General features: G+C 43.5%; 2 long non-coding RNA genes across 2 annotated transcripts; both read right to left on the bottom strand.

Annotated features, from left to right (window-relative positions):
* Window positions 1-36,106: 36,106 nt before the first annotated feature.
* Window positions 36,107-41,818, bottom strand: LOC128949754 (uncharacterized). The gene is made up of 3 exons (XR_008484280.1): window positions 41,763-41,818; window positions 37,987-38,099; window positions 36,107-36,162 (listed from the first exon to the last, which is right to left on the bottom strand). It is a non-coding gene; the product is annotated as an uncharacterized LOC128949754 (long non-coding RNA).
* Window positions 41,814-46,329, bottom strand: LOC128949755 (uncharacterized). The gene is made up of 3 exons (XR_008484281.1): window positions 46,237-46,329; window positions 44,409-44,549; window positions 41,814-41,860 (listed from the first exon to the last, which is right to left on the bottom strand). It is a non-coding gene; the product is annotated as an uncharacterized LOC128949755 (long non-coding RNA).
* Window positions 46,330-72,089: the final 25,760 nt, after the last annotated feature.

Genomic DNA, 72,089 nt, shown 5'->3' with positions numbered 1-72,089 from the left:
GGAGCCGGAGAGAGCGGCAACTTCGCAAAGGTGATGAAACAAGCTGTACAACACTGCGATTGTGTGCGCAGCTTGCCAACTGAGAGAAAACAGTACCTGACCACTCTCCTGCCTTTTCTATTCACATGAACATTCGATTGCAAGCTGTTTTGGACAACTTTCTTTCTCTTCTTGCAAAACAATCGGCAGACCTCCGTGCAGCCTATAGAACACGATGGGAGATTTTTTCTGTGCTGGCACAGTTGCTCCTTGCCAGACAGAGTGGAAAAGCTTTTTGCTAAGATGTAGACGAGAAGAGAGGCTAAAGACGAAGGTACGGTGCTCTGCAGAGCTAAGCACAGCTCCCGGGCCTCTTTCGGCAGAAGACACACACTGCAGAGCACTGTGAGCGGCAGAATCGTCTTTGCGCGAAGAAGCAGCTTCTTCGTCTCCGGGAGCCGGAGAGAGCGGCAACTTCGCAAAGGTGATGAAACAAGCTGTACAACACTGCGATTGTGTGCGCAGCTTGCCAACTGAGAGAAAACAGTACCTGACCACTCTCCGGCCTTTTCTATTCACATGAACATTCGATTACAAGCTGTTTTGGACAACTTTCTTTCTCTTCTCTCAAAACACTCGGCAGACCTCCCTGCAGCCTCTAGAACACGATGGGAGATGTTTTCTGTGCTGGCACAGTTTCTCCTTGCCAGACAGAGTGGAAAAGCTTTTTGCTAAGATGTAGATGAGAAGAGAGGCTAAAGACGAAGGTACGGTGCTCTGCAGAGCTAAGTACAGCTCCCGGGCCTCTTTCGGCAGAAGACGCACACTGCAGAGCACTGTGAGCGGCAGAATCGTCTTTGCGAGAAGAAGCAGCTTCTTCGTCTCCGGGAGCCGGAGAGAGCGGCAGCTTCGCAAAGGTGATGAAACAAGCTGTACAACACTGCGATTGTGTGCGCAGCTCTCCAACTGAGGGAAAACAGTACCTGACCACTCTCCTGCCTTTTCTATTCACATGAACATTCGATTGCAAGCTGTTTTGGACAACTTTCTTTCTCTTCTTGCAAAACACTCGGCAGACCTCCGTGCAGCCTCTAGAACACGATGGGAGATGTTTTTTGTGCTGGCACAGTTTCTCCTTGCCAGACAGAGTGGAAAAGCTTTTTGCTAAGATGTAGACGAGAAGAGAGGCTAAAGACGAAGGTACGGTGCTCTGCAGAGCTAAGCACAGCTCCCGGGCCTCTTTCGGCAGAAGACGCACACTGCAGAGCACTGTGAGCGGCAGAATCGTCTTTGCGCGAAGAAGCAGCTTCTTCGTCTCCGGGAGCCGGAGAGAGCGGCAGCTTCGCAAAGGTGATGAAACAAGCTGTACAACACTGCGATTGTGTGCGCAGCTTGCCAACTGAGAGAAAACAGTACCTGAACACTCTCCTGCCTTTTCTATTCACATGAACATTCGATTGCAAGCTGTTTTGGACAACTTTCTTTCTCTTCTTGCAAAACACTCGGCAGACCTCCGTGCAGCCTCTAGAACACGATGAGAGATGTTTTTTGTGCTGGCACAGTTTCTCCTTGCCAGACAGAGTGGAAAAGCTTTTTGCTAAGATGTAGACGAGAAGAGAGGCTAAAGACGAAGGTACGGTGCTCTGCAGAGCTAAGCACCGCTCCCGGACCTCTTTCGGCAGAAGGCGCACACCGCAGAGCACTGTGAGCGGCAGAATCGTCTTTCCGCGAAAACGCAGCTTCTTCGTCTCCGGGAGCCGGAGAGAGCGGCAACTTCGCAAAGGTGATGAAACAAGCTGTACAACACTGCGATTGTGTGCGCAGTTTGCCAACTGAGAGAAAACAGTACCTGACCACTCTCCTGCCTTTTCTATTCACATGAACATTCGATTGGAAGCTGTTTTGGACAACTTTCTTTCTCTTCTTGCAAAACACTCGGCAGACCTCCGTGCAGCCTCTAGAACACGATGGGAGATGTTTTTTGTGCTGGCACAGTTTCTCCTTGCCAGACAGAGTGGAAAAGCTTTTTGCTAACATGTAGACGAGAAGAGAGGCTAAAGACGAAGGTACGGTGCTCTGCAGAGCTAAGCACCGCTCCCGGACCTCTTTCGGCAGAAGGCGCACACCGCAGAGCACTGTGAGCGGCAGAATCGTCTTTGCGCGAAGAAGCAGCTTCTTCGTCTCCGGGAGCCGGAGAGAGCGGCAGCTTCGCAAAGGTGATGAAACAAGCTGTACAACACTGCGATTGTGTGCGCAGCTTGCCAACTGAGAGAAAACAGTACCTGACCACTCTCCTGCCTTTTCTATTCACATGAACATTCGATTGCAAGCTGTTTTGGACAACTTTCTTTCTCTTCTTGCAAAACACTCGGCAGACCTCCGTGCAGCCTCTAGAACACGATGGGAGATGTTTTCTGTGCTGGCACAGTTTCTCCTTGCCAGACAGAGTGGAAAAGCTTTTTGCTAAGATGTAGACGAGAAGAGAGGCTAAAGACGAAGGTACGGTGCTCTGCAGAGCTAAGTACAGCTCCCGGGCCTCTTTCGGCAGAAGACGCACACTGCAGCGCACTGTGAGCGGCAGAATCGTCTTTGCGTGAAGAAGCAGCTTCTTCGTCTCCGGGAGCCGGAGAGAGCGGCAGCTTCGCAAAGGTGATGAAACAAGCTGTACAACACTGCGATTGTGTGCGCAGCTTGCCAACTGAGAGAAAACAGTACCTGACCACTCTCCTGCCTTTTCTATTCACATGAACATTCGATTGCAAGCTGTTTTGGACAACTTTCTTTCTCTTCTTGCAAAACACTCGGCAGACCTCCGTGCAGCCTCTAGAACACGATGGGAGATGTTTTTTGTGCTGGCACAGTTTCTCCTTGCCAGACAGAGTGGAAAAGCTTTTTGCTAAGATGTAGACGAGAAGAGAGGCTAAAGACGAAGGTACGGTGCTCTGCAGAGCTAAGCACAGCTCCCGGGCCTCTTTCGGCAGAAGACGCACACTGCAGAGCACTGTGAGCGGCAGAATCGTCTTTGCGCGAAGAAGCAGCTTCTTCGTCTCCGGGAGCCGGAGAGAGCGGCAGCTTCGCAAAGGTGATGAAACAAGCTGTACAACACTGCGATTGTGTGCGCAGCTTGCCAACTGAGAGAAAACAGTACCTGACCACTCTCCTGCCTTTTCTATTCACATGAACATTCGATTGCAAGCTGTTTTGGACAACTTTCTTTCTCTTCTTGCAAAACACTCGGCAGACCTCCGTGCAGCCTCTAGAACACGATGGGAGATGTTTTTTGTGCTGGCACAGTTTCTCCTTGCCAGACAGAGTGGAAAAGCTTTTTGCTAAGATGTAGACGAGAAGAGAGGCTAAAGACGAAGGTACGGTGCTCTGCAGAGCTAAGCACCGCTCCCGGACCTCTTTCGGCAGAAGGCGCACACCGCAGAGCACTGTGAGCGGCAGAATCGTCTTTGCGCGAAGAAGCAGCTTCTTCGTCTCCGGGAGCCGGAGAGAGCGGCAGCTTCGCAAAGGTGATGAAACAAGCTGTACAACACTGCGATTGTGTGCGCAGCTTGCCAACTGAGAGAAAACAGTACCTGACCACTCTCCTGCCTTTTCTATTCACATGAACATTCGATTGCAAGCTGTTTTCGACAACTTTCTTTCTCTTCTTGCAAAACACTTGGCAGACCTCCGTGCAGCCTCTAGAACACGATGGGAGATGTTTTGTGTGCTGGCACAGTTTCTCCTTGCCAGACAGAGTGGAAAAGCTTTTTGCTAAGATGTAGACGAGAAGAGAGGCTAAAGACGAAGGTACGGTGCTCTGCAGAGCTAAGCACAGCTCCCGGGCCTCTTTCGGCAGAAGGCGCACACCGCAGAGCACTGTGAGCGGCAGAATCGTCTTTGCGCGAAGAAGCAGCTTCTTCGTCTCCGGGAGCCGGAGAGAGCAGCAGCTTCGCCAAGGTGATGAAACAAGCTGTACAACACTGCGATTGTGTGCGCAGCTTGCCAACTGAGAGAAAACAGTACCTGACCACTCTCCTGCCTTTTCTATTCACATGAACATTCGATTGCAAGCTGTTTTGGACAACTTTCTTTCTCTTCTTGCAAAACACTCGGCAGACCTCCGTGCAGCTTCTAAGACACGATGGGAGAGGTTTTCTGTGCTGGCACAGTTTCTCCTTGCCAGACCAGAGTGGAAAGCTTTTTGCTAAGATGTAGACGAGAGAGAGGCTAAAGACGAAGGTACGCGTGCTCTGCAGAGCTAAGCACAGCTCCCGGGTCTCTTTCGGCAGAAGGCGCACACCGCCTGAGCACTGTGAGCGGCAGAATCGTCTTTGCGCGAAGAAGCAGCTTCTTCGTCTCCGGGAGCCGGAGAGAGCGGCAGCTTCGCAAAGGTGATGAAACAAGCTGTACAACACTGCGATTGTGTGAGCAGCTTGCCAACTGAGAGAAAACAGTACCTGACCACTCTCCTGCCTTTTCTATTCACATGAACATTCGATTGCAAGCTGTTTTGGACAACTGTCTTTCTCTTCTTGCAAAACTCTGGGCAGACCTCCGTGCAGCCTCTAGAACACGATGGGAGATGTTTTTTGTGCTGGCACAGTTTCTCCTTGCCAGACAGAGTGGGAAAGCTTTTGCTAAGATGTAGACGAGAAGAGAGGCTAAAGACGAAGGTACGGTGCTCTGCAGAGCTAAGTACAGCTCCCCGGGCCTCTTTCGGCAGAAGACGCACACCTGCAGCGCAACTGTGAGCGGCAGAATCGTCTTTGCGCGAAGAAGCAGCTTCTTCGTCTCCGGGAGCCGGAGAGAGCGGCAGCTTCGCAAAGGTGATGAAACAAGCTGTACAACACTGCGATTGTGTGCGCAGCTTGCCAACTGAAGAGAAAACAGTACCTGACCACTCTCCTGCCTTTTCTATTCACATGAACATTCGATTGCAAGCTGTTTTGGACAACTTTCTTTCTCTTCTTGCAAAACACTCGGCAAGACCTCCGTGCAGCCTCTAGAACACGATGGGAGATGTTTTTTGTGCTGGCACAGTTTCTCCTTGCCAGACAGAGTGGAAAAGCTTTTTGCTAAGATGTAGACGAGAAGAGAGGCTAAAGACGAAGGTACGGTGCTCTGCAGAGCTAAGCACAGCTCAAGGACCTCTTTCGGCAGAAGACGCACACTGCAGAGCACTGGGTGAGCGGCAGAATCGTCTTTGCGCGAAGAAGCAGCTTCTTCGTCTCCGGGAGCCGGAGAGAGCGGCAGCTTCGCAAAGGTGATGAAACAAGCTGTACAACACTGCGATTGTGTGCGCAGCTTGCCAACTGAGAGAAAACAGTACCTGACCACTCTCCTGCCTTTTCTATTCACATGAACATTCGATTGCAAGCTGTTTTGACAACTTTCTTTCTCTTCTTGCAAAACACTCGGCAGACCTCCGTGCAGCCTCTAGAACATGATGGGAGATGTTTTTTGTGCTGGCACAGTTTCTCCTTGCCAGACAGAGTGGAAAAGCTTTTTGCTAACATGTAGACCGAGAAGAGAGGCTAAAGACGAAGGTACGGTGCTCTGCAGAGCTAAGGCACCGCTCCCGGACCTCTTTCGGCAGAAGGGCGCACACCGCAGAGCACTGTGAGCGGCAGAATCGTCTTTGCGCGAAGAAGCAGCTTCTTCGTCTCCGGGAACCGGAGAGGCCGGCAGCTTCGCAAAGGTGATGAAACAAGCTGTACAACACTGCGATTGTGTGCGCAGCTTGCCAACTGAGAGAAAACAGTACCTGACCACTCTCCTGCCTTTTCTATTCACATGAACATTCGATTGCAAGCTGTTTTGGGACAACTTTCTTTCTCTTCTTGCAAAACACTCGGCAGACCTCCGTGCAGCCTCTAGAACACGATGGGAGATGTTTTCTGTGCTGGCACAGTTTCTCCTTGCCAGACAGAGTGGAAAAGCTTTTTGCTAAGATGTAGACGAGAAGAGAGGCTAAAGACGAAGGTACGGTGCTCTGCAGAGCTAAGCACCGCTCCCGGGCCTCTTTCGGCAGAAGGCGCACACCGCAGAGCACTGTGAGGCGCAGAATCGTCTTTGCGCGAAGAAGCAGCTTCTTCGTCTCCGGGAGCCGGAGAGAGCGGCAGCTTCGCAAAGGTGATGAAACAAGCTGTACAACACTGCGATTGTGTGCGCAGCTTGCCAACTGAGAGAAAACAGTACCTGACCACTCTCCTGCCTTTTCTATTCACATGAACATTCGATTGCAAGCTGTTTGGACAACTTTCTTTCTCTTCTTGCAAAACACTCGGCAGACCTCCGTGCAGCCCTCTAGAACACGATGGGAGATGTTTTCTGTGCTGGCACAGTTTCTCCTTGCCAGACAGAGTGGAAAAGCTTTTTGCTAAGATGTAGACGAGAAGAGAGGCTAAAGACGAAGGTACGGTGCTCTGCAGAGCTAAGCACAGCTCCCGGGCCTCTTTCGGCAGAAGGTGCACACCGCAGAGCACTGTGAGCGGCAGAATCGTCTTTGCGCGAAGAAGCAGCTTCTTCGTCTCTGGGAGCCGGAGAGAGCAGCAGCTTCGCCAAGGTGATGAAACAAGCTGTACAACACTGCGATTGTGTGCGCAGCTTGCCAACTGAGAGAAAACAGTACCTGACCACTCTCCTGCCTTTTCTATTCACATGAACATTCGATTGCAAGCTGTTTTGGACAACTTTCTTTCTCTTCTTGCAAAACTCTGGGCAGACCTCCGTGCAGGCCTCTAGAGCACGAATGGAGATGTTTTTTGTGCTGGCACAGTTTCTCCTTGCCAGACAGAGTGGAAAAGCTTTTTGCTAAGATGTAGACGAGAAGAGAGGCTAAAGACGAAGGTACGGTGCTCTGCAGAGCTAAGTACAGCTCCCGGGCCTCTTTCGGCAGAAGACGCACACTGCAGCGCACTGTGAGCGGCAGAATCGTCTTTGCGCGAAGAAGCAGCTTCTTCGTCTCCGGGAGCCGGAGAGAGCGGCAGCTTCGCAAAGGTGATGAAACAAGCTGTACAACACTGCGATTGTGTGCGCAGCTTGCCAACTGAGAGAAAACAGTACCTGACCACTCTCCTGCCTTTTCTATTCACATGAACATTCGATTGCAAGCTGTTTTGGACAACTTTCTTTCTCTTCTTGCAAAACACTCGGCAGACCTCCGTGCAGCCTCTAGAACACGATGGGAGATGTTTTTTGTGCTGGCACAGTTTCTCCTTGCCAGACAGAGTGGAAAAGCTTTTTGCTAAGATGTAGACGAGAAGAGAGGCTAAAGACGAAGGTACGGTGCTCTGCAGAGCTAAGCACAGCTCCCGGGCCTCTTTCGGCAGAAGACGCACACTGCAGAGCACTGTGAGCGGCAGAATCGTCTTTGCGCGAAGAAGCAGCTTCTTCGTCTCCGGGAGCCGGAGAGAGCGGCAGCTTCGCAAAGGTGATGAAACAAGCTGTACAACACTGCGATTGTGTGCGCAGCTTGCCAACTGAGAGAAAACAGTACCTGACCACTCTCCTGCCTTTTCTATTCACATGAACATTCGATTGCAAGCTGTTTTGGACAACTTTCTTTCTCTTCTTGCAAAACACTCGGCAGACCTCTGTGCAGCCTCTAGAACACGATGAGAGATGTTTTTTGTGCTGGCACAGTTTCTCCTTGCCAGACAGAGTGGAAAAGCTTTTTGCTAAGATGTAGACGAGAAGAGAGGCTAAAGACGAAGGTACGGTGCTCTGCAGAGCTAAGCACCGCTCCCGGACCTCTTTCGGCAGAAGGCGCACACCGCAGAGCACTGTGAGCGGCAGAATCGTCTTTGCGCGAAAACGCAGCTTCTTCGTCTCCGGGAGCCGGAGAGAGCGGCAGTTTCGCAAATGTGATGAAACAAGCTGTACAACACTGCGATTGTGTGCGCAGCTTGCCAACTGAGAGAAAACAGTACCTGACCACTCTCCTGCCTTTTCTATTCACATGAACATTCGATTGCAAGCTGTTTTGGACAACTTTCTTTCTCTTCTTGCAAAACACTCGGCAGACCTCCGTGCAGCTTCTAGAACACGATCGGAGCTGTTCTCTGTGCTGGCAAAGTTTCTCCTTGCCAGACAGAGTGGAAAAGCTTTTTGCTAAGATGTAGACGAGAAGAGAGGCTAAAGACGAAGGTACGGTGCTCTGCAGAGCTAAGTACAGCTCCCGGGCCTCTTTCGGCAGAAGACGCACACTGCAGCGCACTGTGAGCGGCAGAATCGTCTTTGCGCGAAGAAGCAGCTTCTTCGCCTCCGGGAGCCGGAGAGAGCGGCAGCTTCGCAAAGGTGATGAAACAAGCTGTACAACACTGCGATTGTGTGCGCAGCTTGCCAACTGAGAGAAAACAGTACCTGACCACTCTCCTGCCTTTTCTATTCACATGAACATTCGATTGCAAGCTGTTTTGGACAACTTTCTTTCTCTTCTTGCAAAACACTCGGCACACCTCCGTGCAGCCTCTAGAACACGATGGGAGATGTTTTCTGTGCTGGCACAGTTTCTCCTTGCCAGACAGAGTGGAAAAGCTTTTTGCTAAGATGTAGACGAGAACAGAGGCTAAAGACGAAGGTACGGTGCTCTGCAGAGCTAAGCACAGCTCCCGGGCCTCTTTCGGCAGAAGACGCACACTGCAGAGCACTGTGAGCGGCAGAATCGTCTTTGCGCGAAGAAGCAGCTTCTTCGTCTCCGGGAGCCGGAGAGAGCGGCAGCTTCGCAAAGGTGATGAAACAAGCTGTACAACACTGCGATTGTGTGCGCAGCTTGCCAACTGAGAGAAAACAGTACCTGACCACTCTCCTGCCTTTTCTATTCACATGAACATTCGATTGCAAGCTGTTTTGGACAACTTTCTTTCTCTTCTTGCAAAACACTCGGCAGACCTCCGTGCAGCCTCTAGAACACGATGGGAGATGTTTTTTGTGCTGGCACAGTTTCTCCTTGCCAGACAGAGTGGAAAAGCTTTTTGCTAAGATGTAGACGAGAAGAGAGGCTAAAGACGAAGGTACGGTGCTCTGCAGAGCTAAGCACCGCTCCCGGACGTCTTTCCACAGAAGGCGCACACCGCAGAGCACTGTGAGCGGCAGAATCGTCTTTGCGCGAAGAAGCAGCTTCTTCGTCTCCGGGAGCCGGAGAGAGCGGCAGCTTCGCAAAGGTGATGAAACAAGCTGTACAACACTGCGATTGTGTGCGCAGCTTGCCAACTGAGAGAAAACAGTACCTGACCACTCTCCTGCCTTTTCTATTCACATGAACATTCGATTGCAAGCTGTTTTGGACAACTTTCTTTCTCTTCTTGCAAAACACTCGGCAGACCTCCGTGCAGCCTCTAGAACACGATGGGAGATGTTTTCTGTGCTGGCACAGTTTCTCCTTGCCAGACAGAGTGGAAAAGCTTTTTGCTAAGATGTAGACGAGAAGAGAGGCTAAAGACGAAGGTACGGTGCTCTGCAGAGCTAAGCACCGCTCCCGGGCCTCTTTCGGCAGAAGGCGCACACCGCAGAGCACTGTGAGCGGCAGAATCGTCTTTGCGCGAAGAAGCAGCTTCTTCGTCTCCGGGTGCCGGAGAGAGCGGCAGCTTCGCAAAGGTGATGAAACAAGCTGTACAACACTGCGATTGTGTGCGCAGCTTGCCAACTGAGAGAAAACAGTACCTGACCACTCTCCTGCCTTTTCTATTCACATGAACATTCGATTGCAAGCTGTTTTGGACAACTTTCTTTCTCTTCTTGCAAAACACTCGGCAGACCTCCGTGCAGCCTCTAGAACACGATGGGAGATGTTTTCTGTGCTGGCACAGTTTCTCCTTGCCAGACAGAGTGGAAAAGCTTTTTGCTAAGATGTAGACGAGAAGAGAGGCTAAAGACGAAGGTACGGTGCTCTGCAGAGCTAAGCACAGCTCCCGGGCCTCTTTCGGCAGAAGGCGCACACCGCAGGGCACTGTGAGCGGCAGAATCGTCTTTGCGCGAAGAAGCAGCTTCTTCGTCTCCGGGAGCCGGAGAGAGCAGCAGCTTCGCCAAGGTGATGAAACAAGCTGTACAACACTGCGATTGTGTGCGCAGCTTGCCAACTGAGAGAAAACAGTACCTGACCACTCTCCTGCCTTTTCTATTCACATGAACATTCGATTGCAAGCTGTTTTGGACAACTTTCTTTCTCTTCTTGCAAAACACTCGGCAGACCTCCGTGCAGCTTCTAAAACACGATGGGAGATGTTTTCTGTGCTGGCACAGTTTCTCCTTGCCAGACAGAGTGGAAAAGCTTTTTGCTAAGATGTAGACGAGAAGAGAGGCTAAAGACGAAGGTACGGTGCTCTGCAGAGCTAAGCACAGCTCCCGGGTCTCTTTCGGCAGAAGGCGCACACCGCAGAGCACTGTGAGCGGCAGAATCGTCTTTGCGCGAAGAAGCAGCTTCTTCGTCTCCGGGAGCCGGAGAGAGCGGCAGCTTCGCAAAGGTGATGAAACAAGCTGTACAACACTGCGATTGTGTGCGCAGCTTGCCAACTGAGAGAAAACAGTACCTGACCACTCTCCTGCCTTTTCTATTCACATGAACATTCGATTGCAAGCTGTTTTGGACAACTTTCTTTCTCTTCTTGCAAAACACTCGGCAGACCTCCGTGCAGCCTCTAGAACACGATGGGAGATGTTTTTTGTGCTGGCACAGTTTCTCCTTGCCAGACAGAGTGGAAAAGCTTTTTGCTAAGATGTAGACGAGAAGAGAGGCTAAAGACGAAGGTACGGTGCTCTGCAGAGCTAAGCACCGCTCCCGGGCCTCTTTCGGCAGAAGACGCACACTGCAGAGCACTGTGAGCGGCAGAATCGTCTTTGCGCGAAGAAGCAGCTTCTTCGTCTCCGGGAGCCGGAGAGAGCGGCAGCTTCGCAAAGGTGATGAAACAAGCTGTACAACACTGCGATTGTGTGCGCAGCTTGCCAACTGAGAGAAAACAGTACCTGACCACTCTCCTGCCTTTTCTATTCACATGAACATTCGATTGCAAGCTGTTTTGGACAACTTTCTTTCTCTTCTTGCAAAACACTCGGCAGACCTCTGTGCAGCCTCTAGAACACGATGAGAGATGTTTTTTGTGCTGGCACAGTTTCTCCTTGCCAGACAGAGTGGAAAAGCTTTTTGCTAAGATGTAGACGAGAAGAGAGGCTAAAGACGAAGGTACGGTGCTCTGCAGAGCTAAGCACCGCTCCCGGACCTCTTTCGGCAGAAGGCGCACACCGCAGAGCACTGTGAGCGGCAGAATCGTCTTTGCGCGAAGAAGCAGCTTCTTCGTCTCCGGGAGCCGGAGAGAGCGGCAGCTTCGCAAAGGTGATGAAACAAGCTGTACAACACTGCGATTGTGTGCGCAGCTTGCCAACTGAGAGAAAACAGTACCTGACCACTCTCCTGCCTTTTCTATTCACATGAACATTCGATTGCAAGCTGTTTTGGACAACTTTCTTTCTCTTCTTGCAAAACACTCGGCAGACCTCCGTGCAGCCTCTAGAACATGATGGGAGGTTTTTTTTGTGCTGGCACAGTTTCTCCTTGCCAGACAGAGTGGAAAAGCTTTTTGCTAACATGTAGACGAGAAGAGAGGCTAAAGACGAAGGTACGGTGCTCTGCAGAGCTAAGCACCGCTCCCGGACCTCTTTCGGCAGAAGGCGCACACCGCAGAGCACTGTGAGCGGCAGAATCGTCTTTGCGCGAAGAAGCAGCTTCTTCGTCTCCGGGAGCCGGAGAGAGCAGCAGCTTCGCAAAGGTGATGAAACAAGCTGTACAACACTGCGATTGTGTGCGCAGCTTGCCAACTGAGAGAAAACAGTACCTGACCACTCTCCTGCCTTTTCTATTCACATGAACATTCGATTGCAAGCTGTTTTGGACAACTTTCTTTCTCTTCTTGCAAAACACTCGGCAGACCTCCGTGCAGCCTCTAGAACACGATGGGAGATGTTTTCTGTGCTGGCAGAGTTTCTCCTTGCCAGACAGAGTGGAAAAGCTTTTTGCTAAGATGTAGACGAGAAGAGAGGCTAAAGACGAAGGTACGGTGCTCTGCAGAGCTAAGCACCGCTCCCGGGCCTCTTTCGGCAGAAGGCGCACACCGCAGAGCACTGTGAGCGGCAGAATCGTCTTTGCGCGAAGAAGCAGCTTCTTCGTCTCCGGGAGCCGGAGAGAGCGGCAACTTCGCAAAGGCGATGAAACAAGCTCTACAACACTGCGATTGTGTGCGCAGCTTGCCAACTGAGAGAAAACAGTACCTGACCACTCTCCTGCCTTTTCTATTCACATGAACATTCGATTGCAAGCTGTTTTGGACAACTTTCTTTCTCTTCTTGCAAAACACTCGGCAGACCTCCGTGCAGCTTCTAGAACACGATCGGAGCTGTTCTCTGTGCTGGCAAAGTTTCTCCTTGCCAGACAGAGTGGAAAAGCTTTTTGCTAAGATGTAGACGAGAAGAGAGGCTAAAGACGAAGGTACGGTGCTCTGCAGAGCTAAGCACAGCACCCGGGCCTCTTTCGGCAGAAGACACACACTGCAGAGCACTGTGAGCGGCAGAATCGTCTTTGCGCGAAGAAGCAGCTTCTTCGTCTCCGGGAGCCGGAGAGAGCGGCAGCTTCGCAAAGGTGATGAAACAAGCTGTACAACACTGCGATTGTGTGCGCAGACTGCCAACTGAGAGAAAACATTACCTGACCACTCTCCTGCCTTTTCTATTCACATGAACATTCGATTGCAAGCTGTTTTGGACAACTTTCTTTCTCTTCTTGCAAAACACTCGGCAGACCTCCGTGCAGCTTCTAGAACACGATCGGAGCTGTTCTCTGTGCTGGCAAAGTTTCTCCTTGCCAGACAGAGTGGAAAAGCTTTTTGCTAAGATGTAGACGAGAAGAGAGGCTAAAGACGAAGGTACGGTGCTCTGCAGAGCTAAGCACAGCACCCGGGCCTCTTTCGGCAGAAGACACACACTGCAGAGCACTGTGAGCGGCAGAATCGTCTTTGCGCGAAGAAGCAGCTTCTTCGTCTCCGGGAGCCGGAGAGAGCGGCAGCTTCGCAAAGGTGATGAAACAAGCTGTACAACACTGCGATTGTGTGCGCAGACTGCCAACTGAGAGAAAATATTACCTGACCACTCTCCTGCCTTTTCTATTCACATGAACATTCGATTGCAAGCTGTTTTGGACAACTTTCTTTCTCTTCTTGCAAAACTCTCGGCAGACCTCCGTGCAGCCTCTAGACCACGATGGGAGATGTTTTTTGTGCTGGCACAGTTTCTCCTTGCCAGACAGAGTGGAAAAGCTTTTTGCTAAGATGTAGACGAGAAGAGAGGCTAAAGACGAAGGTACGGTGCTCTGCAGAGCTAAGCACAGCTCCCGGACCTCTTTCGGCAGAAGGCGCACACCGCAGAGCACTGTGAGCGGCAGAATCGTCTTTGCGCGAAAACGCAGCTTCTTCGTCTCCGGGAGCCGGAGAGAGCGGCAACTTCGCAAAGGTGATGAAACAAGCTGTACAACACTGCGATTGTGTGCGCAGCTTGCCAACTGAGAGAAAACAGTACCTGACCACTCTCCTGCCTTTTCTATTCACATGAACATTCGATTGCAAGCTGTTTTGGACAACTTTCTTTCTCTTCTTGCAAAACACTCGGCAGACCTCCGTGCAGCCTCTAGAACACGATGGGAGATGTTTTTTGTGCTGGCACAGTTTCTCCTTGCCAGACAGAGTGGAAAAGCTTTTTGCTAAGATGTAGACGAGAAGAGAGGCTAAAGACGAAGGTACGGTGCTCTGCAGAGCTAAGCACCGCTCCCGGACCTCTTTCGGCAGAAGGCGCACACCGCAGAGCACTGTGAGCGGCAGAATCGTCTTTGCGCGAAGAAGCAGCTTCTTCGTCTCCGGGAGCCGGAGAGAGCGGCAGCTTCGCAAAGGTGATGAAACAAGCTGTACAACACTGCGATTGTGTGCGCAGCTTGCCAACTGAGAGAAAACAGTACCTGACCACTCTCCTGCCTTTTCTATTCACATGAACATTCGATTGCAAGCTGTTTTGGACAACTTTCTTTCTCTTCTTGCAAAACACTCGGCAGACCTGCGTGCAGCCTCTAGAACACGATGGGAGATGTTTTTTGTGATGGCACAGTTTCTCCTTGCCAGACAGAGTGGAAAAGCTTTTTGCTAAGATGTAGACGAGAAGAGAGGCTAAAGAAGAAGGTATGCTGCTCTGCAGAGCTAAGCACAGCTCCCGGGCCTCTTTCCGCAGAAGACACACACTGCAGAGCACTGTGAGCGGCAGAATCGTCTTTGCGCGAAGAAGCAGCTTCTTCGTCTCCGGGAGCCGGAGAGAGCGGCAACTTCGCAAAGTTGATGAAACAAGCTGTACAACACTGCGATTGTGTGCGCAGCTTGCCAACTGAGAGAAAACAGTACCTGACCATCTCCTGCCTTTTCTATTCACATGAATATTCGATTGCAAGCTGTTTTGGACAACGTTCTTTCTGTTCTTGCAAAACACTCGGCAGACCTCCGTGCAGCCTCTAGAACACGATGGGAGATGTTTTCTGTGCTGGCACAGTTTCTCCTTGCCAGACAGAGTGGAAAAGCTTTTTGCTAACATGTAGACGAGAAGAGAGGCTAAAGACGAAGGTACGATGCTCTGCAGAGCTAAGCACCGCTCCCGGACCTCTTTCGGCAGAAGGCGCACACCGCAGAGCACTGTGAGCGGCAGAATCATTTTTGCGCGAAAACGCAGCTTCTTCGTCTCCGGGAGCCGGAGAGAGCGGCAACTTCGCAAAGGTGATGAAACAAGCTGTACAACACTGCGATTGTGTGCGCAGCTTGCCAACTGAGAGAAAACAGTACCTGACCACTCTCCTGCCTTTTCTGTTCACATGAACATTCGATTGCAAGCTGTTTTGGACAACTTTCTTTCTCTTCTTGCAAAACACTCGGCAGACCTCCGTGCAGCCTCTAGAACACGATGGGAGATGTTTTCTGTGCTGGCACAGTTTCTCCTTCCCAGACAGAGTGGAAAAGCTTTTTGCTAAGATGTAGACGAGAAGAGAGGCTAAAGACGAAGGTACGGTGCTCTGCAGAGCTAAGCACCGCTCCCGGACCTCTTTCGGCAGAAGGCGCACACCGCAGAGCACTGTGAGCGGCAGAATCGTCTTTGCGCGAAGAAGCAGCTTCTTCGCCTCCGGGAGCCGGCGAGAGCGGCAGCTTCGCAAAGGTGATGAAACAAGCTGTACAACACTGCGATTGTGTGCGCAGCTTGCCAACTGAGAGAAAACAGTACCTGACCACTCTCCTGCCTTTTCTAATCACATGAACATTCGATTGCAAGCTGTTTTGGACAACTTTCTTTCTCTTCTTGCAAAACACTCGGGAGACCTCCGTGCCGCCTCTAGAACACGGTGGGAGATGTTTTTTGTGCTGGCACAGTTTCTCCTTGCCAGACAGAGTTGAAAAGCTTTTTGCTAAGATGTAGACGAGAAGAGAGGCTAACGACGAAGGTAAGGTGCTCTGCAGAGCTAAGCACCGCTCCCAGATCTCTTTCGGCAGAAGGCGCACACCGCAGAGCACTGTGAGCGGCAGAATCGTCTTTGCGCGAAGAAGCAGCTTCTTCGTCTCCGGGAGCCGGAGAGAGCGGCAGCTTCGCAAAGGTGATGAAACAAGCTGTACAACACTGCGATTGTGTGCGCAGCTTGCCAACTGAGAGAAAACAGTACCTGACCACTCTCCTGCCTTTTCTATTGACTTGAACATTCGATTGGAAGCTGTTTTGGACAACTTTCTTTCTCTTCTTGCAAAACACTCGGCAGACCTCCGTGCAGCCTCTAGAACACGATGGGAGATGTTTTTTGTGCTTGCACAGTTTCTCCTTGCCAGACAGAGTGGAAAAGCTTTTTGCTAAGATGTAGACGAGAAGAGAGGCTAAAGACGAAGGTATGGTGCTCTGCAGAGCTAAGCACCGCTCCCGGGCCTCTTTCGGCAGAAGGCGCACACCGCAGAGCACTGTGAGCGGCAGAATCGTCTTTGCGCGAAGAAGCAGCTTCTTCGTCTCCGGGAGCCGGAGAGAGCGGTAGCTTCGCAAAGGTGATGAAACAAGCTGTACAACACTGCGATTGTGCGCGCAGCTTGCCAACTGAGAGAAAACAGTACCTGACCACTCTCCTGCCTTTTCTATTCACATGAACATTCGATTGCAAGCTGTTTTGGACAACTTTCTTTCTCTTCTTGCAAAATACTCGGCAGACCTCCGTGCAGCCTCTAGAACACGATGGGAGATGTTTTCTGTGCTGGCACAGTTTCTCCTTGCCAGACAGAGTGGAAAAGCTTTTTGCTAAGATGTAGACGAGAAGAGAAGCTAAAGAAGCAGGTATGGTGCTCTGCAGAGCTAAGCACAGCTCCCGGACCTCTTTCGGCAGAAGACACACACTGCAGAGCACTGTGAGCGGCAGAATCGTCTTTGCGCGAAGAAGCAGCTTCTTCGTCTCCGGGAGCCGGAGAGAGCGGCAACTTTGCAAAGGTGATGAAACAAGCTGTACAACACTGCGATTGTGTGCGCAGCTTGCCAACTGAGAGAAAACAGTACCTGACCACTCTCCTGCCTTTTCTTTTCACATGAATATTCGATTGCAAGCTGTTTTGGACAACTTTCTTTCTCTTCTTGCAAAACACTCGGCAGACTTCCGTGCAGCCTCTAGAACACGATGGGAGATGTTTTCTGTGCTGGCACAGTTTCTCCTTGCCAGACAGAGTGGAAAAGCTTTTTGCTTAGATGTAGACGAGAAGAGAGGCTAACGACGAAGGTACGGTGCTCTGCAGAGCTAAGCACCGCTCCCGAACCTCTTTCGGCAGAAGGCGCACACCGCTGAGCACTGTGAGCGGCAGAATCGTCTTTGCGCGCAGAAGCAGCTTCTTCGTCTCCGGGAGCCGGAGAGCGGCAACTTCGCAAAGGTGATGAAACAAGCTGTACAACACTGCGATTGTGTGCGCAGCTTGCCAACTGAGAGAAAACAGTACCTGACCACTCTCCTGCCTTTTCTAATCACATGAACATTCGATTGCAAGCTGTTTTGGACAACTTTCTTTCTCTTCTTGCAAAACACTCGGCAGACCTCCGTGCAGCCTCTAGAACACGGTGGGAGATGTTTTTTGTGCTGGCACAGTTTCTCCTTGCCAGACAGAGTGGAAAAGCTTTTTGCTAAGATGTAGACGAGAAGAGAGGCTAACGACGAAGGTACGGTGCTCTGCAGAGCTAAGCACCGCTCCCGGATCTCTTTCGGCAGAAGGCGCACACCGCAGAGCACTGTGAGCGGCAGAATCGTCTTTGCGCGAAGAAGCAGCTTCTTCGTCTCCGGGAGCCGGAGAGAGCGGCAACTTCGCAAAGGTGATGAAACAAGCTGTACAACACTGCGATTGTGTGCGCAGCTGGCCAACTGAGAGAAAACAGTACCTGACCACTCTCCTGCCTTTTCTATTCACATGAACATTCGATTGCAAGCTGTTTTGGACAACTTTCTTTCTCTTCTTGCAAAACACTCGGCAGACCTCCGTGCAGCTTCTAGAACACGATGGGAGATGTTTTTTGTGCTGGCACAGTTTCTCCTTGCCAGACAGAGTGGAAAAGCTTTTTGCTAAGATGTAGACGAGAAGAGAGGCTAAAGACGAAGGTACGGTGCTCTGCAGAGCTAAGCACAGCTCCCGGGCCTCTTTCGGCAGAAGACACACACTGCAGAGCACTGTGAGCGGCAGAATCGTCTTTGCGCGAAGAAGCAGCTTCTTCGTCTCCGGGAGCCGGAGAGAGCGGCAACTTCGCAAAGGTGATGAAACAAGCTGTACAACACTGCGATTGTGTGCGCCGCTTGCCAACTGAGAAAAAACAGTACCTGACCACTCTCCTGCCTTTTCTATTCACATGAACATTCGATTGCAAGCTGTTTTGGACAACTTTCTTTCTCTTCTTGCAAAACACTCGGCAGACCTCCGTGCAGCCTCTAGAACACGATGGGAGATGTTTTCTGTGCTGGCACAGTTTCTCCTTGCCAGACAGAGTGGAAAAGCTTTTTCCTAACATGTAGACTAGAAGAGAGTGTTGCCTTCCGATGCAAGGCAGGCGACCTGGTTCAGACGAACAGCACGGCAGCCCTCTCACTAGGGCCACTCGGGCCAATGACACACGCAGACATCAATGTGATGGACGGTCAAAAGGCGTTTATTATGTCGTCTCTTGGGTTTTTATAGTCTAAGGGGTCTCTACGTCAGCATGGGTCTGTCTTTACCTTCTATGGTTAGTAAGAGGTGGACTGTTACTGGGTAGGGGATGGAAAGTTACTGGAATTTGGTTAGGCGGGTTACATTCCTATGTAAGTTTCTTATCTATGGGAGGCAGATGGTCTTATCTAAGGGGATCTGAGGGTCCTGGCTTTCCGTGACATCGCGATATCTTCCGCAGCGCCTTTCCCTGTCTACCACATCTCCCCCCCCCTTTTCACAAATGGATGAGGTAGTCATGCCTATAGGTACTTAAGTGAGGTATAAGGTCGTAGCTTGACAAGGGAAAAGGGTCTTGGGAGTCCTGAGTAAGCTTTTGTCAGACAAGCTCGGAGGATCTTGTGACTGACGGTGTTCCCTGGTTGAATTCCCTGGTTGAATTCTCTGGTTGATTTCACAGCAATTGTCGTCGGCCTAAGAACAGGATGTTGGTCCGTTCCAGGCGGGTCTGAACGAACGAGACCAGTTTGTTCAGCAGGCATGGTCCGAAGGTGACTGTTAGAAACAGCATGGCCAATGGACCTATCAGGACAGAAATCAGAGTGGTTAGCCAAGGTGATTGATTGAACCAGGACTCGTACCAGCCCTGTTGGGCCTCCCTGTCTTTCTGTCTCTGAGCCAGTCGGTTCCGGAGTTCTGCCATGGAGTCCCTCACGACTCCCGTGTGATCTGCATAGAAACAGCACTCCTCCTTCAAGGCGGCGCACAGGCCCCCTTGCTGCATGAACAGGAGGTCTAGACCTCGCCTGTTCTGCAAGACCACTTCTGAGAGTGAGGAGACCGACTTCTCTAGAAAGGAGATGGATTTCTCGATCCTTTGCAGGTCCTCGTCAATTGTTGCTTGCAGCTGTGACAGTCCTTGGTGCTGGGTCGCTAGGGCTGAGACTCCTGTGGCCGTTCCGGCTGCTCCCAGGCCGAGCAGCATCGCGATAGTTATACCTGTCAATATTTCTCTTTTGTGGATCCGGCCGGGTCCCTCAAGAAGATGGTACATTTCTTCGTCTGAGTGGTACAGGATCCTAGGAACAATCAGAACTTGGACACAGAAGTCGTTAGAGTCATTGAATTTGGGAAGGAACACACAAGGACTCACTCCGGATCGCTGGCAAACCCACATCCCAGATGCGGCTGGGACTGCCCATTTATTGTTTTTCCTGTTAGGCTTGACGATTTTGGTGCAGACGTTGCCTTTCCGCCTAGCTAGGGTTGCATTGCCAAAGCATCTGCCTCGGCCTGTGACTTGACTCAGGGTGATTCCCTTGCGAGGGGTGTCCCATCTGCACTGGTGAGGGGCGTTGGCTGAGGAGTAACTGAAGGGAGTGTTTAGAGCGACTCCTTCGAAAAAGGGGGGTTGGACATCGTAACAAAGCCAGCAGGATTCGGTTAGGTTAGGGTTGGATTAGTTCAGGGATACAAAGGTAGCTTCTAACATGCGAAGGATTGGGTCTGCGTCTGACTCGGTTAAGCGGCTCATCTGAAAGGTCTCCGCTTGACTGGTCGGGACTTTGCTGACCCCTGTGGGTAAGGTTTTGGGGTAGGTTACGTTTCTCCCTTTCGGCACGCTTTTAATCGCTTTGTTGGGTCCGACTGCTCGGGGTGCTGACGGTTGAAGCCTGATAATTTGCACATTCGCCCTCTCTTTTGACCCTTGAAGGACTACTGTCCACGTTCTGCCTGTGGCCCAGCTAGGGTGATCTGGCTGCAAGACCGTCATGTTGTACTCAGTGCATGCCCGAAATCTAGGGATTTTATGTTGGTTTCGATGGAAGTTCCCGTGAAAGAAGAGGGGTATTTTGCAACCGATGGGTGCCCAGGTGAACTGTAGGAATTTGTCTGGCTCTTGTGGATCCCACCCAGGCCCCGATGGCCTGGCATCTGTAACTATAGTTTCGCAACCCCAGTGCCCACAGTATCCCCACCCTGGGTGATTGCAGTAACTTTTCCCAGGGTTTGAAGCTGGGCACCAGTAGGATAGGTACGAGTGTGTGACATGTGGGGAATAGGGGTGTACCTTTGGCTGTCCTGGAAACAGGTCGGTGATGCGGAGCACGAAGGATGGGGTGTTCGGTGTGGTGATTTGTCTGAGCGCTTTGCCCCTACTAAGGTGTCGCATTACCCACCTGAAGGGCTGATGGGGGTAGTGGTCTGGGCTGGCTTGCCCCCTGGCAACAAGCCCCAACAGCAAAATCGCACAGAAACACCCTTGGTGCTTGGGTCTCACCCGTGCGGGTCTCTCGGGTGCTGCTTGGCGGCTTGGTGGTCTGTCGCTTTCGTCCGGAACTGGAAAGTACGCGTCACGAGGACGTCCCACGAGCAGGTCCTGTAAACAGATACTCGCAATTCTCGTCAGTCTCATTCTGCTCGCCCTGAAGGTCCGGTTTAATCGACTTAAGTGGACACCATCTGATTTTGCCGTCCTTTTTGACCGCTGCGTACCCTTGCCCTGTGAGCACCAGCCTCGAACCCTGTTCCCACTCGCCTAGCTCGTTTCTGATTACCACCTGCGGGCCCTCTTCTAGCGTTCGAGTAACCCAGTGTTTTTGAACGGGACTGTTTGTTTCATCTCCCCTAGGGAATTGATTCAGTGCCAGCAAGGCGGTTGCCAGCATACGTGCCTGATCTCCTGGGGGAATGGCGTTGGCAAAGCCCTCTGCTTTTGCCAACACTTCTATCTTGGTTTTCAGGGTCTGGTTTGCTCTCTGTACTATGGCCTGTCCGGTACTGTTATGTGGGATGCCGTGCACTAGCGTGATACCCCATTTCGAGGCGAATTCCTGTACTTGTTTGGATTTGAAGTTGGAGCCGTTGTCCGTTTTGATCTGCTTGGGGATGCCAAGCCAGGCCATGGCTGTCAGCCAGTGCTGAATTGTGGCTTTGGAATTGGTTTTGGGGTGCTGTGTAGCTACGATCGCTCCGCTATAAGTGTCTACTGTCACTGCAAGCCAAGTTCGGGGCCTTAGTATTTCGCACCAGGTGAAGTCCGACTGCCAGATTTCTGAGGGCTTGAGGCCTCTCGGGTTGACTCCGTAGGACCAAAGGGGTGACTTCTGGCAATGAGGGCAAGTGGCTACCACATGTTTGGCGTCCGCCGTCGAGATTCCGCATCTCTTCGCCAGTGCTTTGACTCCGATGTGGAGCGACTCGTGCAGTTGACGAGCTCTTTGCAAGGTCCAAACGCCTTTCGCTGCGGCGTCTGCTTTGTCGTTGCCGATCTGAAAGTAACCTTTGACTGGGTCATGGCTGTTGATGTGGATGACTGACACGGTGCCCTGTCGCGAGGAGAGTGCTTCTTCCAGCATTAGGGCTGCTGCTGATGTTGACACTTCGATGAAGTCGAGGGAGCTCTTTGCTTGCTGTGTCAGCTTCTTGGGTTCCCAGGGGTGCTTTCCTTTCAGGAGGTCGTACAGAGGGTCCATGATCTCGGGAGGAATCAGGACGATGTTGCGAAGCCACTGCAGCGATCCCACCAGGCGTTGCACGTCGTGGAGCGTCTCGATGTCTCGGTTGATCTTCATCTCGGGGGGTGTCACGTAGGAGCTTGTGATGCCTACTCCCAGGAAGGTCACGCAGGGTCCTCTCTTGATCTTTGCGCTCGCGATCTCGAAGCCGTTGGCTTGAAGGGTTTCCGTGACTGTGGACACCAGGTGATCCACTTGGCTTGTCGATGGTGCTGCGACCAGGATGTCGTCCATGTACTGGATGATGGTTGCGGTGGGGTATGAGTGTCGGACTGGCGTCAGTGCTTTGTCCACAGTGATTTGGCATATGGTGGGACTGTCGACCAGGCCTTGCGGAAGTACTCTCCATTGGAAGCGAAGGTTGGGCCGCTCGCCGTTCCGAAATGCCACGGAAAAGGCGAATCGTTCTCTGTCCTCAGGGTGCAGGGGTATTGAAAAGAAGCAGTCCTTGATGTCCAGTACTGCACACGGCTGCCCTGTGGGGACGGCTGAGTTCGTGGGAAGCAGTGTCTGGACTGGACCCATGGGTCGAATCGTCTTGTTCACTTCTCTCAGGTCGTGGACGAGACGATAGCCTTGTCCGGACCTTTTGGGGACTACGAATACCGGGGTGTTCCATGGGCTGGTGGAGGGTTCTATGTGACTCTTTTCCAGTTCTCGATCGACCAGTTCCAGCAAGGCTGCCTGTCGGAGGAAGGAGACCCAGACACCAATTGGTTCATCCAAGTCCAATTTATTGATCGAATACGGCGGGTTAAATATGGTTCTTAATAAGCTTCATACATATTGCAAAAGTTGAGCTCAGGATTGGTTAGTTACATATCAGCAACTACACCTACTTCTACATTCTTGTGCTTATTCTTCTGTTACATTCTGCAGATATTCAGGACTAATCTCACCTCCCTTTCCTCATGTTGCAGCAAGGCCATCCGGCATTCTTGCCTGTCAGCAGTCACTGAATCAGAGACTGCTGACCTCCCTTTCAAGCTTAACCAGCGGCATTAAATCAGTATGGCCTTTCTCAATTAACCAACTCTTAATAAAATCCTCCACATTTCCCCCGCTTTCTTCTTGAGCAAGGAGATTAGTTTGCCAGGTTTTTGCTATCATACGGCTAACCATGTTTTGAATACAAGTAAAAATACAAGGCAAAATAAGCAAAAACATTAAGATCACACCCAGTAAGCCGATAGCATATGTCACAATGTTCCTTAGCCATGGTCCAAGCCCTAAGCCTTTAAGCCATTCGTCAATTCCTAAACCTTCTTCTTCTTTGAGATTGTGAAGTCCCTGTTGTAGTTCTTTTATCTTAGTATGAATGGACACCGAATGATCAGACAAATTCATACAACACATTCCCTCAAATTCTTCACATCCATGCCCTTGTGCTAAGAGCAAAAAATCTACAGCAGCTCTATTTTGTAAAACAGCATGGTTAACACTTTGCACATCTGCAGTCATCATGTCCAGAATTTGGGATGTCTGGTTCAGCTCATTTCTTGTCCAGCACCCTAATTGTTTTGCTAAATTCATAGCCTTATTGGCAGATCCTCCTGGTAAGATAGTTGAAACTACTACTTGTCTGAATGTACCCCAAAACTTTGGATCTCCAATCTGGCTGCAGTCCAAGTCATGTATACTACGCCTTTTCCTGTTTGATGTTTGACTGAGCTGCATTAGCAAGGATACATTAGGGTGAAACAAGGACAATTTTCCCAAATAACAGGGTCCACCCTGTGGCTTAGCTGGTACACCATTCCACGCCCTGTCTCCACAAATTAGAAATATTCCTGTAGGTAATTTCATTGGTGCCGTAATGTTTGTGCCGTTACATTGACTGTAATGCTGTGGAGAGAATTCACTCAAATTCAGGGATGAATCCAAGGTGGCCCATGTGTCTTTAGGTTGATTTAAATTCTGGACATCCAAGGGTTTGAAACTAAACCATCCGCCAGCTGTGGTGTTAGACATACTGGCATTTGCACTTCCAAAAAGATCTAATTCTTCAGGAGGAGAACGCAAGGAAGTGTTAAGTGATTGGATTAGTAAACATTGGCGATAGCCATCACTCTGACCTGCAGTATATCCTTGCTGTGCTGGCAATGTGATGTTAGACATGTTACGCATGCATAAGGTTCGATTATTTATTAAACTGCAAAATTCTCCAGGAGACCACACTGGAAGTCCTACCAAGCATGTTCGAAATGGATTAGTAACCCCTCCAAGACTAAGACAAAGTGATGATTGATTAGTTTGATTAGCAAATGTTACCCATAGATTTTCTCTTGGCTGACTGAAGTGTGTTATTCCTGCTGCTTTAACTGCTACAGCGTTAAGCAGTATAATAAAAACAAACTTCATTTTTCTTTCCTTTTTGCCTGTTTTTTCTTCCTCTGCTGTCTTTTACTTGACTTGTTAGGCTGATTAAAATGGACCTGAGTCAGTCTTTGAATACACTGATCTAACCCCAAATCAGCATCCTTGCTCACAGGTATAGCATATGGCAAGTTTAAAGGCAAATCAGCTTTACAGCGAGCTGCTATAATGCGTGAGGCACTAGTAACTTCAAGCTCTCTAAGTGCTTGCTGCAACTTCCACCTAATATATGCTATAACCACTTGTTCTGCACTCTCAAAAAGCTCCAATCCTGCCCTTCCTGGCAGACCAGTATTTTGTTCAAGAGCTCTAACCCAGACAAAATCTTGAATCCACTTCCCGAAACAAGGTCCACACCATAAATTTGCTATTGTCTTTTGTGAGTACCAATAAATCTTATTACAACCTGCACAAAGCAAAGCTATCCATGCATAGCACTTATCAGCATCCCTTTTGCAAACATAACAAGGAAGTGAATGTAAGTAGGGACCAGTATAAAAATCTGTCTCTTCGACCCAATGCAACCAATTTAATGGTGGTGATTGCAAAGCCTCTTCACCTTTCTTACTATATAAGGCTAATAGTTCAAGCTCTTTCTTTAGCGCAAGGCGTATTTTATTTCGTAATCGTTGTTCCTGCTCGTTATCTTCTTCAATAACTGTATCCTCCCGAGGGTCCCACAAATGTAAAATTGTCCTAATCATAGAAAACTAATTAGCCTTATTTAGAAGAGGTTGCTCCCTTTCTAGCCTTCTTTTTCTTATCAGTTTTCAGTTTTGCTGCTCCTAATTTCACTGGTCCCGTCACTTTCAAACTTAATTTTTGTAATTTTTCAATGCAATGATCTAATGCTCTTTCAGGATTCCCTCTGAAGGGCCCTACAATAGAACGTTGTGTTAAAGGTACTAATTTTCTACACCTTACAGAGATTATACGTGATTTACTTTGAACCTTAATTCTACTTACAACACATTGTACTTCCCAACGATAATAAGCAAGAATCTTTTGTTCAGGAGACTCATAAAGATTTAAAGCGACATACGCATTTAGTCCCGTTTGTCTCCTTAATTCATCTTGCCAGTTTTTACCCCACGTGTGCTCGTGCTCGCAAGTATGACACCATAAATCCCGTAATAATGATTGTTCTATCCAAAAAGTATTATCACAGCCCCCACAACGTAGAGCTATCCAGGCAGCACAATGTGGATCATAACAGTCAAGGCAATGTTCCTTTGCTGGATTTGTTAAACGAAAAGTTGATAATGAGTCAGTAAAACCAATCAACTCCTGGGCCGTCCGATAGTGACATGTCAGTGGTCTGTCCAACACTTTCGAGTGTCCCTTCAGCTGTAGCAGCAGCGGTTGTAGGACTAGAGGCAGTTTCTCCCTCAGTCGCTCCCTGTCCTCCTCTGTGAGGCGATCCACTAGAGGCTGCATCAAAAACAGGTTTAGTCCACTTAGCAGGCACCCACAAAGGTCCTGTAGGTGAAGAAACACAAAGATACCCCCGACCCCAATATAATACTTTCGCAGGTTTTTCCCATAATCCTGTACTCGGGTTCTTATACCTAACCCAGACCTCTGTCTCCTCAGTATTTTTCTGACCTGACCTTGGATGATGTTTAATCGCAGGAGGGGTATCATCTTCTCCAAAAATACATAAATGATTGATCACATACAGAACCTTGGCCAAACATGATTGTGGGTCTGTTAAGTCTTGATGCTTCTCAATATACCGTTTAAGGGTACCGTTTGCTCTTTCCACTATTGCCTGTCCAGTAGAAGAGTGTGGAATACCTGTCACATGCTTAATGGACCACCGATTTAAGAATTTCTGGACCCTAGCACACACATAAGCTCGACCATTATCTGTTTTGATGCTTCTTGGAACTCCCATAACAGCAAAGCAACTTAACAGGTGCCTAATAACATGTGTAGTTTTTGTCCTGCCTGAGCCGTAGCCCATATGTAGTGACTATATGTATCTACAGTGACATGCACGTACTTAACTTTACCAAATCTAGGTACCTGTGTAACATCCATTTGCCATTTTTCATTTATTTCCAAACCTCGAGGATTAACTCCCACGCCTAAACCTATTCCTTCATTATGATAACTACATATTGGACATGCTCTAACAATGGCTTTAGCTTCTGATAAACTCAGTTCAAAATGTTTTGCAAGCCCTCTTGCATTTTGATGATATCTGCTATGTGCTTCTCTGGCCAATGTATGCTTGTCAATAGGACAAGAGTTATCAATGGGTAAAGTAACCAATTTGTCTGCACGTTCATTCCCTTCTCCTAAACCTTCAGACCATTTATGGCTCCTAATATGAATCACAGAATACGCTGCACTTCTTTCTCGTAAAGCTTTCCTTAATTGTATCAATAGTTCATACAATCGTTTATTATTCACTTCCTTAATTGCTGCTTCCTCTATTCGTCTGGCTACTCCGGCAACATACATAGAGTCTGTGACCACATTTAAAGGCTCCTGTAAATTAGACACTGCCCATACTACTGCCAACAATTCCAAAGTTTGTAAACTATCTGCAGGATCTGCTGTAAGAAGTTGATGCTTCCATTGTCCTTTTTCTTGCCAGGTGACAGCAGCACGCCTTGATTTCTTTCCCGCATCTGTAAAAGCTGTAATAGCTCCTTCTATAGGGCGTTCTTCCCTCAATGGTCGAGTAATCCAGTTCCATTCTGTCATCCATTGCAAAACTTTAGGCACTAATTTGCTGGTTTCTACTTTAGCAGGTGATGCTAATAATGCTTCCTGCAAGTTCTTTGAATTAATCAAGTACCAGTCTAAAGTCTCTTTCTCCATAGGCAATCTAATGGTAGCAGGTTCTCGACCATCCACTTCAATAATTCTGAGACGCCCTTTTTTGACTAACACAGCCAATTGTTCAATTTTTGAGAATATTGTTCTCTTATGTTGTAGTGATGGTGACAACCATTCCAGAACTCGTATCTCCCCCGTTTTCTCCTGTTGTTGAGAGAGAGCACCAAGCAAATGGCAAGGACTATTCCAAATAGTAAGGTCAATAGGGCAGTCGAGTTGTCGACGAGACACATATCCCTGTTGTACACAATTACTAATTTGTTGCAAGGCAAGATAGTGCTCCTTTGTCAGGTGTACAGGAGTAGTAGGATCAATACCCTTTAACAAAGGCCGCAGGGTTTCTAATAAATGATTTGGTATTCCCACAATAGGTTTTAACCACTGTAAATCTCCCAGCAACTTCTGTGCATCATGCAAAGTTTTAATGTCCAATTGTAATTCCAATTTTTGAGGTATTACTTTTTGATCTGTTAAAGTCCATCCCAGATATTTCCACGGTGTGGTGGTCTGAATTTTCTCAGCAGCAATAACAAGCGAATATGCTGAAAGAGTATCTCTAATACTGTCAATCTGCAGAGAGGAGAATGGTTGTTGCTGGGCAAACAAAATGTCGTCCATGTAATGATATATTATAGTTGCTGGCCACTTACGACGTAGTGGCTGTAATGCAGCATCAACATAAAGCTGACACAACATCGGGGAATTACGCATGCCTTGCGGAAGAGTCGTCCATTCAAATCTTTTATCTGGCTCTCCACGATTTATTGCCGGTAAAGTAAAAGCAAATCTCTTCATATCATCAGGATGCAGCCCAATAGTGAAAAAACAATCCTTTAGATCAATAATTAAAAGTGGCCAGTGTTCTGGGATCATAGCTGGATTTGGAAGACCAGGCTGTAAGGCCCCCATTGATTCCATCTGTTCATTTACAGCCCGTAAATCATGTATCAAACGATATTTCCCTGATTTCTTCTTGATAACAAAAATAGGTGTATTCCAAGGGCTCGTAGAAAGTCGTAAGTGTCCCTGTGAATATTGTTCCTTTACCAATTCATGGGCATGCATAAGACTCTCCCCTTTTAATGGCCATTGCTTAACCATCACCGGTGTATCCGTTTTCCAGGTGAGTGGAATGGGGAAAGTCCAAGCAATGGCAATTACCCCAAAGGGTGATGATTAGTTAACACCACTCCCAATTGTGTTAAAATATCCCTTCCAATTAAACAAGAAACTGTAGGTGGTAATTGAACAACTGAAAACACAGCAGATACTTGTTGATCATCAATACACACTAACAAAAGTGGTGATCTACTTGCTAATGTAAATCCTCCTACTCCGGTGAGCATATTTGATGATGGGAACAGAGGCCAATGTTGTGGCCATGCTTCTGGAGAGATAGTGCTGGTATCTGCTCCTGTATCCAATAATCCATAAAGGGTTATGCTTTGATGTCCATGGGTAATTTCCACCTTTTGTTTTGGTCTATTTTGTAAATCCACAGTTAAAAGTGTAACACCAGTAGAGCCAAAACCCTTTTCATCCCGCGTTTGTCCAGTAAATGATGGTATACCAGATGTCATTTGACATAGTGGTATTAATTGTGCAATGCGTTGTCCTTTTGTTATTTTAATAGGAGGATAAAGGGTGTAAACCATAATTTGTATTTCCCCTGTATAATCCGCATCGATAACACCAGGCAATACAAATAATCCCAGCATAGTTATTGAAGAACGTCCTAATAACAATGCTCCACATTTTTGTTCATTCAAAATGAGAGGACCCTTTACTCCAGTTGGTATCCTCTCAGGCCGATTCGTCATTAATGTGACGTCTACTGCTGCTGATAAGTCCAAGCCGAGGCTGCCTTCTGTGGCTGGTTGCAGACAGGGGGTGGCAGCGATGTTGCGTCGGCAGCTGGTGTTTCCGATGTCACGGCGGCTACTTGTGTCTGGGCGCGGCTCGCCTGCTGCGCGCTCCTGGGATAGTTTCCCGACCGGCGCCTACAAGCTGTAGAGTTGTGGGAACTGGATCGGCAGTTGTGACACCATATCCCGGTTGCTTGACATGTTCGTCGCGTGTGTCCCTCACTGCCGCATCTGTAGCACTTGAGGAATGGTCTCGAGCTCTGCGTGACCGCCAGTGAGCCATTTCGGAGAGGAGCAAGAGCAGCTAACACCTGACTTTGAGTAGACTCTGCTTGCTTTTGTAATCCTAACCCTAGCTCCTTTATTGCATCTACTATAAATGCCTGTGAAGCTGTTGGCATTAATGCCATTCGCTCTAATGCTTCCTCAATGGTCCAATTTGCCCCCAAAGTAGCTAACACTCTTTGTGTTGCTGGATTGCTATTTTGAAGAGCACACTGCTTCAATAGCGCCCCCTTCATGTAGTCTGCGACACCAGCCCGATCTATAGCAGTAGCTGCCCTGTCTATAAAATTCCCAAATGATTCTTCTCTACCTTGTTTAATGCCCATATAAGCCGGTAACCCTCCTGGTTCTTTAACCATATCTATTGCAGCACGCACTAACCGCATAGACTCTCTAAGCTTATCTGCTCCCAATATCATCTGTGCCTCTGTACGCAAAAATGCCCCTAAGCCCATAAGCTCAGCTACTTTCACTCCATGTAATGGATCTCCTTGAGCTCGCTGTACAGCAACTGACTCATTTACCAAAGCGTGCCAATGTGCATTAAACAGTAACTGCTGATGCTGAGTAAATATCAACCGAACTATTCCTCTTAAATCATTTGGGCATAAAATCTGAGTATTAAAAAGATAATCTAACATTTGCCTAACAGGTTCACTTTTTACTCCAAACTGACTAACTGTAGAACGTAACTGAGCTAGCAGCTTCCAGTCTAAGGGCTCATAGGCTGCTATATTATGCGTAAGGTTCCCCTGTGCATCATATTGTGGTGTATATGTAACCGGACATGCAAGACTAGAGACTACTTCCATCGCCTCGCCATCCCCCATTTGCATTACTTCTTTTGCCACAGCAGCCCAAGCTTCCCTTCTCTGCTTAGCCATCTCCCCCCATAGGTCACTGTGTGCCCCCGGGATAGGATCTGACTCTTTAAGGGTGCTATGCTGCTGGCATTTCGGTACCGAGACCGAGGTTTCCGGCGGGGGATTCAGCCCCCCCGCCGGAGCTGACTCATACTGGGGAAGCGGCGGAGGCAAAGCCGGTGAAACCGGAGCTGGCTCGCGCGGGGGAAGCGGCCCCCCCCCTACCGAAGTCGAGGGTGAAACCGGAGCCGGCTCACGCGGGGGAAGCGGCCCCCCCCCCCACCGAAGCCGAGGGTGAAGCCGGAGCTGGCTCGCGCGGGGGAAGCGGCCCCCCCCCCACCGAAGCCGACTCTCACGGGGGAAGTGGCGGAGGCAAAGCTGGAGACGGAGGTGAAGCTGGCTTGCTCCCACCCCCACCATCCAACCTGCCTGAAGCTGGCGGCGGAGGCGAGCTCTTACCTCCACCATCCAGCCTGCCCTCCTCCCCCAACAGTAAAGGTGCAGACGGTTCCACACTATTTATAGGAAAATCCTGCACACCACTCTGCTGGGGACTCTTAGGCATAAGTATCTGAGTTACAGAAGGTGCCAGGGGATCATCCTCACGACCATACCCTATATTCTTCTTATAAGCTTCTGTTGCCCTTTCTGCTGCCTTTCTCTCAGAAACCTGCTGAAGCAACGTATTATACACCACCCGCCATAACTTGCCAAATTTCTTTGCTGACTTATCATCATCTAACACTGCATCCCACAGGATATCCCCAAACTTTTTCCACTCTGCTATCTCATGAACTGTATGTGGGTTAGCAAAAATCCCTTTAGAATGACCATAAGCTAATAACCCTGGTAACTCCTTTTTTAAATCTACCCCTTTTACTCCTCGCTTTTCTAAATATGAGGAGAATAGGTCGTATGTCGCTTGCCTATCCATACCTATATATCAGCGCGCGCTGTTGCAGCTCTTCCAGGCTCCTGCGACATGTAGAGACTTGAGATACCATTGTAATCCTCAAGGGTGCTATTAAAATCCGGCACCGTCCCGGCTGCAAGGACTCTCACCCAACTTCCTCGACCGTGGCGAATTTATAATCCAAAAGAGCGAACGTTCAGAATGCTGCCTTTGCCCGCATTCTCCACCATTTGTCGGAGGAAGGAGACCCAGACACCAATTGGTTCATCCAAGTCCGATTTATTGATCGAATACGGCGGGTTAAATATGGTTCTTAATAAGCTTCATACATATTGCAAAAGTTGAGCTCAGGATTGGTTAGTTACATATCAGCAACTACACCTACTTCTACATTCTTATGCTTATTCTTCTGTTACATTCTGCAGATATTCAGGACTAATCTCACCTCCCTTTCCTCATGTTGCAGCAAGGCCATCCGGCATTCTTGCCTGTCAGCAGTCACTGAATCGGAGACTGCTGACCTCCCTTTCAAGCTTAACCAGCGGCATTAAGTCAGTATGGCCTTTCTCAGCTAACCAACTCTTAATAAAATCCTCCACAGAACTCAGGTAAACCAGTTTTGTGCCTCTCTGTCTCTTGGAATAGACTTAACACTGAATGATAGGAAACATTCAGGTATGGGTGAAGGGAAAAATAAGAATATTGATGCCTGCAAAAAGAGACTTGGAAGTGGCAGAGACATTATAAACAGGGTTTTAATACGATGTGAATTACAAGCACTTGATACAGAGGGGATGATATATTGATTTTCCTCATTCTGAACTATGCCTGTCACTAAGATCAATGGAAGTCACAAACCTATATCAAGGAAATTATAATATGTGGAATTATTTATAGAATGGCTGCTCCAGGTACACATCAATTGCAGCATCATAATGGCCCGACTTATGACTGAGGACAAAGCCATCTATTACATATTGTAAATGAGAAAGTGTGCATTGCCATCATTGCTTCATTTTCCACATTTTTCATAAGTGAAAGGAAGAACTAATAGAAGCATTCTTGTACAGCCTTTTTTTATAAAGAAGCAACAAACATTGTAGAGTTTATCACTAAACGACAACAATTCCACTTACAAACTAAGTCATTAAAAGAACAGCTACAGGCAGTATTTTCCAAAACAGAGTTATGCAATGTACACCAAGGCAAATACGCTGAAACTTTGGGAATCACTTCTGGATTGCTCAAAATTCTGGGCACCCTGAAGAAGCTGAAAAGCAGCAGCACACAGGAGGGCAGCATCTCCAAGCTGCTGGTGGCAAGGAAGCATGAACCTGTAAACGCATGCTTCCCTTTTCCACTGCAAAAGCTCTGTCACCACTGGCAGACAAAGAAAAAGTCTAATGGCTACACAGGCAGGCACCTTTATAATTTTCATATCTCAAAATTATGGCATTTCCAATAAAGTCTGCTTTTGAATCACCATTTACTTCTACAGTTCACTTAGTTTCACAGCAGTCTCTACCTCCCACTGTTAACTCTTAAAAGAAGCCTTTCAAAGGTCAACCCAAACTGTTAGGATTCTAGATGGTAAAACTGAATTTTTCATGTCTACTTGTTCTTCTGAAAGGCTTAAAAGCAATTTGTGGCAATCAGCACAAAGGGATTTGATTGACAAACTTTAACAAAGTGATCTAGAGAAGATTCATTGGGAAAAAAACTGCTAAAATTGCAAATTAAATGGCAAATAGTTTTTCTCTGTCTGCCCTTGAAGGAAAATAGGTTCTCTTCTTAGACGTGAAAATTTTGAATTCGGGAGGGAAAAAGAGGAATTTGGCTGGGTTTTTTTTGTATTTTATTTTTAAACCTCTAGTATTGTATTAGACTGATAGCAACCAGCATAGTTAGAAGATTTATTTCTTTACTATCCTGATGGTGCAAATTATTTTGTATGCTACTGCCACTACTGCAAAGCCTTTGCTTTAGTCCTCAGACAATCCTATTACCCAAGTCAAAGTAACTCATTTTTCACCTACTTTAAGTCAGTTCTGAAATTCATATACAGGGCAAGAGCAGGATAAAGCTTTTGTCTGTTTGAAAGTACAGCATAACTGATAGATTTTACATTTTTGTAATGGTGCTTCAACCTCATATACCCATTTGCTTGTTTAATTTTTAAGTATTATTCTGATTTTTTTGCCTTTACAACATTCTTCTGTGACTTCAAATTACTGTTGCCTGCAAATATAACTAATGTGTTAATCTTCTCAACTTTCAAATCACTCACATGACATAAACCCACTCAAAACCATTTATATTTTGATCTACAAAAACCTACTACATTTTTTTACTAACAAGTTCAGGTTTTTTAAAATTATATTTATGTCTGTGAAAATTTTCCAATCTCCTACTCTACTCAAAGCTATTCTAACATTATGGCGATTTTATGTAATTAAATTATTTTCCTGTCTGGTAACTTACTGTAGTTTACATACTTTTGTATTTATTGGAGACATACCAGAAAAAAAAAAAAAGCATTTGAAATGCCAACAAACAAAATTTAACACAGAAAACTCAGAATTCATTAATGATAAAATATGTAGTTATGAAAGACTGCACAAAACTCATTCACTCACTGAATCACTACAGAGACTGAGGGATTTATGCAAGGTGCAATACATCCAAAACAATACAGCTCAGTTCAACACACCACATCTCACTGCATTAGTAGCACTTGCAAACTAAACCTACAGCTAAGCCATCTCAGCTCATTTACTCTTTATAAAATTACCTTTTCTCTTCAGAGCAGCTATCTTTGCCAAAGGACAAAGGGTTTATGTGGGCAAACCTACAGTATTAATCTACACATTAAGCACCTATTCTGGCAATAATAAATATGAAGGTCCAGAATTACCCATTACAGACCGTAAACATGCTTGTTTACTTATTAGGATCTTTATAAAGCCACCATACAAACAATTTGTGTTTAAGAAAAGTCCAAGATATGATTCAGTTACTTCTTTGCAGGCTGACCAAAATATTTTCTATTAGTTTTGCAGTGACCTTTGTTATATGTTATTCTAGTGTCGGGGATACACATTTTAAAACTCCTCTTGACAATGTGATTAGAACTGTTACTATATGATTAAAACTATATGATTAAGCTCATTAAAACCAATGATGAAAGTTTCTTTAGATAATCTAGCATGTGGATTAATTTTATGATTGACATTTGTTTGCTCAAGAAGGTTTTTTTATTCATCAAAGACTCAGGTAATGAAAAATCTTTACATCTTTTAATTACACATTCCTGATAATATCAGCCTCAATTTCTGCATAGTTGCAATTTAGAATAAAACATGTTTTAATTCACTTCTTCTAAAGCGCAGTAAAGATTTCATCAGGTATTAGTGGCAAACACCACCAGTCCAAACCTACTTGGATGTTTCTTTTCAATAACGTGACTAGTAAGAATTGCCATGCGTAACAAATTTTTCTTTTGCTTTCTCAGTGTTTGTGTAGATGTCGAACAAAAAATTTAATGACTGCGCAAATGGTTTTTAAAATACCCTCAAAATTGAAAGATAACTTTTTTTAAAAGCAACTGCTGCTCAGACTACTGCTCATATTCTACACTCGGTGAGCTGACCCTTGCAAGATTTCACATATCTGTCTCACAAACTGTTAATGACAGATAAAACACACCGCTGCAAAGAGCCTGCCCTGAGGTTTTTGGGCAGCAGTCAGGCTGCTGCTCAGGCAGGCCTGGGCTCTGCTGGGCACTCAGAACCAGCCTCAGACCCTGTGCAGGCAGGCCTGGGCTCTGCTGGGCACTCAGAACCAGCCTCAGACCCTGTGCAGGCAGGCCTGGGCTCTGCTGGGCACTCAGAACCAGCCTCAGACCCTGTGCAGGCAGGCCTGGGCTCTGCTGGGCACTCAGAACCAGCCTGGGCTCTGCTGGGCACTCAGAACCAGCCTCAGACCCTGTGCAGGCAGGCCTGGGCTCTGCTGGGCACTCAGAACCAGCCTCAGACCCTGTGCAGGCAGGCCTGGGCTCTGCTGGGCACTCAGAACCAGCCTCAGACCCTGTGCAGGCAGGCCTGGGCTCTGCTGGGCACTCAGAACCAGCCTGGGCTCTGCTGGGCACTCAGAACCAGCCTCAGACCCTGTGCAGGCAGGCCTGGGCTCTGCTGGGCACTCAGAACCAGCCTCAGATCCTGTGCAGGCAGGCCTGGGCTCTGCTGGGCACTCAGAACCAGCCTGGGCTCTGCTGGGCACTCAGAACCAGCCTCAGACCCTGTGTGCCCGTGGCCCTGGGCTCTGCTGGGCACTCAGCACCAGTCTGGGCTCTGCTGGGCACTCAGAACCAGCCTCAGACCCTGTGTGCCCGTGGCCCTGGGCACTCAGAACCAGCCTGGGCTCTGCTGGGCACTCAGCACCAGCCTGGGCTCTGCTGGGCACTCAGAACCAGCCTCAGACCCTGTGTGCCCGTGGCCCTGGGCTCTGCTGGGCACTCAGCACCAGTCTGGGCTCTGCTGGGCACTCAGAACCAGCCTCAGACCCTGTGTGCCCGTGGCCCTGGGCACTCAGAACCAGCCTGGGCTCTGCTGGGCACTCAGCACCAGCCTGGGCTCTGCTGGGCCCTCAGAACCAGCCTCAGACCCTGTGTGCCCGTGGCCCTGGGCTCTGCTGGGCACTCAGCACCAGCCTGGGCTCTGCTGGGCACTCAGAACCAGCCTCAGACCCTGTGCAGGCAGGCCTGGGCTCTGCTGGGCCCTCAGAACCAGCCTCAGACCCTGTGTGCCCGTGGCCCTGGGCTCTGCTGGGCACTCAGAACCGGCCCTGGGCTCTGCTGGGCACTCAGAACCAGCCTGGGCTCTGCTGGGCACTCAAAACCAGCCTGGGCTCTGCTGGGCACTCAGAACCAGCCTCAGACCCTGTGTGCCCGTGGCCCTGGGCTCTGCTGGGCACTCAGAACCAGCCTCAGGCTCTGCTGGGCACTCAGAACCAGCCTCAGACCCTGTGTGCCCGTGGCCCTGGGCTCTGCTGGGCACTCAGAACCTGCCTCAGGCTCTGCTGGGCCCTCAGAACCAGCCTCAGGCCCTGTTTGCTGGCAGCCCTGGCCTGGCTCAGAGTTCCATGGAGCCCCACGTACCTCCTCATGCAATCCAGCGCCCGGATGAAGAAGTCTTTGTGCAGCTGGTGCCTGTCCCTCAGGATGGAGCACTGCTCCAGCGTCACTGACATGGATGTCCTGTCTTTGGCACTCTTGCAGCAGGTGAAGCGCACTCCGTTCAGCTTGCGGCAAATCTGAAACACGGGCAGGCCCCACAGGTCAGCCCTTCCTTCCTACCAGGCTGCGCAGCCCCACAGCTCTGCAAGCCCAGCGAGGGCTTCCAGACAGCTACAGCACTTCTCAAGAAGAAAACACCTTCTGGAAGTTAGTACCAGTACACTGAATTCCTGAATTTGACATGGGACTTTCATAACTATAAAAGAAACAGTTCCTTCACCGTTTCCTCACTGAATGCAGCAGCTGCCCTGTTCAATGAAAGCTAAATTGTCTGAATATCTGATGAATGAAGATATGGTGAGTCTTAACTCACAAACATGAATGTAGCAGACTAACTTCTTGTGAAGGTATGGAGTCAGACACATCTAACTTACATAGTTTTTATTTTCAACAGGTGAACTGTTCAATGTATGGCTCACAATTAATAAAGTTTAACAAATTGCTGCCATGGATTGTCTACTTTCACTTATACTTTGAAAAAGTTATAACACATAAAGGAAACATGACATTTTGGAGGATGATTCTTCCTCTTAGGAATCAATCTGTGGTTGTATCATTCCATTAGTTTATACTATGGTTTCAAATGATATTTTACTAGAAAAAGAAAAATTGAAGGAGAGCTTCTGTGCCCAAATCTACCATTTCCCAGATATAACCTGTCCTGAGAAAAGGTAATACTTTGCTTACACCTATCCCTGGGGAATCACAGGTGTAATGGTACAAAACCTCAAAATGTTTGTGAGAATGCAGCAAGGCAATAAACTACAGCAGGAATCACAAAAAGAAACTTCCCGCATTGGCTATCATGGGAGAGCTCGCAGGATGAACTGGAACATGAACTGAAACATGACCAGTGTCAGTCCAGCAAATAAGTGTTTCTTCATCTAATGCTAATTGCATTCTTAGAAATTCTATTAAACAATAAATACTATTAAATTCTATAAAAATCAAAAAATACTTAGAGCCTTTAAGTTCTTTGTGATACCATGGTGAGGACAATCTCAAAAGTTTAATTTAGGGAACCAATTAAGGGAATCTTACTTAGAATCCAAAGAGGTACAGGATAGTGAAGGAGAACCTATGAGTGTTTCTTCCATCATATAATTGAAAATTTTAAAAGTTAAATCTGTTTAAAAATTTGAACAGTTGCACTGGGATTTAAAACAAGTACTATATGATAATCTGCTTAAATAATTATGTGAAAGAACTGTTTCATTGAAGAGATTAATTCTCTTTGCACTAGTATCTTTGGAAGCCCCCGATTCATTGGGGCTATTCGATGTGAATGAGTCCTAAAAAATTTTAAAATATTAAAAAATCATTTATAAAATAAAGTAAAAAAATCCCAGGTAATTATTCTGGATGAGTGATGGGCTCATATGTGGAATCTTGTACTTCCACTGCAATAAAAAAGTGATATTGCACAGCTACTGCACTGACAAAGTTTTCTTCTTACATCTTTTTCAATAAATAAATGGAATATAGAATAACAGTGTGTAGATCACTAGGACCAGAAATACACATCTCAGAAAGTTAAAGTAAGGGAACCAAGCAATCATGTCCCACATCATACCTCAAGGACACTAAAAAATTATTTTGAGTAATTTTATATTATCAAAGAATGGATATCAAACAAATCACTCAAATTCTAGCAGGTTCTACCAGTTTAAAAAGTGAGAAAAAGAAATTGTCTGCAAAAAACTATTACAGCACATCTGCCTCCTTTAACCAGTGAGTTTTCCAGTCATTTCCTTAAAATCCATTGCAGTTACAAAGTCAGCAAGCTTATGAAAATGAGTTTATGGTTAGTTCATCAATTTCTTTGAAACAAGAGAGCTCACCGTTGCAGCCAGCCACATGATTTCTACATTCTTTCTCTTTTTGGCCTGGATATTTTGATGAAGACTTTCTAGCAATCCCTTTAAATCATTTTGTTCTTGAAAATGTGGTAAACCTGGGAAAAAAGGACGAAAAAAGTTGCTCATTTTGATAAGGTTGGTCATATGATTGTCCCGACTAAAGAATGCTCATGATAAAGAACAGGTCTATTATTTACAGCCTTGTTTTGGAACACAGGATAGAAATTACCAGCTAAATATTTAAGGAATAAGCAAACCTTATGTCTTTTGAGTATTGCCTTGTCCTCCCTAAGATCTTCACGTGGAAATTTGAAGTATCTTCAACCTTTATCTTATAAATGGATGGTGAAAAACAAAACCAAATCTCTGCTGTAGTTCTGTTCATCAGCTATTACAGACATTCAAAAGAAATCAGAAAAATAAAAAAAAAACTGAGTGTATTACAACCTGCTTTGATGGGATGATTATTTTTTAAAATTAAAGTAAAAAATTAGGGTTTTGTTTTCAAATTGAAACATCTAGTTTTTGTTTTAAAATATGCCTTAGATTTTTCTATAATGTAAGATAAGGGTTAAACAGCACTTAGTATCCCCTCTAAAAAGTAACAAAGTATATTTCTCCTGAAATTAAGTGGGGCTTTATTTTGAAGTAGAAAATAATTTCAAGTTTGCTTAAAATCCAAAAATTTACCTGCTTGTTCTGGGTATGGAATTTAAGTTGAAGTTTAATTTATCCTACATCTCCAGCAAAAATTCAAGAGTAGGCAATTTAATTTCCCCCTCTGTTTCATATGTATATAGAGGAGGGATTTTTCTAATGTTGCATTTATCCTTGCTAGTTCTGAAAATCAATAAAAACATGCAGAATCTGTTTTTTGAAATTATTTCTTCTCATGGTGGCAAAGTAAAAAGAATTTAAATCATAGTTATCACCAAATAAAGGGGCCAGAATCAAGTGGAACAAAGTGAAACTAAATTGATCAATGGATTTCTTCAAGCAGAGAAAGTAAATTATCCATCCAGTGAGGGGAAAAAACCCCACAACCCAAGCCCCAAACCCAAGCCCAAAAACTTATACTCAATTGGAAGAAAAAAAATGAGGGAAGTATTAATGAAGGTCAATATCCATTCTCCTAACGTGATCCAAGTTGGAATGATCCCTCTCATCAACAGGCTTTTACCTTTTACATCTAATAAATTCTGTAGTTTCCCTTATCCATGATTCATAGGAAGAAGTACTTTAAATCTATTCAAAAAGAACTAAGTTGCTCCAGTCATACTGTGCTGTCTAAAAAAACTCACAAACAAACAAGAAAAAAAGAAAAAGGGAGGAAAACATACATCCAGAATCTGTTTTGCAATAATTTTAATGTGGATTGTTTTACCTCTGTATCACAAGCTCTGATTGTACATTAGATAATGTAGAGCACATAAAACCACATCACACTCTGCTAGACTATTACACTTATGGGTGCATCTGTTTCTTTAAAACAGAGAGCACAAAATGTCAAAGATGCTTTGAGATGATGCAAATGTATCACTAAACATTCTATTGCTCCCAGTAGCTTTCCTTTGGGTCACAGCAGAAAACGTGACATCTCAGAGGGATGACTTCAGCACAGGTACAGCAAGAGTCTCCTAATTCACAGTACTGCCAAAGGGGTTGCACCTTGACTGGAAATGATCAATGGCCTAAACTCCTTGGGTCCCCCACAGTACCAAACCACCAAATCAGGCTGATAAGGGGGAGAAGCCTGGAAATACCAAACAGCCTTTTTGTTTTCAGGTACTTACGTACTACTAAACAACTATCTTACGTTTTTGGACCCTTACTGTCTTAGTATTTCTATAAAAGCAGTACCATTTTGAGCTATATTTGGTCAGCATTTTTGGTAGGAACCTTGCTGGAAACATGCTCTTATTTTCAGTTTCTGCTAAAAGAATTTAAGAAGTTAACAAATGGGTAAATGACGAAGTGTATGTTCATCCTAAAGACAGAAAGTCAGTGGATGCTTAGTTACAAGCAAGACTATTATTGCCAAGGAGAAATACAGACACAAGAGGAAAACTAACAGCGAAGGTGGCAATACCTTTCAGGGAGTGGGAAATTGAATTCTTTGAAAGGGAATATATGAATGAGGCAGCAGGCCAGGGAGGCTGCCAAGGGTGGATCCAACAGCCTGGCAAATAGGGCTGCAAATGCTCAAATTCTGTTGGGCTTTTTGAGCACTGTTTGGAACTGACAGCTTTGGGAACACAGTCCTGCATTGATTTTGTAGCACAGATTTGGCATTATAGGAAATTATCTGGATAGGTGGGACAAAACCATCAAAAAGCCATCAATATTGAATGCCTCTCACGTGGCCCCAGCACCAGGGTTGCTGCCAGCCTTGTATGGAGGTTTGTCTTCCAGACGAGGGGGAACAGGAGTGGGATTAAGTCCTGCCACAAATGAACAAGTTTGAGAGCTTCCCTTTTTTCCCAGGGGGCTGGTTTAAAAGGCACATTTCTCCAAGGCAAAAGACTGACTCTGTATACTGGCAGGGAGGTACTGGGAAGGGCAGTGGAACCAAAAGATGCTTTATGTTCCACAAAAAATTGTATAAAGAAGAGACTGAGTTCTTAAAGGTAAAGAAAAAAAGCAAGAAAGTTATAATAACCAGAAAATACACGATGAACTAGACACAATTAGTTCTCAAAAGCCTTCACAGTCTGAAAGAAGTCCAGGAACTGTGTGGCTCACTAATAATCCTTCAGGAAGGCAGTACAAGTTTAAATTGTGTTAATGAAAAGTAGCCAATACTGTCTGCATGCAAATTTTTGCTTTTATAAAATAAAATCCATTTATGAGGTAGCAGATCTACCTTAGTCCTAACCTGCATGAGGTTAGTTTTTCGAGGATGTTTTCTTAGCAAGATTCCCCTCAATTAATCACCCAACTTATTGTATGAGTTTCTCTGTAGACATCCTGGAAATAAATACTAGGTCTGTGGGGGGATGGATGGGCATCCTGCCCATCATTTAGGAAGGGCTTTTGTTTCTGTCAAAATGATTAACAAATTAAAATCATCCTGATATAAGAGATAAACATGTATACATACGCATGTGATATATTAAAGTTTTACATAGCATTTAAACATCAGGCAGTTAAATCTCCCACATTTGGGACTATAGTTTGGGCATTAAAAATAACAGGATTCGATTGATGCAGATGTTTTCTTCAGTCCTTGCTTCTGGCAATCAGAGTAACAGCATAGTAATGCTTATGTTTATAATACAGAAGTTGTATAGAAGTGGAATACAGGGCCTATTCCAATGAAACCTTGTCATTCATATAATGATGATGTGGCTCATTGCTTGTATTTGATCTGCAGATTTCTCCATGGTTCACCAAACCTCAACATATTTTCAGAATAAGAACAGAGGGTATGACTGAAGCTGATGAAATTGCCCACCAAGTATTTATGTAAAAATACAGTAGGTACAGACTGTCCTCTACATGAAATATTAACAAACTTATTATTTTAATAACTTAAAATAGCTGTTCAGTTCATCATTCCTCTGTTTCATTTTCTCTGTAGTTTCTGCTGTGGCACAAGGCCTGAAATCACTCCTGAGACCAGCAGGGTCATGTACAGGTACAAAATGTTTAAATTTATGGAACAAGTTATGGGATTCTGCTAATATTACTGTCTTATAACCTTCTACCTACTCAAAGCTTTTCAAACCGATTTGGACATTGCATTATTTTGTACTCACAATCAGGAGGCATTTTTTCTGTAAATAACTTGTAATATTCTTTGAGAAGCTCTAAGTTTTCCTGGTTAATGTTTTCCTGCAAAGTGGTATCTCCAAACCTATGAAAATACACAATAAATTATGAAAAAAACCCAAAACCCACAAACAACAACAAAAGATAAATTATCCTTCATAGTTATTTCTTTGCATAAAGAAATAACTTTGGTGCTAAATGCATTAGATTTTGTCAAACATGCAGTAGTTAAGTTCTTGTATGCTTTGGAATTAATTTTTGGAAATGAGATCATCGCTGATGCATACTTCTTCCAAAACTTTATTAACAAAGCAATCTATTTACAAACATGCAATAAGGCACTTATTCTTTTCCCCTCACAAATCGTGAATAAATGGAAAGGCACTTTGGGGGAATTCCAATTCCAAAAATTGGGTACCACAGGCAGAGAACACCAACTCTCCATCTCTTAGTGCTGCTACTGCTTAAGCATACCAATTTCTGTAAGAGCTGGATAATATGGAAGTGACACAAGATGGAAGAGAAGCTTATCTACAAAATAACTGTAGCTATAAAAACAAATATCTTTCTCTCTGAGACCAAGATTTCTACAACAGCCACATTTCACATGCCAAGAAACTAAATCTCACGGTACTACAGGAGATATGATTGTAAAGACACGAATGTCCCCATGACAATTAGGGCCAAAGTTTTGAAATTCATCTTCAGAATAGATTTGAAAAGGGAATGGAGGAGTACAGGAAGAGAGGCATGGGCAGATAAGTGAGAAACTCAGAGAGAAGGGGACACAGATCAGAAGATACCAAATATGCTGCTAAATTGGGAACAAGGGAAGCAAATATTTCAACAGGCCACAGGGAGAAGATGTAACTACTTCCTTAGTAGCCATTGCTGCACTGTCACATGAGAACATTTCTTTTAAATCGGAAACATTCTCAAGTGTATTCTATCAAAAAACAAATTAAAAGATTTTTTTTCTAATACAGTAACATTTCCTAGAAATTTGCCACGAAAGTGTTTTTATATTCTCAGGTTCTTTATCCCACAAACCCCTCCATGTTTTTAGACATAAATCGTGTGTGGTGTTTTCAGTCTCAAAAACAAATGTACAACTTTAGGAGTTAAGCAGCATTTTGAATTAAGACAAAAGCAGACTGTAACTGCATGCATTAAAGCTGCTTCTGCATTGAACTTATTTTCTTGGCAGATATTAGTACATATCCATATTTATAAATATGCAGTTATTTTGTTTTCTCCTATGGCTTTCTTTGCACACAATGTAAAATGACCACTGGGAACAACACTTCCTGCCACTTCACTTGCAAGCCAGGCATCTTTTCATACCAACTCCTCTACAAGCCCCCAGGTAATCAGGCTATTTCTAAATGTTGTCAAATTTTTCCTCAGACTATTCATAACTCAGTCCTTCCTGCCTATCTCACTCGTGTAAGCTCCCACCAGCCTGCTTCTTGCTTACCACATCATGTCTTACCTCTTATTTTTTGAGTGTCCCACTCAGAACTGTCATGACTGATTTTGTTGGTTTTGCACATTATGAGTTTGGCCACGTCACTCCTCTCAGCACTTTTCTCTTTATGTCATCAGAATAACCTATTTTCATTTTCAAGAAGTTTCCAAGTTCTCTAACCAGCTATCCAGCTCTTTCACAGTAAAATGCCAGATTTTACTGTCTTTAGATTCAGTCTATGTCTCCCATTTCAACTTTCTGCCTAAATTTTCTCACATACCACCACTCAACTTGGAGAAGTGTCCCATAAACATTCACAAAGCTACCTGATGACATTCTTTAGTAGACTTCTTTAAAAGACTGGGTTTACTTGGCTGTCTACAGTGAACAGGAGATAAAATCCTGTGGTGTTTAACTTCTTGCCTATTACCCAGGTTAAGGATTTTCACTGTCTCCCTCCATTACTCCAGCTACAGCTTTGCTATAAGCTTTTGGCTTAGAGCAAATGCAACCTCAAGATAAGCATTAGGTATTTTGGACGCTCTGTTAATAAAAGCAGCTAAAAGAAAAGAAGTTTTAACAAAGTAGCTGTCTGTATTGACATCTTGACTTCTACTTTGCAGTTTTAGCCCTGCACAAATGTGGTAATTTAACATGACTGACAGATACCCTTCTCTTGGAAGAGAAAATTAATACGTTGGTGAATCCATGACTATTATTATACTAATTAATTAGTTTCCAGCAATCTGTTGCAGAGGAGTACTAATTTCTCTAGCTTATCACTTGTTTGGTCTCTTCAAACCCATCTTCAAGATGTAAGAATTTTGAATTTTCAAACTTGTGTGAGAATTTCAGAGTACTGCATACAACCAAAATTCTGCATCTGAAATAGAAATCCATTTTGCACCTGTATCCAAGAGAAACATGGCACCAACTCTGTGAAACGGAGCCCTGCTTATGATCTTATCTTCATCTGGACTTTTTCACTGTTCTACATTGCTTCATAGCTTGTGTTTATTTCCTTTAATACCTTTGAAAATACACACTGAGTCAATGTGAGATTGTCTAAGAGCAAATAACAAAGAAGATTTGTTTCTAATCCTGAGAGATAGCCTGTACCAGCATGGAGTACTTGGACAGAAAATGCAACGTGACTTTTCCTTACCTCTCTGCCAGTGTTTGCTGCTCATTGATTCCAACATTAAAGAGCACTGGATACATGCGAAGCAGCTTTCCCTCTTTAATCTCTTGTGGCAGCAGCTCAAACATCTTTGCTGGGAGCTGGACCTCTATAATGTAATGTTCACTAGGAACAATGAAAACAAGAGTGAGGATGGGGTTCTTGAATGTCAGGAAAAGTTTCTTCAGCCAGAGAATGGTTGAGCAGGTTGAACTGGCTCCCCTGGGAAGTGTCACAGCACCAAGCCTCACAGAGTTCAAGAAGCATCTGAACTCTCAGGCACGGGGTGTGATTCTTGGGAAGCCCTGTGCAAGGCCAGGAGTTGCACTTGATGATGCATATGGGTCCCTTCTAACTCAAAATATTCTGTGATTCTGTAAAGAATGTTCCAAAAGCGCCTCTAATAAAAGAATGGCCTCTAATAAAAGCATGTGAGCTCCTGAACAGAATTTCACCTCCCCTGGGTGGCTGGTGTCTACCACCCACACCAGATGATCAGTGCACTGCTAGACAGTGCCACACACTTTGGATTGATTTGTTTGTGCACACAGAATGTCAGGTTTAAGCACTTTCCTAGAAAAAACAATTACAAGTAAATATGCTGACTCTTCAAGATAAGAATTTGTAGTTTGATTTTTCTGTCTTGCATTTCTACAGTCTTTCACTCTCATTTATTGAGCCATACCATATAACAACCAAAATAAAAATGGAGGGTTTCTAAAAAAATTATTAGAAAATAACTAGATTTTCACCTTTTCATCTTTTCTTTTTACGGTTCACTTCCAATGCTGTTTGATAGGAGCAGTCTTATCACAGCTCTAAGAGGAATGGCACTCCTCCACATAAACCTTGTAGATTTTATTTTAAAATTTTTTTTAATTTTAATTATTCCCAATGTATTGCCTATCATATTCCAGCCTTCCTGTTATTTATTCAATCCCTTCTCAGAAAGCCCATATGATGAGAGTGAATCATCCAGATTAATTAAGTAAATCAGTGGTGAAAGCCCCCTTCAGAGGAAACATATATTTTCTAAAAGTTCCTGCTTTTAGCTGAATTTAATTTACAGTCATCTTAAGAGCAATGATACTATTAAGGAAGTGATTTTTGCAAAATAAAACTATTTGGAGCTTCAGACTAGAATAATAATAAAGATGAAAAATCCATTCCAATCTTGTTAACCCTCAAATAGCCAAAATAAACGGACTATTGCAGTTTATGTCCTGACATTCAGCAGTACTCACGTGAGATTCATAAAGGATAGGTGATTTTGTGCAAGGATTTCTGAGACTGCCTATGTCCTGTGTGATTTTCAGCAGCTAAAAAAGGCTTCCATTTTTAAAAGTGACTACTAAGTTTTTAATACTAAGTGGCATCGGAGTTTTTTGGTTTCCATCTTAAAAACAATCAAGGCCTAACTCTTGGAACTGCAGTTTCATTTCTCATGCTGAAATACAAATTCAGGACATTCAAAAGCAAAGTTTCTCAGTTAGAGACCACATTTGTAAACAATGGCCTTGTCACTTGTCCAGGGTTCAGTATCCATGTGTGAATAATGCACCAGCAGCTCTGCACAACACAGACGCTGCTCAGATTAATCTGTATTAGTAACTGGAACTTCAGCTTTTTATCAGGAGAGTAACCCAGAGCCTACTGGCTTTTAGAATCCCTACTAACTCACCTTCTAAAAAGTAAAACAATGCACTTTCAATAAAACAGAACTCAGCAACAAGAAAACCATTAGACGGGTTTCATGGGCTACAGATTAAAACTGCAGCTCAGTTTCCTGGGCTCCAAGAAACAAAGTTCTTACCGCCTTCCACTTATAATAGGCAAAAAATCTTCTGACTTGGCTTCAATTACTCTAAACATTACTTTCTGCAAATCTGAAATGCCCACAGCCATGTCTTCGAGCATCCCTGCTTCTTCACCTACATGAAAAGATTAAAGAGACTATTAACAGAGTTGGCAGATCAGTCACTGTATAGGTCAGGGCAAAGCAATATATTTTCCAGTCTGTGCATCTAAAAATCACAGTTCTAAATCCACATTACAGTAACCTACATAAAACCAGACTCATTTCTTGAACTGCTGACAATTCTGTGCCCTAAATGGTAACCATGAGTATTAAGCAATTCTGAAAATCAGCCTGCTCTATATAGACATAAAATAACCTCAGAAAAGCCATTTTTGTCTATTCTGAAAGTTTTCAAAAGGCTTTCCTGCTGATGGAGGACAAAGGTTTTGAGAATAAAAACAAGCATCATGTAAAATGGAGAAGACAGCTATCTCCAAATGAGCAACTGCATAATAAAGCTGCACAAATGCTAAATTCCTCTACTTTAGTCAAAATCTCTGATTCAGGGAATGATTCCAATAGATCTAGTTCAAAGTTTGAAACATAAGGCAATTTCTCCCTCCAAATTTCCTTTTTAATGCATATCAAATAATGGCATGTGTAACAAACTATGAAACTGTTTTCAGGCTATCTTCACATTATCAGCACTGGGGATCAGGGCCGAGGCTGATAAAAGCAGTAAGTGTTTAAATCTTCCGTTTGCATTAGTTTTATAAACCTGCTATTTTGGGTCAGGTCTGCATGGAACAATAAGCAGGCCGTGTTCTCTGAGGAACTCAGAATGAAACAGATTAATAACTTTTGCTGCAGAATTAACAACACAGTGTCAATGACTTCAGCTGTGCTATTATGTGCAAGTCTACTGTCTTGTAAGGACAAGATTTGATTCAGCAAGCCAAATAAGAGGCTTGCTGAGGTTAAAATAAGAACTTCCTGGGTAACTTCTGGGCAGGGAACATAAGGAACTTTGTCCAAGAGCAATACTTACTGTATGTGCTAAGGAGTCCTTCATACTGCACCAGCAATCCAACAGTGTGAAGCTGTTGTAAAAATCCTTGATCATGTAAACCTGTGTGCAATTTGATTGCAAAACCACAGACCAATCCAGCGAGTTGTAAAGATAATTAAAACATGTGCAAGAGTGTTACAAGACAAACAGATACAAGACATTTCAACTGTTACAAGACAAACAGTTAAAATGAGGCTTGCCATCATTATACACAACAGAGGTAGCACCTACATATTTGAGAAATCAGCATAGGTATTTCTGTTTAGTGACTAAGTACATGATTTCATAATAATGTATTTTGATGGGTTTTTTGGGGGTGTATAAAGTAGTGAAATATTCTGTTAAGGTATATTAGATAAGCTTAATTTGTTTTGTATCATTGTGTGTTATTTACACTGACATAAATAAGACCAGAACCTCACTTGTCAGGCTTCAAACATGCAAGACTGTGAATTAAACATGTGAATTCTGATGGATTTGAAAGTGGTTCAACATCTAATGTAACTGAATCTCCTAGGCAGCTGCCAACTTAAGAGAGAAATTAAGTGAAATGTTTAGAAAAAAATCTATCTGAAAAAAACATGATATACAGGAGAAGACATAAAGAGCTTCAGTTATTTGCCAAGAAAAGACAGTTCTAAGGAAAGACATGCTAATAGTATTTAAACACTTAAAACACTGCCACAAACTGAAAACAAATTATCTTCTCCCTATTTCCAAGGTGACCAGGAGAAAAAAATCTCCCTGGCTTGGATGCTGCCTAGCCAGTACCATGGATTTCTACTTCCTATTTAATTTCTTACCACATTATAAATTATTTAGGTGAATATAATGGAAAATAAATGAAAAAGCTGTATCAAATTGTAAGGGAAAAAAAAAAAAACAATGAGAAAGAAACCCACAAACACTGGCATGAAGAGTATGCTTATAATTAGAGCAAGAGAAGGAAGTGAGCGACACAAGACAACCTACTGCTTGGCTGAAGACGATGTCTCTCCTCAGGGTCAGCATCAGGCACTGGGGCAAGCCACAGGCAAGTTCCTGGAGCAGGACAAAGGCCATGGACTGCTTGGCCCTGGTCACCACCTCTGCCATGCAGGCCTTCAGCGTGACCACCTGCGGGTACAGCTGCTCGTACCAGTCACCTACAACACGACAGGTCATCTGCTCCAGACTGGAAAACTCGCAGTGAAAAACCCTTCTTCACTAGGAAGGATGGCAGGAGCAGCTGTGCACATCACCCTTCCCTTTAAAACAACCCCTGCAGCTCTCCCCAGACCACTGTGGGACCACAAATGCCACTGGAGAACATACTTATAAGCAGGATTCCATCTTACCACTGGGAATGGGGTTAAATCCCTGGCCTGAATCCAACTGCACTCTGAAACAATGGCCTTTTCCAACAGTCCCAGCATCCCTGTAAAACTGGTATTCAAGTGTCACAAACAGAGTACACAGGGAAACACATAAAACCTCATTTAGCACACAGAGATTAATACAGTGGCGATGGAGTCTCCTTTCAGGACTCAGAACTGGCTATGTAAGAAATGAAATAGCATCAAAAATGCAAAACCAGAGAGAATAACCAAATATTTAAGAAAAGGTGGGTGCTGGAGGGTAAAACACAATAACAAATAGGTATCTGGAAGGGTATCACCTACTTAATCTACAGGCTGGAAATATAAAAAGCTTCAGACCATATTCCTTTTTTTTTAGATTCTATGTTGTTCTCTTTAAACATTTAGACATTTTGAACTCATTTTAGCTATTTCTATCAGAGAGATGCAGAGTATTTTGAAACATGTTTTTCTCTATGAAAATACACGCTAGGCATATTAAAAAAAACACTCATGAAATGATTGAAAAATGTGATTCCTTAATACATTACAAATGAAACAGTGATAACTAGGAATGGAGGAGAATTGGAACACCTTACACAAACTTGCCCAATAATCCCAGCTACTCCTGAATTTTATATGATTTAATAAAATCAGACCTGCCTTGTAGTTGCATATGGCTTTGCCTACCCCTAAGTTGAGCAAATAATAAAAACAAATAAATAAATCCCCCTCCTTCAGAATCTACATCTCAGTTTGATTGTACAGTTTGAAATGAGGGAAATCAACACTCTAGAAGAATCTATATAAAAGTTGGGAATGCAACTGACAATGCAACAGTCTATAATTGGCTCATATTTTCTGTAGGTCAGTGTAATTAAGAATCAATGATAATTAAAATCTGTTGTAATTAGGTGCAAGACAGCAGCATGTTGTTTCAGGTAACATTCTGAGTCAGGCCAGTAAAACCTCATTAGAACTGAGGAAGTTCTTGAGGCAGAAGACAGCTGCCTGTTGCCAGTCAATTTGGCTGAGCTCCAGAAAAACACACAAATTAATAAAACTGCAGCCAAGAAGACTGCAGAGAGCTTTGAAAGCTGGGAGAAATTAGAGAAAGCAAGGAGCAGGAAAGGGGAACAAGGACAGAGCATGCACAGAGAATCGGATGAGCTCTTTGTTAACTTTGTGGTCAGACAACATGAGTTTTACCACAGTCATACATATTTAACCATGAGTAAGTAACACAGACTGAGGAAGCATTCCCTGGAAAAAAGCAGTTCTGAAGCGAGTGTCATCCTGACAAAACAGACCATGAGCCACCCCCAGGCACAAGCTCCAGGTGATTTTATACATGTCATTGGCTAACAGAGTGATGACACGCTGTGTGCCAAACGCTGGTGTACACGTTTTAGAGAGGCTGCTGGAAAAATGGAGAGCTTGCAGCGCAGAGCTACCAAGATTTAATCTCCTTAAGCTGATGAAAAAGACTGAGCAGCAACTTGATTTCCCCTCTTCCTGAGGAGAAAATAACAAGAACTAACTGTGGTGTTTATTCCAGGGAATAAAAGCAAAAGAACAACCAGAGGCTGCTGCAAAACACAGACGAGTTTAGAAATAAGGTAGACAAAAAAGTGTAATGTACTGGAAGCCAGTGTAGACAGATCAGGCAATCTAAAGTCTCAGTCAAATTACAATCCTTTATTAATTTAAGCAATATACATATGCCAATAAAAGCATCAGCAGCAAAGTAAGCTCAAAGTCTAAAGTCTAAGAGTTCTCTTAGAGTGACTCAGTAAATCATATTGTATACATTTTAGAATAAGATATTTTTCAGAATACCTTTGTAGAATCACTTCAGGAAAGGAATAATACAAATTATTGCTTTTAACACATTCATGGACTCACACACATTGAGCCTTCGGATCTCAACTTTCTTTTAAATTAAAATCACAGCGGAAAATTGTTTGAAGAAGGGGTGGAGAATTAACTGAATGAGTGACCATCTAAAAAAAGGAGATTAGAAGCAAGAACAGAAGCGACAAGGAGACTCCGGGATGACTGTCAGGTTGCTAAAATGACATGGGCAGCCTGTCAGTTTGGAACACTTAGCATCCAGAAGAACTGTCAGAGTCTCCGGATAAAGCAAAGAAACTCAGCACAAAAATAGAGCTAGTCAGCCACGGGAAACTAAAACAAGGCATGAAAACCAAACATATTAAATTAAAAAATTAAAGGATGAAACTAAAAGGACAGTACCACCGCTATGCAGTTAGAATGAGATTAAAACAAAAGTGCATGTTCCACAAAGCACTGAGTAAATATTCCATGTTCATTGCCAAGAGAGTGATGGCAGCTCAGTCTGTGACAGGATTTGCCCTTTGGTTACTGGAAAACGCCCTTCAGCCCCATGTTCCTGTAATCAACAGGCTGTGCAGGCAAATGACCTGCTTAGCACCCAGCTAGTCAGTTCTGCGTGCTCATATCCAAGTTGCAATATGTCAAACCACATGTTAAATTTTATAAACTTTGGCAGAAAAGCAAGCTTCTGGTCTTTTCAAAGTCAGGCCCACTGAAATGCTCATTAAAATATGCTGGTAACCAAAAAGGATGCTTCAGCATAGTACTCCTATCTCCTTTAGCCCTAGCAACAGATTAAAAAAGCCAATTTTGTCACTGCTATTTGTGCCACCTAAAATCCATAAATTGCTTTAAGTCACTTCAAAACTTGAATGGTATGAAGTTAAAAAACCAAACCTTAAAGAAAAAGCAGAAGAATGCATAATGTTGTGCCCTTAAAGCAAAGGGGGGCACTACAGCCACACAAATGTAAGAAATACAAATATAAATGTGACGTATAAATGTAACAGCAGATACCCACGAGGTAACGTTTCACTTAAATTAATCACTCGCTACCTGATCATAAAAATATTCCATGACAGAATTGAAATAATTAGAGGTAAAAAAACATAAATGAGTTGTCTTTATGTCACAAAGTGATCATTAGACAAACTCTGTTTTAATGAAAAAGGCAGGCAAATCAAACCAACCAACCAACACAGCAGCAGTAAATCCCTAAAATCAGCATGAAATAATTAACCCAGAATTTGATTTTACTGACTTAGGAAAGGAACAGTCTTTGAATTAATGTTTTTTTTTTTTTTAAAGGGAGGTTTAAAAAGACAGAAGATTGCACATATTCAACTTTGCACCATAAAAAGGTCAGTGCCTTATTTCTTTATTTTGCCACGCAGCTCTTGGAGCTCAGCTGAACTGCAGCTGAGGGCTAAGCTCTTTGAAAAAGGAGGAGGCTTTGTACTCATAATGCTGCAGCAGTTCTTGCAGGAACAATAAAAACCTGAATAAGATTTCCTGGTGTTCCTGCACTTGAAGGTAGCAGTTTGCTTTGCACAGTTTGGGTGTCCAGAAATTTGGAATTCTTGGGATTTATTATTCCACTGCAACCATCCAAGATTTTCTCCACTGTCACATGGATTAATAGCTAAACCCAAAACCATCCAATAATACCTACATGAGCATCTCAGCATGCTTAGTCAGAGTGAAAACAGAAAGAGAGGACAAAGGTAATAAAAGACAAAGCTAAGAAAATCTAATACACTTTAAGCATAGGAAGGTTCTGTGAATGCTGTGCAACTAAATATACTTATATCTTGTTTTAGTTTGTTGATTCAGTTAAACAGTCTTTCCCTTACATATTTTTCAGCTTCTGTTTTTAGCCAAAGTACTTAGAGAAAGTACTGCTGAAGGGGATTGTCTTGTATTCCTGGGCTACATTCAGCCCAGATAAGGATCCTATCAAAAAGAAAAGGATGACACAGAAGAGAGGGGAAAAGGGGAAAAAAAAGCATAAGTAAAACTTTTGTAAATACAAGCTTCAAAGAAAAGGAAGGAAAAATGTGAGGAAGAGGAAGGAAAGAGAAAGCTTTTCACATGTGACTGCTCTAAATAAATTATGTCTGCTGCTCAAGGACACAGACCACAGAAAAATTTTTCATCTTCATGACTAAACAATATTTTATAATAAAAGCTTTTCTGAAGATTCCAATAAAACTAGAGCACGGCTTTATTTCCCACAGAACATAGCTTTATTTCCCACTTCTACCAGCCTGCATTGGAAGGGATGCAACGAAAGATGTAGTCCCCATCCCCAGGGCAATGAAAGTCCGAAATTTTGAATCTAAACTTATATAGTCCCCAACAGGTATGAGATAATACAAGAAAAATAAACCCACATATGTCTGTAGCAATGTGAGTATGAACAGAGGTCTCCTGTAATTCCAGCTAGGAAATGTGGCAATGTTCCCCAGGTGCTCTTTGCAAACCTATGCTGAAGGTTATCAAGGGCCAGTTCACGGAGCTCATGATTCCATAATTCACTTAAAGGCAAAATCCAGGTGCAATCACACTGGCAACTCAAATTGTTTGTGATGCTAGGTGGATCCTGTGTGTATCAAATGGGGGAGTCCTCACGCAGAGGCAGCGAGGGAACGGCTGGGTGGGAGCTCTGACAGGAGGCACGAGCAGCAGACAGAAACAGCAGCCACATGCAGCAGCCAAGCACAGACATCTGTCGGGGCTGTGCCAGCACCAGAGCCAACGCTGTGTTCCACTGGCACCTCTAATGCTGCAGGACAGGCTTTCACATCACAACTCTCACGGAAAACGAAAAGGCAAAAGTGAAAAGAATTTAATGTTGTCACATATTTCTCCAAGGCAAACCAGACTAGAGTCAGAAGAACAACAAAAAAGCCCTCTCCTTAAAAATCCTTCTACTCTTCCTGATTTATCCTGCAGAGGATTCATAATCCTGCGACTGATGAAACCATAGCATGTTACCTTGGTAACTGTAACTCAAATTCAGTCTTTAGAATACACTCAAAGGTCAGACTGCATGAAAAGTTAAGGCTAAGGAAGGTATAATTCACATTGAAAGGCAGAGTACAGCAAAAAAAAGTGCTCCAGTATCTCCAATTACAAAGATTCCAAACAACAAATATAAACATGTTTGAAAAAAGAGAGTAAGACCACACAATGCCATAGTCACTGAGACTGCAAATATCAACCTACTTTAGGAAACTCTGAATATATGTTACAACAATATCTAAATTTATATGAAAATGCTATTGCATCAAAATATTGTCATAATATTTTCTATCATCTAAAATGAACAGATGTGCATTTTTTGAAAGGTCTTTCATTGCTATATGCTACAAAAAACCAGTCAGGTTCACTAAATAAGCAAAAATTTAATCTCATACTTCAAGGCTTATTTGTTATTATTTTGTTCAAAACTCTGCATTCTTTTTCTTACAAAAGCAGCCCAATTTCTCTGAGTATCAACTAAAGCAGTTTCAGACTTAAAGATCAACCTGTGCCATATATTTGCAGTATTAATGAAATACATTATGCTCAAATATGCTCAAATTATGTATAATATATAAGCAAGATGTGGCAAGCTTTTCATTTATGTCACGTTTGTGAATTTTAAGTAGTGCAAAAGTCTGTTATTTTAGAAATGTATCTATGGGCGTACACAGTGTGATTTTGTATCTAGGAAAATGCTGTGAACTCATAATCAGGCTTCAAGTTTAAAATGAAGCAGAATTAAAGCCAAATTTGTAACTGTAAACTTGGAATCTCAACCTCTGTGTAGTTGCTTCACAGTGCAGCCTTAGGGTTTCACGTTAAATTTCAGAGAGGGAGATGCAGAGAAAAACAAACATCTACACCCACACTCTCATAGAGAAGTCAAGCATGAAAAATTCTGGCCCCAAAGTTTTGAAAATCATTAGGGAACCAACTTTGGCACACACCTGGAAAGCTCTTCGGAAAGCTCCATCTTTCAAGTTAGTCCTATAAAAGAAAGCAATTTTAAAACGTCTCCATCTCTATGTGACCTTGAAAGTCCTATAAACTGTCCAAGGCATTCCTAAAACGATGTCTTACTCAAAAAGGACATGAAAACACAGCAGTTTGCCCCACAGATCTCTGCAGCTCTCATGCGAGGGAGTGTTAGAGAACTTTCAGGACAGCTCAACAAAAGCACTGCTCTCACTGAAGGACACCTGTACTTATTCAAGAGAAATAGGGATGGCTCTGAAATGAAGAAAAAAGCAAGGATTTATTCCAGCATCATAGCAGTTGGATATTTTTTGTGTCTTTGGCCCACCAGCTCCAGAAGACAACCTCTCAGCTGGATGAAGCTCATCTAAAATTTTCTAACCATCACTATTATCATTATTGCTAAGCAAGAGCTACCTTTCATTCTACTTGATGACTTGATGGCTGCCTTATTACAGTACTTTAAATGATGCAACTTTGCTTTTTCCTTTTTTGTTTTTGGCTTGTGACCTAAAAGTTGTAACCAATATTTCATTTGCCTGTGCTGGTTAAATCCATAACACGGCGTATAGCAGAGAAGATACTCAGGGGGTTGAAGAGAGTGAAGGAAATTAGGGAAAAGTCTGTAAAAGTCTGTAAAAGGCCCACCATCTAAGGATTCTCCCAAGTTCAAAACTACACCTACCTAGCTGTTGAATATTTGTACTTTCTCTGAGGAAGGCGGGAAAGGTGTAGAAAGCTGTGTTGATATTTTTCACCTGCAAGCCTTCACTAGAGAGCAGAGATTATATCACCCTCCTGTCTAACATTACATGCCTGGTAGACAGAAACTTAGAGAACCAAACAGATAAGGAATAAGCTGCTCTCTGAACAAATCACACAAAATCAAGTCCAACACATCTTGCACTGAAAACAAGGATGCCAGGACTCCAGCATAAACCTCTCACACTGGTAAAATGCAGATGTTACAGCTGCATTAAAAATCAATACTACAACCAGAATTCACAGATCTCACCAGTACTACACAAATGACATAAAACTTTAAAAGTGATTTTAATTCTTGTTGTGTAAGAAATAAATTACAAGTGAGTACTGATAACTTTAAAAGTCTTTATATAAAATGATGTAATTAAATTCCGTGGAGAACATGTAAGGGAAGACACAGGATAAAATGCACAATGAAAAAAAAGAAAATTGAAACTATACAAAACTGTACAAAATAAAGCAGTTGTGTTGGTTTGTTGTTTTGTATGGGGAGTTGATTTATTTAGCCAAAGAGTGGCACAAAGGTTGGCTCTGATGTCCTTCCATTAGGACTACTACCACCATCACTAAGGATCTGTTTCATTTATTGCAACACACTTTCAGACTAGAAAATCCCATTAGACTTATTAAGCAGATATAATCTATGCATCAAGAATGCAAACATGAATCATAGGAGAAGATCAGAAGAAGATCAGAAGATGAGAAGGAGAAGATCAGAAGGTGACAAGGACCCTTGTCACAAAATTTTCTTTACATCATCCCACTGAATTATTCCATTTGACCTTTTGACACAGGCTGACAGGTATATCCAGGTAAACATGAATTTTATCAAATCAGAAAATAAAAATCAGTATATCACCTCAGAAAAGCAGAAGCATTTGCAGGAGAATGACACTGATTCAGAATGTTCACCTTTCCTTACAAATTTTCTATGGGGTAAGACACAGTCCAATTTTTTTTTCTTCAAAATACTACACGCAAGTAAAATCTAGAGTAAATTAAATTACATCAGCCTACAAAAAGAAAAGACTGTAGTTTCAAAAGGTTTACACTCTAGCACAAACAACTGCACATGGCAAGCAGTCTGAGCACACATTAAAGCTGTACTTTGATAAATAACCTCCCACAAATGTGTAAACCTTGCCATTAGCACTCTCATCAAAGATACTATGGAGTCTTCTCTAGATGACTTTTCTGTAGCTGTGCAAATTTTTCTTTACTCTTGTCAATGACTAAAAAAAAAAAAATTAGGGGAGGTTGCTTACCGCCTGTATGCAACACCTTGCAATCTTCTGCTGAAGGCTCATTTTCACCCTCTTTGATGTTGCTGATGTTGTCCTTTTCAAGCAGCCTGTCCACTATGGCAATAAGGCACTTCAAACTCTTTGCCACGTTGGCCCAGACCCTGTCCTGAAAAGACCAGAATTATCACTGCATGTTACTGCAGAAAAAAAAACAAAAAGGGACAATAGTAAGTTATTCATGATGTTAGCATACGACTGCTCCTCTCATCCTTCAGCCTATTACCAACCTGAGCCTTTTTCATGGAGATTCTCTTGCAGCGTAAATGAACCCAAACTTTTATGGTTTTAGACACTGTGCACAAGCGCTTCAAACTTGACATAATGCAGACAAAGTTTCAGGTCTAATAGCAAGGAACTGAGCAGCTTGTCTATTTAAATGATACCTTAAGAGTACAGACACACTCAAAGCTTGACAAATGAAACCTTGTGTGGGCCAGTTTTGTCACAGTGTTTATTAACCTCTTTTTGATAATTTAACATATCCTGTATTTTATCACATCAGTTACTCTGCTGAAGAAAATGTTAATTCAAGGACTAAAATGAGAAACTTGCTGTCATGGCATATTTATTAGCTAACACAATTTCAGTTTTGTTCCTCACCTCTCACACAAACTGCAACCATCACACTTAACTGAGTTTACAATAGGAGAATTAGGGAAGTAATAGAGAGGTACAAAAAGTTCTGTACAAGCAGAGAGGAAAAGAAATCATGTGGAGCATAAGAAAGAGCTGTTATGGATCAGAGATATAGGGAGGGTCCTTCAGGTGCTGGATGCTGCAGAAATCAAAGCTTTTGCACCTACTTTTGCAGCACTGAATAAGAAGGAAGAAACCAAGCCATACAAGTAATGAGGCTGTTCACAAGACAAGCAATCAGACTAAAACCAAACCATAACAAACCCACAGAAACCACCCTTCCCTCTCCAAGTATATGTTTCAATGCTGAGTCATTCTGAAAGTATTGCAGAGCAACCAGAGTTTGCTTGAGGGTTAAAAATGGGAATTTAACATCACTGCTTTGTTTTGTATTTTACAGAGCCAGAAGCATTATGTATTTGTCAGGTCTTCAGGCAGAAAAATGAAGTTGCAAAAATACCAAGAGAGAAGGTTAAAGAAAACTGAGAACTCAGAGAAATAGCATAGTTCCATTTAAATGGCAACCCTTGGATTTTGAGTGGAGGCAAATCTAGAGCCACTGCTAAGGCAAACATTTAAATCTAATGTCGCTTTTCAACTATATGCCTCGCTTCAGCCTGACTAGAGGGATCTTATCTTATGCCCTGCTCCCTCCTCCTGAGGACACAAAAGACTGAGGGCAGGTATAGATTCCTTCAAAAGTTTCCTCCTCTATGCACTTCAAGCAATCCTGAAAAAACATTTACAATATGTGTGAAACTACTGATTTTTACCACCCACAAGCATAATTCTGGGGAGAAGGATTCTATGAAGAATCCTCCAGAGTATAAGGGAGCTTCAGAGCTTTCAGTCACTGAAGTTGCTGAGGAATATGCAAGTGAGGTTGCTCAGAGAAGTTGGAGCAATCTAATTTCCCTTTTCTTTTGTGTGATGGGGGAACTTAATTCCTGCACAAAAAAAGCATTAAGCTCTTAAAGAGCATCTGGAGTTATTGCACAAGCAACACAAATATGAGCCCTTGTTTCACATTGGAAAGAGCACTTTTTTCAAACCAACTATTAACCCAGCATTGAGATGATTTCTATACAACATTCCCACAAACGTTCCCTGAGGGTTTAGAAGCGAAATTCATAAACATCTGTTGACAGAAAGCTCACTCTTATTATCATGTATCTGGCTTTTTTATATACAAGCAACTGAGAGGGAGCAAGGGCCTGTTTCACAGCCCCTTTTCTCCACACAGGAGGCTCCTGGGATTGTGGGCAGATAGAAAATGTAGAGGCATCTATTTATCATTCATTGAGATGTTATTCTGTCTGCACCAAAGGCAGTCACATTTATCTAAGAAGGCTGTTGAAATTCTGCAGTTTGGCAGGAACAATTTTCAAGTAAAACTGCAGTTTCCCATCACTGAAAATCAAGTGGCTTCTATGATTCTCCATGAGAAGAAATTAATCCGTTTCTTTGTTGGAGAATTTTGCTCAGACATGGCTTGAAGGAAAAAAGGCCATGAAAATATACAGCTGATTGAAAAGTAAAAGGCAGCTGTAAACAGCAAAGTTCTCAGGCTTGTTTTTAATAACAAGTAAATACCTTGTCCTTGGGTAGTGATGGGAAAGCAGTGACAAACATGGAGGCCTTGAGAACAGTTAATAACAGGATGAGAAACACAAGTTTTGGTCTCAATAACAAACCACAGGTATTGAAAACAAGAGGAGGGGTTGCTGTGTAATCTGTAGCCAATGATGAGCTCGGGTTTTGCAATATGTATCAACTTAATTAACACGGTTATAAAAATGTGCATGTTGGATCAATAAATTGCAGTTCGCTGCTGATCAATTAAGATGGGCCGTCTCCCTTCACTTCGTCACTTCTTATTGTCATCTTTTACTACTTCCAGAATATTTTCCTGTAGCCTAGCACTGACCTTTCATCTTCTTAAGCAGATGAAAAGATGGAAAGGCAGGCCTTGGCATCAGTGAAAGCTGGGCACCTCTCCTAGGACAATTAAAAATGAGCCTGTAAAATAATTCTCTTTCATTCATCCAACTGAAAAAATTGTAATTAAGTTCCATCTGATCAGAAAGTATCATTAAAAACTAAGACACCTTCCTCATTTCAGAGAGCAGGAATGGACACTCCTTTCTGTCACTGCACCTGACTGGATGTCTTCCTTCTAAACACTGCCAGCCAGTGGAGTCCCAGAGGCTGTTTCTGTTTTTAAAGGATTCTCAGCCTTTCCGAATTCACCACAGAGCTCCTCAGTCACTTCTTGTCCCTCCATACACACCACTTCAGCTGTGTGCTTTGCTTGTGCCATGTATGGCACAGCATCTGCACGTCCAAGCACTCTGAAGATGCTGTGTCGCCTTCATTTCAGTGGATATTCAGATAATTCCTTAAGGCCTTTTTGAGCTCTGCTCAGAGATTAACACCCTCGTGGGCTGCTTCAAGGGTCAGCTTAAAGAGTTGTTTAAGGATGTAGATTTCAGGCAAAACTAAAGTTCCAACTGCAAAATGTAACACTAGTACTTATAATAGTACTTATAACACTTAGTACTGATAATAGTGAGGAAAAAACCTACAACAGCAAAGGAGGATAGAGCATTGTGCATACAAAGCAACATATATTAAAGTTTTTCCCTTTATAGTTGTGTTTCACAGTGGATTAAGTGTTTTTTCAAATTTTACATGCCTTTATTCTTTCTCTTTCCATCGTGCTAATCACAATTTGATTATTAAAACTCATATCACCTCTACTGACAGAAATAACTGAAAAGTTTAACCATTCAAATCCAGAAAAAATCACAAAATTTCTCCAAAATTTATACTGTCTCAAGTTTGACAATGACTCTGACTCAGCTCAATTCAGAAAACAGTGAAAGATACATTTAATTTGAATCAAGATTACTAATTCAGCAGAAAAAAATGAATGCTGTTTAAAATGACCCACTTATGCAGTTTAATAGGTGAGGACCAAGCACCTGGCGGCTTTTAGTTATGAATTACAGCAAAGCTATCTTCTCTTCAGAGATGCTGAACTGCAGTACTAAATTAAAATGCAGCTTTCACAAATGCCACTTTTTCCAGTGCAAAATTTATCTCTTTTACAAAAACTATTGTGTTATTTATATCTCTAAATGTTTCAACAGCTAAAAACAAACATTTTGGCTTTAGTTCAAGCAAAGAGCACCATTCCAGCCCCTCAGGTTGTTGAGAAAACAAGAAAAAGTGAATTAAAGGCTCTAAAACTGGAGGACAAATGAAATAATGAGTTATTTATTGTTTAAATCTCACGAATACTTAATGCATGGGGCTGGAAATAATTGCCTTTCTTCTAGAAGAAATATATTCTTCTTCCTTTATTTTTGGTGTGGAAAAAATTACAGGTTAGGTGGAATACCATAGCTCACACAAGTTATTAATTATTTACAATAGAGATGAATATGCTGACATCCTTTACGTCTATGAGAATACAGTGATGAACTCAAAGCATGAGCCTGGACTGAATAAAAATAGCTTGAGTACGTATGAAATAAAGTAACAGACCTATTAAAGAAGACATCCGCCAAAATAATTGATTTATAACATTTCAGCCATATAAATAATACATATCTTTGAAAGATATGCTAAGAATGTTAAAATCCAAACACTGTATTTAATTCTTTTACAGAACCTCAGACAGTTTCTAAGAACAGAGTCTAGGGGCAATGGGCTGAGGGTTAATTCAGTGTATTTAAAATGATTACAGCCTGAGGGCTGGAGAGGGGTGTTGCAGGGGGTGGGGAACAAAAAAACCATTTCCCTGTGAACAGCATATACTGTTCCAGTCCTTAAATCTGCCCAACTAGCAAAACCAACCCAAGTAAGAACAAAGACTATTCTTGTGTCTGGGCAAGAATACACTCAACACCTTCACTGTTCTATGCACAACTAGGCAGTCTCAGAGCAGCACACTGTACTTAGGCAAAGCCTTGCAATTTAGCTTCAAAATCTGCATATCTGCGATGCATCTGAGAAGCACAATTTTACAGTTTTGCACCCCTTTGCCCCCTGCAACAGCATGTGACAAGGACACTGAGGGCTTGAGGTGGCTTATGCTAATTTGTAGGGTTTCACTGGCCAAGGGTTTCTGTCCACTTACCCACTCCTCCTCATCATACTCAGAATGATGGGGTATGGAGTCCTGCCTTTTGACGTGAGCAGGATGGTCCTGGTGCTGTGCATCAGCCCCTTCCTCTGCACTGCTCCTGGGCACAGCTGGTTTCTTGAGCACACAGCCAGGCCGGGCCGTGTACAGCGCTAGAAGGGCACTTCTCACCAGCTGGTCCTTGAACGTGTGCACAAATAACTCCGTCTAGGGAAAAAACCAAACCAATGGAAAGGTTAGAGCAAAGAATGTGGTATGGCAGCAAAGCTGTGTAACACTGAATTATCCTTAGGCAGAGCGGCTATTTGTTTCAGGCCTGCCTGGGAGGCAGAAAACAAAGTAGGCCAACAAATAATGAGGAAAATTTCAAGAGTTTTAGAGATCACATTCTACAATCCCAGTGTTCTAAGCATTAACACAGGAGCACATTATCTGTCAGAGATCACAATCTTTTCACATTTTATTTGAATTCCAAATTTCACCTCAGAGGCAAGCCTCAACAAGAACCACTTCCAAGAGTAACCAACCACAGCACAATGATTTCTGAATAAGTGTAAGATAAAACACAATTAACCAGTTCAATAATCTCTCTAAATAAAACCCACCACTCCACAATGCTGAAATAGCAGTATCTGCAAAAGCAGTATTTCCACAGATAAATTTTACTACTGGTAGGTGTCAACCCAGATATCATGGTAGGTGACACCTGATTTCAAGCTTGATTTTTTTGTATATTTTAAAGAAAGGAAACTCTGAAGTTGTCTTCTCGGGTCTTCTGAAGATGCTATTCAATCTCTGCATCATTTTTCTATGTTGACTGTTACAGCTGGCATTTTACCGTATTTTTTAAATCCTTCAACCTCCCTGCATTATTCATCTCCCTTCCACCTCAACAAGGAAAGTATGCCTTTGTGCAGACAATCTTAATTAAACAGGGATGTGGGAAGGTATGTAGATAAGAGTCAGAGGATCCAGCCTCAACCAGCAGGAAATGCCAAAAATGAGGGCTGCCCAGCCAAGCTCTCTTCAGCCCTTATGTGCTGCTTATGCAAAAACTGGAGGGAAAAGTAGCCAAAAAAACCCCAAAACAAACAAGTGCCAAGTGCCAGCACCTCCCTGGAACTCCTGAGAAGATTCCTGGAAGTCTTTTCTCCCAGTTTCTGCATTTCTTATCCTATCCCTTTCTTCATACTACCTGTTCCTCTTTTGCACCCACTCCTACTCAACTTCTTTTTCTTGCCTTCCTGTCTCAAGACCCTCTCAAAAGTTTACAGATATTTAAGACAGAAAGGCTCTAAAAAATTAATGGTTTTCTTAAGGCTCCAGCTGCTAGGTGAGGTACTTAAATGAGAAGTTTCTGTCTTTCCCATTTTCATTATGTTTACCAAAAAAATGCTTTCTGAATTGTTTCACATGGACGGGCTGAAAATTTTACTCCAAATAAATCTCTACAGTTCTAAAAATAAGAACTGCAGGCACATCTAAGAAAAATTATTGATTTTTTAAAACCAAAATCAGACCTGACTTGGGATTCTTTAGACTTGGCAACGCTACTCATCTCCCTGGCGATATTACCAGACCCATTCCTTCTCCTCATTACCAACTTGGTGCCTGAGGGAAAGGCCATTTTTTAACAGTTTTCTCAGGACTGTCTCCTCGTTGTCCTGAATTGCTCTGCAGGACAATTGCAGTTTTCTACATTTCCAACCCAGATGGTGCATGCCTGGAGAATGACTTAGTCTCTGGGGAATAGTGCTATCACACCCCACCATTCTTTGCCTTACCATGGCACAATGAGATTTGAGGGGTTGTGTGGTAACAGCAAAGCTCCTCTTCAACACTTCTACAGTTCCATAGCAAGAGAGTTGAAACTCCATTACTTGTCTACCCTTAAAAACAGCAATATCATGGTTTTGCTGAGGTTTAATATCTACCTTCCCCACAATGTCTGTTTGAGAAAATTTCACGTTTCTGGTTCAGAATAACGCTCAAAAAAACTTTACATTTCAAAAAATTAGGAGAATTGGATAGCTTGATGTAAATAATGCCCACTAGGACTGCAAAGTTTAAGTAATATAATTGAATAGAAATATTTTATAGGGAAATTTAGTTTTTAAAAGAAAATCAGTACAGAAGTGCGACTCCATTTTTCATGCAGCAACTAAAATAATTCTGTAATTAAATTCCATTCAGAGATCCCATTGGTTTTACAGCAGTCTATGTTTTAACTTCACTTTCTAACAGCTCAGTACAGCTAAATTTGCAGAACATCACTATTTATGAAACTGCACTGAAATCACAAAACCAGTCTATACAAAGAAATAAAAACTCTGCAAATTCTTTCAGATACTCTACTAAAGAGTATTTCTGCAAACAAAGATAGGCATAGCTGGAAAATTAATTTATCAAGCCTGCTGCAAGCTGCAAATGCTGATACACTTGTCGATAGCTAAAGGCTTCCTTAATCAACTAACAAAAAGGGATGATAAAAGGTTAGTCTCAGGAAAACACTACAGGAAACTGTAAATTATATATGGAGATGCTTAACAGGAGAAAATAAGCCCCTTTTAAGAAGCAGCAGGGGAATTATTTGATTTAATTTTCCACTTTCAATCCATGCAGCCAGTCCTTCCATTTCCAACATGAACACTTTAATGTAATTCACATTATTGATAATTCAGATTTACTCACTGCTACCTAATAATTATAGAAAGAATTCTTATATATACCAAGTGATATGTTTTTTAATAAACTTGCAGAATTTAATCACCAGGCAAATAATTTTTATGGCTTCAAACAGATGTTTACTTTCTAAATATCTATCCAGTTAAAACATCAGAGCATTTATTTTTTACATACAAAAAGTGCAGGAAAGATGGAATAGCAAAGCACTACATATGCCTCAGGAGCACAAGCAGATATCATGTCATTATACTCAGCAGAGCATGTGCTACTCTGTGTTAAATGCAAGCAGGAACACTCTGGTAGTCTTGGTTCTCCAGTACTGTACCAGACTATACAGACAGAATATTTCAAGACAGCAATATAAGGCTTTGAATTAACCATGAGGGATCTAATTTCAGTATTGTGTGGGTTCACTGAGTTTAGGGCTTTGAAATTGTATTTCTCTTTCCTGAAGCTGTTTCTTGGTCTCTCTTCCCCATCTCTCCTCCCCTCTTTACAAGCAGCTGTCCCAGCACACTTGCTTCCTCAGCAATCCACCCTATTTCTCTATTGTCCACCTTTTCCTAGGAGTGCATTTGGTAATAGACAGGGAAGCAGGTATTGAACCACTCCTGCTGCAGTTGTTCAGACAACTGGATTTGTCTCTTCCAAGCAAAAGGTGGAGGCTAGACAGACATCCAAGGAGTACATGGGGTGAGACTCCTTCTTCTGGGAACCTGAGCTCATGCACTAACAGCAATTTAATCCTGGTCCTGAAAAGCTGATATGAACACACTCAACTAAGCCACCAGCTATAAATGTAAAATACCTAAGGCTTTAGCAAACTGAATGAATTGTCTTTTTTGTCCCCTTTTTATAGCCAGAGTCTCTAGCGAGCCATGGTTCAAGCAGTACTTTAGTACCATGGCTCCTGCCTCTGAAATCATCCCCTCCTCCTGTCCAGAGGCCAATGGCAGAGAAAATGCACATTGCTCAGCAACCACCCCTTGGATCTTCAGAACAAACCCTTCTTTGCCTGATTGGCTTTGCCTGTGCATACAGATTTCTTTGAACTAACCTCTAACAGAGCAGCTTCACTCTTCTATGCACAGCTAAAAATGCCCTCCTGCATCCAGAGGTACACCATAATCACTACAGTCCCCCTCCTTAAATTCCTCTGTTTCATTTCCAGGCTGAATTCTGCCTTCTTCCATCACCCCTGACGCTCAGAGCAACTCCACATTCTCAGAGCGAGTGTGGATTCACACATCTGCCGCTGAGAGCAATGTTCCTCTCCCTAGTGCTCTTCTGGAATGCCTTCCCAGCAAGTGGCCAAGCTCAATATCAATATTTGAAACCCTCCTATGGCACGAGGAGCTGCTGGGGTAATGGTGCTCAACAGACCAACAGGGCTGTCACTTCCCAATAGCTGAAGATGCATGGAAATGGTTACTGATCGTGTTATTGAGCCATACTGGGATCATACTGCTGAAGGGATGGCCCGTGGAGAAATGGGAAACTCTTCACAAGCTCTCGGGTCACAGGGTTCATATTGTTATTCATATAAGGGCTCATATTTTTATAGGGTAACATATGCTGGGAAGCACTACAGGCTTCAGCTAATCTCCATTATCAGTCTGTGAGACCAGCGGCGAACATTATCTTCTCTAATTTAGAACTAAAGGAACTAAAATGAGGAAGAGGTTACAGCTACAGACAGATATAATAGGAAAAAGAGAAATAAACTTTGAGATCTCCTAGAGCAAATTTCCCAGCTTCTCCTTCCAGGCTGCATCACCATTTCTGATCATGCTGTTATTCTAAACCTTATACACCAACCTGGCTTGAACTACCTCCCATAACCAGCAGCTTGAAATATCATAGAAAGAGAATGAAAAAAAAAGACTTCTCATACTACAAAATTATTTATAATTGTTGATATTTTCATAAACTCCAGTATGTAGCCACTAGAGGATGAAGAAGCTACATGAAATTAAATTAATTACACTTTTTAATAAAGCAATCTTTATAGATTTCATTAATTTTCTATACGGAAGGCCTACAGAAATGCTAAATAACATTATTTTTCTAATAACAACATTTTGATGCTTATTTTAGCTGAGTTTATTTAACATTTCCTGATGCTGTGAAAGTCAAATGATGCAGAAACCCCCCCCCCTTCCTCCCCAGCAGTTAGAGAGACTTGGTTACTCCATTTTCCATTGCAGTGAGGATTTGAATCTTACTTTTTCTGAAAGCATCTTTAAAGAGTTCTTCAAGCTGTCTGGAGAACGCTGGCTTGCAGAACTGAGCAGCAGGTCTGCATGGCTTGATATGAGAGGCTGCAGATGACTGATGTTGCTGAGAACTTCTTTTGCCTTGGCTGTGTTTTCAGGTGAATAGTAAATACACTGGTATCCAGTGCTGTGATAACAGAGAGTCACATCATGTCAAATTCATTTCTGCCATTAACAGCAATGCTTATGGTGCTAAAAATCTTACCACTACTTTTGCAAAAAAAAAAAAAAAGCCAGATGCCTGAACTTCACAGACACCACTGATCCTGCATTTAAGGGTAAAAACAAACCTTTCCTTGAACAGTAAAAGCATAAACGGCATGAAACAGCCCACCACCACATGCTCCAAGTAATACAGTGCAAAATTCCTTTGAGTGAGTGATCTGAACATAAACCCCCATGTTTTTATGTGTTTCTTTTAAACACTGTAATTCTAGAGACAGAAAATATTTGACAAAGTCAGGTAATAATATCAAAGAGCATAAGGCTCCTTATTCTTCCAACTGAGCTCCCCAAAAGAGAATTGACTGCCTCACCGAGTCTTTCCAAGTGGGCCATTAAGGTTGAATTGATCAGTGGCCCACACTGTGTTTTGATTGGCCTCAATGATGTCCAGGAAGAGACGATAAACAGAGTTATCTCCAATAAAGAACAGGCATCTGATTTGCAAGAAGAGACCCAGCAATGGGTGCGGAAGTGAATTACTTCAAAACCACACAAATGCACACTGCAAACTTCCTACTGTCCACTGTTCAAACTACTGCAATTATTTTGCAGGACTTCTCCTATCCCTCTTTCTTCTTTTCCTCCCTACAAATTATGCAATATCCTCTTACACCACTGCTCTCAAACACCACTTCAGACAGCATGCACACACCCACTGGCTCTTGCCTGCAGCCCACAGCTCCTCACCTGAACCTCTGGTACGTAACCCTTCCTTTTATAAAGCCCTGGTTTAGTCTTTCAGAGAAACTAACCAAAATCTTCTGCAGCTTCAGATTAAAACAGGAAAAAAAGAACCCAAGCCCCTCCTGGCACATCACCAATGCCAGAGGAATGTACATGCTACTCCCAGCTGGTACTGTTTGTATCTCCCTTCTCTCCTTTTTGTCTGAAGTATTTCAGTCCCTTCAGCCATTTCACCACTTTCTTTCTTTCTTAATTTGGCATACCAAGACCAAATACTGACACTTGTTCAATCCTCTGAACTTTATGCATTCGCTTTCATTTCAGTCTTTGTCCAGATCTCTTCCCTACCCCCAGTTCCCCTTTGTGCCTTTTATTGAGTGAATTCTAGTTCCTTCTCTTTAGTTTTCTACAAATTAGAAACTAAATCTTGATCAGTCCCTTCCAATTCAGCATTTTCTATGATTCTGGCAAATAAGGATAGCTTCAAGCAGTTTTAAAATGAAGGCTCTTGCTTACATATTTTGCTGAGGTATACTCTCAATACCCAATTCTAATTTTCTATTCCCCAATATCCATTCTATTTTTCTGTCTTTCACCAATGTCTTCATTCCTAGATACAATTCTTTGTAGAAGCAATCAGGATTAATGGCATATAGCTGCCATTACTACCAGCCACATCTAAATTGCGACGCATCTCCAACTTACATGAGCTACTCATGTCTACTAGACCCATGTCTAGTAGAAGTCATAATTCTGAGTATTTCAGCAAAGTGAATAATATAAACTGTCCCTCCTAATGAATTAGGAAAAACAAGCAAACCTCTGTCCCTCTGAGTAATCAAGAAACTGCCACAGTTCTGCCTTTGAGGTGGAGAGCCTGTTAGTGAGATGACTTCCAGAGTCAGATCTGGCACTACATCCACTGGAACCCTCAAGCAGCAGGCTCAGTGGATAGGGCAGGGACAAAGAGCAATAGTCTATGTTAATTGCAGTGAAGACATAGTCTTAAAAGTCTTGACACTTCTCTAATTCCCCATCAGGCTTTTCCCTCCCTTTATCAAAAAGTCCTTTTTGCAGGCTGAATCTGGCTAATGCTGTTATCAAGTTCACTCCTTTCTGGGATTTCCCTCAGTCTTTAAATCCTAGATAGTTTTCACTGATCTCCCACAGCTCTAGGCTTCACTGAATATTGCAGCAGAAAAGCTACAGACACCACTTGTAAGAAAGAGGGCAGTGACACCAAAGGTGTGGGCAGTTCTCATTGCAATTAAGTAAATCATAGCTTTTAAGTAAAGGAATTAGTGAAGAGAGAATGACTCTTCAGAATGAAGTGCACTACCAGACTGGTAATTATTTGGACAATTTAAACATTTTCAGAACCCTAGAAAGCACGACACAACTTCAAATATTTAGTTCCTCTCATAATTTGAGAGCAACTTTCTCAATCCCCCTAGAAGAATGTGTAATTATTTTTCAGAAACAACACGTTTGAAGTTTCTAACTGTTGTGTTCACACTGCTGCATGTATGACTAGCTGAGGTTTTCTCTGGCCTTAGCCTTCACAAACAGATATTCCCACTCACAAGTAAGCGACATTCCCTCCTCTGCAGCTACTTTTAAAGCTTAGTGCTGCATGCAGCTCTGGTATGTAAGCACTGTTAGGCAGAAGAGAAACTTTTCACAGGTGTCCTAAGGCACAAACTGCATGAAACTTCTGCATTAGGGTAAAGGCCGCATGGGTAGGTCCAGTGCAGAATAGCAGCAGCATAATGAAAACATACCTCTCATATGTAAATTATGACTCAGGTACCTTTTGAAAACTGTATTATAATGCTTTCTGGGAAAAGTTTGAAAGCTTTCACTAAGCATATAAAACCACACTTGACCATTTCCATATATTGGCGCCATCATTAACCATAACCACATGACTGTCAGCGGTCATTTCAGTCCTAAACTTGCTTTATGGACATTCTTCAGATCACATACCAGAAACTTTTCACTTAAAAGAAAAGCCTTTCTTGCTCTCATTTCAGGTCCTATTTTTTTTTTTATAATGTGCCTTTTATAAAAATTGGATATGACATTCCTGATGGTAATAAATGAGAGAAGAATTGCAAAGCCACTGCATTTTTGTAAATATTATTATACAGGACTTTCCCTTTGTGTCTGCACAAAGATTGATATTCTGTGTAATAGAAAAGACGCCAGAACTATCTTCACATACACATTTTCCACATTCTTCTGCTTGATAAACTTTCACAAAACATATGTCTCAGTCTTGTTTTTGTTTTGCAACTGCAAATGCTACCAGATAACTGTTTCTCTTTGTCTGCAAATTCCACAAGTCTAAGACTGCGCAAGAAATATATTGCAATATGCTGACACTGTTGAATATTTTGATAAACTGCTCTAATAATCAGACTGAAGGTCAAAAACACGCAAGGCAATTCTGTCACATCTTGACAGCTGCTAGGATTGGCTGAGAACTAGTCTCTTCCCACGTCCTGCATTAGGTCTTCAGCTCAGTTAGCCTAGAGAAAACGGCTGCTGAATCTGCATTTTTCCTGTTCGTTCTGTATTCTGACTGATATCGCAAGGTGTCACTTCTTCCTTCAACAAAATCTTCAGAAAATCTAGCCCCATCATAAAACAGGAAATTCAAATTGCAGAAGGTGCCCCGGGGGACACAAGGTGTCCTCAAAACACCTTTATCCAGCAAAATAAACAGGTGCATGCAAAGTAGCACTGTTGTCGCCAGAGTGAAATAAATTTGTCCATTATAAGATTGAGAATGTAGTAAGAAATGGTTCATTTTCTGAAAGGTGAGCACTGTGAGAACTGTAATGCTACTTTATATCATATAACTTTAAAGGATTATGTCTATTATATTATTTATATCTAGCGGCTTCAGTTATAAATTTTTATGATAAAAACCCACAAATCACTATTGCAACTGCATTAATCAGATAGTAAAGGAGAAGATACTTTAAGAAGTGTCTTCAGACATTTTCTTCAACAGAAAGCATGTACTTTGTAGGCCCTCATATGATGGGGATGAGGCTGCCCATACCAGTTTGCTGACAGCAGAATATTAACACCGAGTTTCTCGATGCGTCTTATGTGATCAACATGATGTACGTGTTTCATTGGCAGGTTTCAGCATCAGAGGTGGTCAGGGAAATGAAAGCTTTTTGAAGATTTAACAGGGTAGGGCAAGCAAGACCCCCTCAATAATACAGCTTTCAAAGCAACTAGATCTGCTGGGTTTTGTTTGATGTTAATATTAATGCCAGCTCCTATTCAACCTAGAAGTCAACAGAAGAATTGAATAATTTCCCTTTTATTCTCTATGATATTTTATCCATGAAACTTTTTTGAGCATTGACTATAATGGAATTAATTTTCTGTGGACTGTCATGGTAATTTAGATCAGAGCACTCCCTCCCTGCTTTCCCTTTGGAATGCTGTAACACTGCAGTTGGCACCATCAGCTGGAGCACTGAGCAGTCACAACTACTGAAAAAATCTGAACAGCCACAGCAACAAACACAAATACATCCAATTCTTAGGAAAAGATGTGACTAACACTTTGGCGCATGTTCAACAGTGAACAAAGCATTTGAGCTCCACAATAAACTGAAACCTTTATTTTTGATTAGTCTTATTTTGGCTTTCTGAAGAATAAGAGTAGTTTGTTTTTTCACAGCGTACTAAAAATACTTCTACCTTAGCATACACCCAGGCCTGTCAGAAATAAAGCTGCTACCTTAAGTTACAATTTCTGTATTTAAAAATTGTCTACAGATACATTCCTCTTAGCACAAGAATTGCCAAAGAGATCGCTCATTCTGAACAGCAGGTTTTCAAGTACTGATATACCTCCAGCTTCCTAAAATACAAGGAAAAAAAATCATAATTTTGAACCATTAAGGTTGCAGAGGACCTCCAAGATCATCGAGTCCAACCTTTGACAGAACAACCCCCATATCAACTAAACCGCAGCACCGAGTGCCGAGTCCTGCCTTTTCTTGAGCACTTCCAGGGATGATGACTCCACCACAAGTCCCAATGCACAAAAACCCTTTACATGAAGAAATCCTCCCAACCTGAACACGCTGCAGCACAGCTTGAGGTAATTTCCTGTGTTTACTCAAAATTGGTCTTAACACAAGAAGTAGAGCGTGTTTCAATTTTCATCAAAGCAGGGGAAAAAAGGGGAATATTTTATGAATGCAGTGTTCAATCCTACCAGATTTTAATCTTCCATTTATTCAGCAGGATAAACTGTTTTGTTATTCAGTGAGCTTATAGCATTTTAATGCAACCTTAATGGTATTTTCCCAGCTGCTGGAAAGAATACTTACTTTCGTCTTTCAGCCTCAAATTTACTCAGCAGTTTCCGGAGACCACCATTCTTAAATCCTTGGAAATGTGCTGCTGGGGCTCCCACAGTGATAACATCATACAGAGCATCTGGAATGGGAACAGAGGAACACAGACATCTGAATGCTTCCCTAAATCATGGAAACACTATGACATCTATTCCACAAAAAGTAAGGACAAGTCTATATAATTTCCAGGGAATAATTGATAATCCATGTCCCAAGAAGGCCCAAGAGCTAATCAATCTTTCTATACAGCCACTGCACACTTTAAAAAGTTCATTTGATTTATGGCTATATGTAAATTATGTGCCACTGAGTAGAAGAATATTCCAGCTCTGCAGTTTACAAAGCTGACAAGTAAATTGGCCCATTGCGTATTCCACTCTATTGCCCCTTTCATTATTTAACTTGTAGTCATGTTCAAGCATTTTAGAGTCAAAAGAGACCATTTTGATGGAATAGTCTGACTGAATAATAGAGACTACTGAATCAC

The sequence above is a fragment of the Melozone crissalis genome, unplaced genomic scaffold (assembly GCF_028551555.1).
Source record: "Melozone crissalis strain CALT ecotype California unplaced genomic scaffold, PUWL_Pcris_2 ptg000278l_1, whole genome shotgun sequence".
Taxonomy (NCBI): domain Eukaryota; kingdom Metazoa; phylum Chordata; class Aves; order Passeriformes; family Passerellidae; genus Melozone; species Melozone crissalis.
This window is presented reverse-complemented; position numbering and strand designations above follow the sequence as displayed.